The sequence below is a fragment of the Mugil cephalus genome, chromosome 9 (assembly GCF_022458985.1).
Source record: "Mugil cephalus isolate CIBA_MC_2020 chromosome 9, CIBA_Mcephalus_1.1, whole genome shotgun sequence".
NCBI lineage: Eukaryota > Metazoa > Chordata > Actinopteri > Mugiliformes > Mugilidae > Mugil > Mugil cephalus.
The window spans coordinates 17,903,565-17,975,298 of record NC_061778.1 but is presented as its reverse complement, the minus strand read 5'-3'; the positions used below and the strand labels follow the sequence as shown (position 1 = coordinate 17,975,298).

Sequence of the window (71,734 nt, the reverse complement as noted above, 5' to 3'; positions counted from 1 at the left end):
GATTTAAAAAGGCTTTTTCGTGAATTAAGTTCTGCTGGTCATACATTAGGGAGGCTTCACAAGAGGGGAACAGACCCAAACACAGGATGAGGCAGGATGAGCAATGGTCAATTTAATGTGTACAATAACCATTGATAGGACATTTTTATTTTACTATACACTGTGTGTTTACACATCATTGGGCTAGAGACTGGGACTGATGGCAGCTGATGGCAGCAGGCTGGACCAGGCTGGACCAGGTCGAAGAGGGATGGCTGGCTGAAACAGAGGGAATGGATGTGAGGCAGGCGGCTTCAAAACCAGACCAAAAGCCATTTGGACAAATATCTAGGAGCCAAGCATTACCACAGTGTGTTCTACAACGATCTGGCCAAGAGTGGGTGAGGAAGCCAGTCCTTCATGCTGCAAAGGCACAACTGGCTGCAGGTGCGTGAGATTGGGAACAAGTCAGATGCAGGTCAGCCTCACCTGCCTAAGACTGACACTGGGGTGGATTGTCATGTTCCCAGGTAGGATGAGTGTGACTGCTGCTGGACTGATGGTGTTTTTAATGAACATAATGAACATAACATAATGAAGGGACTCGTCAGCTCAGGAGCTACAGCCGGTGGTGGTCTTCATGCTGTCCCACACCTCTTTAATGGGTTTACCTTGGATCTGTCTTTCTCCTTTGCCTCTTTCAGCTCGACCTTGAGTTCTTACTGCACATGCTTCAGTTCCTCCTGGTCACCATCCTTAAAAGCCCTCATCTTCTGGCCAAGGCGATACACTACAGGGTAAAATTTCTACTAATAGATATCACCATGAAACATCTCCAGCTGATTACTTACATAAATGCAATGTTTTTTTGTATTACAAGTTTTCTGTGAATGTATGTTTAAATAAGCAAACGAGGAGCTATCAATTTAAATATGTGCTAATTTGCACTAATTTCCACAACAGAAATCTGAATAATGGCTAAAGTGAGGTTCAAAGTTCTCGTTTTATTTTGTTAATCGTATTAGATTTCTAGGTATTTACAAGGGAATTTTTAATATCTCTTTTTATTGCTCCATAAATCACAAACTACTGTCACAGTCCAAAAAAAATAAATAAATAAAAAATCAAATTTTGCCATGTTTTTTAGGAGTGACATTTTATATAAATTCGGATCTGAATGATATATTGCAAATGCCCTCTGTAAATGCAGTCAGGAATAAATCTGGAAAGTTTGGTATGTGGTAAGTGCTACTGAGACATCTGGCTCAGAGTATGCAGAAAAGTAATTTTGAGAAAACAGCTTTTAAAGTTTTACATTGCAAAATCATGTCTATTTTCATTGGAAACCACTGTATCAAAAGCAAATCATACTCATACCCTTCAAAACATATCATATAAACATATACAATATCAAAATATCAGATTCAGACTATCAGGCAGACTATCCCATCATGTGACGCTTTTGAACAAGTCCTGTTATCGAGTTTAGCTTCGGATCGACCTTTCTGCTGTCGCAATTGGTTGCCAATACAAAGCATATGACCATATTTTGACCTGACAGACTTCTGCTAGAGAAAAAGAGCTTCACAATGGTACCTCATATGCCCGGGCAGAGACGAGGCTTGCAGTGCTACAAGCCTGTTCAGAAAGCTAGCTTTTAGCAAATTTAGGAGTAAATTAGAGGTGCAGTTGTAGTGAAATGAACACCTAAATGTACATTTTTTACCATTTTTTAAAAACTAGTTTCATAGAGGAAATGTTAATGAAGCAAAATGACAAAAAATCTCAAAATTGTTAAATGGGTGAAAAAAAGGTATTTTTGCCTGAGTTGTCTCTCCTTCAGAAGGGCATTGATATCGCTGGTGATCCATGGCTTATTGTTGGAGAAGCAGCACACAGTCCTGGTGGAAACGACGACATCCATACAGAAGTGGACGTAGTCGGTGGTCCTGCACAACTACGGTGAAGCCCAGGTTTGATCAAGCTTATAAATAGTAACTTACACGTTATTATTTGACTAACTATGGGATGACATCACTGTATTAACCAGCTATTATGTCACTACAGAAATCTTATAACTTACTTGGTGTACAAGCAGCTATACTTTTAAGCCCCAAAACAGCCCCTTCTCAGGTAACTATGAACCTTTTTGATTGTATTTTTTTCTAGTACAACATCATTGAAGGCTTAGGTGGTCTTCAGTTTCTAAATGGAAATTGCTGCTACATCAAATAACAAAGCCTTCAACTTACAGGTCAGCAAATTTATCACAGCGTTAGGATAAATATTCGAAGACCTTCAACTCATCACATGGAGGTTTACCTACAGAGGTTAAACACATGGTCTAGTATTGAGTTATTTGCAGAGATAGATTACACACACAACCCAGGTTAAAGAGCACATCCATATTATTTCCTCAGAATAAATGCCAGACCACAGAGAGCATGCCTTCAATTAGATTATATTGTGGATATTAATGCCTGCATCATTATGTGAATCGCTTGTGAATGTAATTTGAATCTTGTGTGGCAGACTCCACCAGTAAGGACGAAAGCTAGAGAGATGTCTGTTGAACAGAAGCTTAACAAGACAATGTATGTAATTAGTAACTCATCTGGTCTCACTTCTGAAAAATACATGCTCGGTTCAAAGTACAGGCCACGAAATAAACAATGTTCATCATCAATCATGCACAAACATATTTGTATTGTACATTTAATACACAGAAAACTATGTGCTTAGGAGTAACACATAGAAAAACATAAATAACTCAAGTAAAATCACATACTGTATGAATCCAACACAGAAATAAAAAGCATTTTTTGAGCCACCCATACAGCACACACGCACATATAAAATATAAGAATTGTCCTGCCTTTGTCAGCCTTCCTCCCCGCATTTTAGACAAAAATGGTAAACTTACAGTTCTGCTCACCCTTGTGCTGCATGTGTCCAACTCGGGCAGGTAAACAGTCTCATGTCTATGTTTGAACCACTGAAAAGACCCAGGACTGATTCTTTCTTCTTACCCATCTGATTCACAAACAAACCCACCCATCACTTAACCCAATATACTTGATGGTCATCATCTGCACTTCCACTATTGGTGAATCATTTATAGACTTCACAGTATTCAGTTTATACCGCTGTCTGTAAATAAACCAGCTTGGACAACATTAAAAACGGACAGGAGTTAATCTGAGAATATGCCTTTTTAAAATAAACCTGTAATTTCCTGAAACTTGTAACTGTGAATTTGAAAAAGATAATTTAAGTTTTTAAAAAAAGTATAGTAAAAACTTTATTACTGTTAATGTAACCAGTGTTGTTCAGTTCAACACTGCCTGAAGGAAATAGCCTTGTTTGCCCTTTAGTCTTTTTGGAGTAGTTTTAAGTTACACTAATGGTCTACAAATACCTAAATATTATAGCTATATACGTATGTTACAAAATGTTACAAAAAATTACTTTTTTCTACTGCCACTTGTGGTATCTTCACTGGAGCAGAGGCTCAGTTATTATCTGTTATCTGTTGCACAAGTTGTGAAAGACATTCTTATAAAGCAACTGAACATGTAGAATTTGAACAAGTTTCACAAATCATTGTCTGTAAAAATGACTTATCCACGAAATTACACACAGTACATTAAAAGGATACTCACATATAATATATATATATATATATATAAAGAGAGAGAGAGAGAAATACATAGAATATAATACATGTACTTCTGTTCTAAAAGACATTCGCTCATTTGGGATGGAAGAAGCTACTTGGATGGAAGAAAGAAAGATGACTACAGGCAGTATTAATGAGGGACCAAGACACAGGTGAGTCTGAGGACCTGTTCAGACCTTGCATTAAGACCTGACCTGGGCAATCCGGTCGCCCAGATTTAGGTACATGTGTTCAGACCTGGCACGCAAATAAACCCCAACGTTATTTGGGAATCAGGAGAATATGTTAACGGCAGAGATTATAACTGAAACCCAGGAAGCTTCTATACGCACCACAAAGACACAGGAGAATGAGCAAATATGTAACTTAACCACACACACACACAAATTTATAGTGGCCTTGTGTGTGTTTTTTTTTTCTGAATAAATGAGACAAAACTTCACTGACACAGGGGCACCTTTCTGCTGTAAAGGTACCTTGAGTATACGCTAACTTTAATGCGACACAGAATACGTTGCGTTCACACTGCTAAAGGAATGTGGACATATTCAACTCAGACCACCTTCAGATATGGTCTGAGACTGGATCTCACAAATTCTGCCACAGATTCACATCTGTATTTTATGTGATCAGACTGTCCAGACTGGACCTTAATGTAAGGTCTGAAGAGGCCCAATAGGGGCAGAGCAAACAGTACCATCGCGGAGAAACACAAGGGACGAGGATCTAAACAAACTAAAATAGGAAGTAAGTACAACACACAAAAAAGAAGTCAAACGGGATAAGACTCTCATGAAAAACCCAAACTGAATTAAAGAATTCATGGAGGAACAGAAAAAGAAAAACCAAGACTGAACAACAAAAAATCTGTATGTTTGATGCCACACTTAGACAACAGCTGTGGTTAAAACGATTTTATCTCGAGATTAAACTTGTCTGCCATGAGCTAATTCAAGACTGAAGTGTAGAGTGAGACCAATATAACAAAGACATTTCTGAACTATTGTCACACATACAGTTTTATTTTTTGTTCTTTTAGTATGTGGTATTCATCAAAACAATAGCACTGTACTTCTGTCCTTTTACAATTATCTTCAGAGAATGCTTTTCGCGCAAACCATTACTTTCCGCTTACACTTTCTCTCCCCCCCCCCCCCCCTCGCCTTAATTTGTCTTTGGGGAAGGAGATCCAGGAAATGATAACATGTCCATTAGTCCTAATGCACTAATGACTGCAACACATTTCATTCCTATTTACAGGATCAAGAAAAACATGCAGTTGCACCGGAAGACGATGGAGAGATTTGTGTTTGGTATAATTTATGTAGAAAACAAAAATATTAAAATGTTAAATTATGAACAAGAGGAAGCAAAGAAACTGAAACATCCTTGTCACACACGTGTGACGTTGCTAGCCCACACTGATGTCTGTTATCTAATATTTTCTGTCCAGACCGTTGGGATTAAATACTTTTGCTCTGGGAATGTTGTAGCACTATGACTAGAGTTGAATAAATGACCTCCATGTATGATATTTCTTTGACTTTAAATGTTCAGTGTTTCCATCACTATAGACATACTTTTGTTTTTTATATCACTTTAATGCAGAATGTGGTTCACAAATGTTAAATGGCATAAACACGCCTGCAGGGTAGAATGTAGCATAGAGTTATGTCTAAAACCCTTAATAATTCTGTTAAAAACTTGATTATACTTGATTTTTATTTGGCCTTGAAGCAACAGCACCACAGCCGCACAACTGATAACCTAATGCATAACAGAGACATATTATGATGTCCAGGTATTGTTAGATCTGAGTTCTTTTTGGTGTTACTAATTACATAAACCTGCTTTACCTGTTTTAAATTACACTGTTTCTCTACTTTCATCGCTTCTGCTACCCACCTAGTCAATTCTCCAAAACTTTATTTTTAATGTTTACATAATGACTTCTCAGTTTTGTGGTTATATGATTAATTATTCATTTATAAATTCTCGGAACTGCGGAAGCAGCTTTTAGCCTATGGAATTGACTTTGCGTGGGCGATGTGTTGAACTTTTTTCGTTTGTGTTTATTGTGTGTATTGAGCCAACTGTTGAGATGAATACAATCCTATATCCATTCATCCATTACCTGCCTTGGTTTGTTGGACCATCTTTGATCATGCCACATATGACACAATACAACCCTTGTACAAAATGTAATGGTATGGTTAACTATAACCCTATAAATGCTGAACTAGTTAATGAAGTAGTGTTTATGATGAATGTCACCATCATTAGATCAGATGCATTTACAGATTAGTTGGTAAGGTGTAGCAGGACAGCTGTCTGCTTGTCAATAAAAGAAAAAAAAAATGATACAGAACTGGGAAAAATACTTTTAGTACCTCTTTTCACCCAGGGTTGGCTCTGCAGTAAGTTTCAAAAATATAAGAAAAATACAAAAATAATAAGGTCTAATATAAAGACCAAACACATAAAACTCAAAAAGAGGTCACCTAAGCAGTAAGGAAACTAAGGCTTGAACTTAACCTCACAACACCTAACACCTAACTTAACCTGTATACACTTAGGACTAGTCCATAGACAGATACAGGAGGAAACCTGACTAACAATTAACATAAAACAAGAAACACACTTAAACTAAACGTAAACTGAGTGAACAAAAAGAGAAACTGCATATAAAGGAAATAATTATTTTAACCCAACAAATCCTCTTTAAAGGAAACTTTAAGGCTTTTCCAGTCCAGTCCCCCTTCTTCCAGCTCTTCAGTTGCTTCCTCCACTTCCTCTGGACTGTCCTTAAAAGGTCTCCTTCTTCTTCTTCTTCTTCTTCTTCTTCTTCTCAGATTTTGTTGAGGGTTCTTGCATCTGTCACCAATGTCACTTTAGAAGTGGAGCATTTTGTCGACCCACTGATGTTGGTTGCTCTGTCAGTTATTATAACTGAAAGAGTGGACACGAGTTTATCTGCATTCTTCCGCTGCTCCCTCCTATCTCTTTTTCTGTCTCTATCCTGCCATATGACCCGGGTTTCAGTTAAAGGTTTCATCCTAGTAAAAGATAGTTGTTCTTTGCCACTGTCGTCAATGTGTTTTCTGAAATGTCGTGTTTTGACCTTCAGGGCCACCGTAGCAAAGACTCTTAAGACCACTTTGTTGTTATGGTGCTATATGAATTAAATTAAAAATCATGTGATGGGCCAGTCAGCGACCAAGAGGGCTGTGTCACCGTAGCCATGGTGCCATGCATAAAATAAAAACACAACCAGAAAACACGTTAAATTCACTGCCATTTCTACAGCTCACACATTATACTGTATACATGAAACAGTAGCAATCTGTGCTGGACAGTGCAGCCACACTTTAAGGCAATCCTCCACCTCCCCCCCATGACTCCACTCCGTCCGCTGCTCTCGTCACGCCCAGCCTATCACACAGATTCTGTCATTTCTGCCTTCAACAATTGCAGGTCACAGAACAGAAAAGGACAGTGGTAAGTACTGTGCGCTCACTTCAAGTAATGCATGAGACCTGTTGGGGCAAAGCGAGTGTTGTCTTACTATCAGTCTAACAACACTGACATGTTATGGGCATGGCATCATGGTTTTATGAGACTATAAAAGAGTTTTTCATCCTACTAAACAGAGCTTGGCCATTTCTAAAAATGAACATGAGTGCGTTAATATTGATCTGCCTGGTCTTAAGTTCCTGACATCATTGATAGTATTGCTTTTCATGGCTTAGAGAACCATAAGAGATAAAGGGAATTAAAAAGCATTTTCTGACAGTGCTGTGTTTGCTCTCTGTTTTCTGTCAGATCAGAAGCATGTTCATCTCTGTGTCTCTGCTCTTCCTCTTCATAGGTAAGCTCACTTTAAATTCTAAAAAAAATAAAATAGCCTTTTACTTTATAACTGTCTTGCTGTCAAATATTTGAATAGTCTGGTTAGATGTATCTTCATATAAAATGCATGAGCGTGTAAGAAGTGGTGGGCTTTTAAGCTTTCAGCTTCCAGTTTCAGGAAGACAGTAACAGCATTTTAGTGGCTACTGTTGCTCCTGAAACAGGCTCATTAATCAGCAGAACAAGCCTTAATCAGATTTGAGAAATTGTATTGCTGTTAGCCCTGCTCCACTCCCAGCGGTTTCACTTGTTTCTGTTTTTGCTCGGTTTGATTTGTCCTGCTCCGTGATGTATCGCTCAGAGTTCAAATCAGACATGTAAAAACACGATTCAGTGTTTTGGCAACTAAAATACTCGAGCAAGTTCAGAAATATAAACAACAACAACGCAATATCACGTGCATTGGGACTAGAGCAAAGCAAATAGTTAGGCCTAATGGAGATCTTTGCCAATTTTGTAGCAGCATCAGAGTGCTTTGTCGTGTTGTGGAGCACAGTATGAGAAACAGCTTAATGATGTATTTTGTGGCTCCATACAGAGCTGAGTCAAGCCTGATAAATCACCTCCAGTGACACTGGTAGGGGCTAAAATACATACACACACTTGGTGCGTGGAAAATAAGAAAGCAGTGAGCTTATCGGCTTCACAGACCCTCTGTAGCCCGCTAGGCTATAGGCCCGAGGGTACACTTTTTACCATTAGTAAATAACGCCTACACTTTAGTTACTACTTCAATTCCATTTAACAACAGGAACGTTTTCACTGCATCTACATAACATCCTCTCCAGATACGTGGGCCGTCACTGTTAACGTTATTACGACACTGATATAACAATTTAAGAGATTCAATAGTTTCCATTAGGAAAACTTAATCTCAATGCAATATTTTCACACAGCCAACTCATCGGAAAGTGAGAGTCCAGCGGCTGACTCAGTCAGAGCTGACTGATGCGTTTAGTTTAACTTTTTTACTTTGTGACTTTGGAAAGTCACAGTAATTTTCTATGATGTGTGGATTTTTACTACGACTTTTTGCAACTCAAGTGAAATAATCTTTGTTTTTACCTTCATTGAAAGAGCTAATTCATACAAATTATTTAAGATGTATTATTTATTATTACCGGTATACCTTTTCACCGGATTGTTTTACAACCAAATCAAAGCCATTTGATTTCCCGGCAGATCTTTGCCAGAGCAAAGGATCACAGAATCTCCTCTGGTTCTGATTTTAGTCAGAACCAGAGTCCTACCAACACCTGTCATTTTAGCATGACAAGGTACATAGCGTTATAAGTAGTATGCGAAGTAGTGCATGATGCAAGTGAAGTTTTCCGTTTGTGCCGAAGGAGCATCTTATGATGGTGATTATGTTATGACATTGCAGGATCAGCCGTCGCTGGAAAGCAAGGGGACTTTGGCACTTTTACTCCTTGCACCAAGAAGAACAGCAACAACACCAGCAGCCTCAGGTTCAAGCCTCCTGTATACTTATTAATGACGCTATTACACAAAAAGCATATGCTGTGGGTTTGAAGTATGCTTTACATTAATCATCATTAAATCCTTTGGAAGGTTGGACTGTTCTTATGGGGAGTGTCAGGGCTCTCCAAACTACACATGTGAATTCAAGGATTCCAATGGGACACTCATGCACAGAGGAAATAAAAATAACGACACGTGCAAGCTCACTCTCCCTGGAACACCTGATGAACACGACAATAAGAACTACACGTGCGTACTGACAAGAAAGAAGAGGACGGAAACGAGGAATATCACCATATACTCAGGCAAAGCAAAAGGAAAACGTTAGTATTACTTTCTATTTATTGCTAAAAAAAATGCAAATCTGTTACAGATTTCAGGTTTTAGGAACTTTGTTCTCTCTGACTCAGTACTCGGTAAACATCACCAGATTTATTTTACCCCAGCAAGTTAATCAGTAACAATTTATATGAATTGAAAGGCCACAGGCACAAATAACCTACTAGAAATATGTAATAATATCAGGTCTAATAAAAACGGGCATAAAAAAGTAGGGAACATAAAAAAACACCCAGGAGACACTATCTATTTTTTTACTACTATATTTTTTACTTTGGAAATTTTTGAGCCTTGCATCGTAGGGCTAGCAAGAACCTAAAAGATAGAAATGTCTCTTAGTGTGCAGTTATTTGCAGGCTTTAATTTATTATATTTAGTTGAATTAACGACTGCTGCAGTGAGATTGTTTTTTCTCAAATTTTAGTTGAGTAACAAATAAGAACGGGACTGAGCCTAATCTCTGCTTGTCTTTGTCTTCAGAGAATATCAAGCCCTGTCTTGCCACCTCAGGCTTACTACTGCACCATGATCCAACCTTACTGTGGCCTGCGGTGACTCTGCCTCTGTGGAGAATCCTTGTCACAGACAGGCAGCTGACATGACGGATTAACTGGAGAAGCTTTGGCCAACAGACATGTATCATTTCTGTTTTAAATGACAAGAATCTGATCCCAAACTATATACATATGACACCTTTAAACAACGCTATGTGTTTTAATATATAGATTTTTCTTAACGTTAGTAAGGAGAGTAAAAATGTTTGACGGGCCATTTATTTTCAGGTGGTGTTCTGTGGAAATGTTTTAAATTAAAAGTATAAAATGTATAAAATACATGTGTAAAAAAAAAATAGTAGTAGTAGTTACTGTCATTTTACATATACATCTATGTGCAGATATAGGCTGAAGCCTTTCCCAGCTGTCACGGAAGAAACGGAAAACCATTCACACTCACACCTCTGGCCAATTTAGAATCACCAATGAACCTGAAATATTATACCTTGGTGTTTGTTTATCCAGGAAAATGAGCCAGTAGTTCGACTGTTCAGAACTGTTTCAATGAAATGAGACTCAGGTGCTGTTCAGTGGTCCGTTTAGTTTAAAAAGTTAAAAAAGAGTTCCATGTTCCAAGAGCCAGCTTCCATAACCGAGTTAGTGATAGGGTTAGGAGCTCAGACACTCGGGAGCATCTGGTAAGGATGTACAAATAGGGGAGATTTAAGATGACTGTTATCCTCTACAGAAAAGTTGCACAACAAAGACCACAAAAGAACCCAGGGTACCTTCAAATAACTAAAGGCCTCTCTCACCTTGACTAATGCCAGTGTTCATGAATCCAATCATGCCCCTCTGCAGTTTGTTAAACATCACATGGACATTTTGTGGACAGATGAGACCAAAGTCGAATTACTTGGTTTAAATAAGAGGCATCATCATGTGTGGAGACTAAACACCACTGCATTCCAGCATCAGACCCTCATCTGGTCCATAAATCATGGAGGTGCTAATGTCCTTGTTTGGGCCTGTTTTGTTGCATCTGAGCCAGATCACTGATGGACTAATGAAGTCTGAATTATACCAGTGAACACTGAAAAGAAAACATCAGGACATCTGACCATATGTTGAATCTTGAGAGAAACTATGTCATGCCCAAGCACACAAGTTACTCTACAAAAGAATAGTTAAAGACGAACAGAATGGATGTTTATGAATGGGCAAGTCAAAGTCCTGAACTTAATGCAATAGAAATGTTGTGGAAGGACCTGAAGGCAGTGAAGGCAGAGGCACTGATCCCGAGTTATTGGAGAAGTTTAGTTGATATTATTGCTACACAAGTGGGTCATAGCAGATACTGAAAACATTTTTGCACCTCACAGATGTGTGCAAATGATTATTTTTCTTACAAACACAAAAGCCTTATGATTCTGTTTCATGTTTTTGATTAGGTTCTCTTAGTATACTGCCAGGAATTTTGAGTCGTTTTTATGCAGAAATGTAGAAAGTTCTGAGTGGTACAAATCCCTTTAAGCAGCACTGTATATGAGAAGAACAAAGACACGACACAGGTACGGCACAGAGACATTCTAAAGCCACATCAGGTGATCTGACCCCCGGAGAATTTGGACATGTCTCTGAATGGTTGGTGACTTCATCTTTGACACGATGTAGGCAACCCCGCTGGGTATGATGATGACTTTTTAATGTTTTACAACACACAGTTGCAACAGCTGTTATTTGATATTTGATACTGATCTACAGAAAAGGGAACAGTAGTTTTTAATATTACCTTAACCTGCACTATCTTTATACAAGCCATATACTCTGGTTCCATTTTAGAGGTATTTGTAAATGAACATCATGTTTTCTTATGCACATATGCTATGTGTGTGCATTTACTCAGGGGTCTTCAATGTTTTTCAGCCCAAAGACTCCAAAACTGGTGGAGAGATTAAGTACTGACTCCCTACCTACTATATGTGTTCAATATTAAACTAGCACAAGTGCTATTTAGAAATATACATTATTATCATTTTACATTCACTATTAAGCTATCCCTTATTCCTTTACTAAGATATATTGGATTCATGTTAATGTGCATTTAAAGAAATTTGTGGGGGAAAATTGAATAAATAAATGTATATAAAAATGTCTAATCAACCAAAGAGTTTGCGACCCCGCTGCAGCGCCTCCGCGGACCCCGTAGGTGTCACGGACTCCCTGCTGAAGACCTATGCATTTATTAATCCCAGCAGAGATTTGTAGAGCTGCTACGTGTTTCTCTGTGTTTAGAACAGCCCCTCTTTGCTTACTCCTCCTGTCTCTGTGCAGTGATGCTACTAGATACTAAATTTCCAACGGGATTAAGTATCTATCTATCCCGTAGAACTTTCTGTTTTACCGAACAAGAATACAAAAAGTCGCTAGACAGCGCGATGGTTTGATCCCGAGTAGGTAGGGAATCAGTAGGTAAGAGATCCGCAATCGCCTGAAGGAAGTATCCCCTGAGCTAAACCAGCGCCTTGTGCATCAACGGAAATGTCCACCACGTGGCCCATCAACACTGTCCCGTCATACTCTGTGTTTATATGTCCTGAGGACGACCCCCCGTCAGCTGCAGAATCGACCTGTCTGTGTGCAGTCTAAACACCCATGCAGTGTTTTTTTTATTGCCTGTGTAATAATAACACAATAATGAAAACACACCATCCACCAGAAGCAAAGAGTTGACAACAGTCCCGATCGCTCCTGTTTAAAAAGTCCAGATTCACAGCTGGAAAGCGGCGCTGGTTTAGCTCAGTGGTTACTTCCTGCGATCTTTCTCCCTGCGAGAATACTTGCTTCCCTCCCGGTTCCCGGGATCGGACCACGGGCGCTGTCCAGTGCCTTTTTGGTTCAGTAGACAATACACTTCATAGCAGATCGACTGGTTACTGCAATTTATATCTATTCAAAGCATTTTCATGGTCTAGCTCGATAACTTTAATATGTATTGCATTCTCTGTGGGCTTACATTTGAATGGGAAAAAAATGTAAGGGCCGAGCTATGACAAAAAACAAAGAAGTAGGTGATTTTTTGGTGATAGTATTTTTTTATCCTACTCCCTCTGACGTTTTGTTTACATATAATATGAATATAACATGTTGCGGCCAAACGCTGACATGAGCTGGGGTTGATACACTAAGCTCAACAGTGAACTCTCCTGGCTGTAATGAAACCTTGTTTTGATTAGACTTGCAGGCAAATTCCTGAGATTTTGGACTTCCAGTTACTAGTAAGTAAATATGCTTTTACTAGTACGTAAAAATGCTGAAAAAATGTAAATAAATGCTATATACATAATTAAGTTATGTAATATATTTTAAAATCACTTTAGGTGGTGGTCTATTTTACGACATGAAAGATATCACATTTTAATGGGTTTCTCAGACTGACTGCATATATTTCAGTTCCTAAATGCCCAATCTCCGTCTGAAATGTAACAGCGTGGGCCACAGATCTCAGGTCAGATATTGACGTTGTTGTTCACTCGACGACAGCGCACATATTTGAAGTAGCGACTGATCCGGAACCGGGTGACATAATTTCCTGTGGCGCATGCGCATAGTCGACACAGAAACTGGTGTGTTGACAAATATCGGGGGAGGGACCACTGCGGCGTAAGTAGATCTTTGTTCTGTCTGGGTGAAATTCACCGCAATTCAGAGGCATGTTCATTATTTAGACCTTTCTGTGTCATGTAACACTCCGCGCATTGGCCCTTTTCCCCAAATACTGCCACTATAAAGGCTGCAGAAAGGAAAGTGCTTTGTTAAAACATCTGTAAAAACCGCTGGGGCCGAGTATGTCGCTAAAAGGTTGGCGTCGTGTCCAGTAACCACATTGTAACGTTGAATTTCCGGGTTGATTTTCCAAATTAAAATGCTGTTCATCGCACACATATTGACAGTTCGCTCGGTAACAGTGAGAAACTAAAACCCACCAACCACATCTAATTATTATTTTAAGGTTAGCGAAAACGCATTGCATAACATCGTATTTTTGTCTTCGGTACGCGCTACTTTGTGCTTTAAGTTTGAAATGAATAAAGGTCCGTTTCTGTTTTCACCCATAACAACAGTTGCCATGACTGAGCTCGTCACAGCTAGCCACCGCCAACATTTCTCTAACATCTACTTTGGGTTTGGTCTCATGCCGAGCGTTGCCGTCGTCAAAAGACACCTCCACACTTAATATTTCGCGGTTTCCAGCGGACTCTCTCCCCTCTCTCTGTCAAACTTATGAACTTGTGTCACAGTCTGGCTGTGGGAGCGAGTGAAGGCGGTCTCCTCGTCCAAGACCTTCTGTAGAAATGAAGAGGTGAGTGGGACGAAACCCGCGCCATTGTTAAATAGTAACAAACACTGAGCTAACAGCCCACTTAGTAGCTGGCAGAGAATTAATGACAACACGTATTTAACCTTAACATGGAATCTGTTGTATTTCTCAGCCAACAGAAAAGCCCTGAACCAGACGGCACAGTCACCGTTAACGAGGAAGGTAAAGGAAAACACTGTTACTAATTTAATTGTCCTTACAGTGATGGGAAGTTGTATTTAAACTCGTTAAAGTGCACAAATAGGAGGCTGTGATATTTCTGTGTGTATAATTAGTCAAACAGCTTCAGGAAGCCTCTTTTAGTTTAATTGATGGAGGTTTGTTTTTTTATTTGGGTGCTGTGATTAAAACATTTCCTCCAGTATTTTAACTTTTTCAAGGACGTGTGGAAATACCCCCCGTCCTTTTCAGAGATTATTTGTAAAGCTGCGAAATGCATTTCAGTCACAGTAGCACAGGACATCACGCACCCTTGCAGCAGATCTTCTTTTAGCTAAAGCCCTCTACCTGCATCCATAGCAACACTAAAAACCGTGACCCGGTGAGGCAAACTACACGTCCTGTTCTCCTGACTGTTCTCCCCGTTGAGCTGTGCCATGTGTATTTCTGTTTACTTCTTTTTGTGTGTGTGGTGATGTGTGTGAACGTGGTGCACGGTGTTATGGAAAAACGCTCCCTAGCAAATCTTTTGGGCGTACTCGAGGAATTAACGTTTTACATCCATGTCTCCGTCAGGGTCCGTAGCCACAGCGGAGGACCCAGCAGCTATTGCCACCATTCAGTCTGCGGCCACCTTCACTGACCAACCCATCAAATATCTCTTCAAGACAGAAGGTGCAGGCGGCCAGGTAGGATGGAGTATCGCGTAAAATATCATGCAAGCAAAACCGAACATTAGATTTAACCGTCGATGTGTGTCCACCCAGAGTCTCTTCAGCTGACATTTACTGTTGTACTTTACACTTATACACCATTCAGTGCAAAACTGTAGGTCTGCAACGGGCAAACCATAACTCAGGAAGATGAAAATAGATGATTGATTTATATTTTACACGGAGAACTAAAATTAGACGTGATTTAGGTCCTGTTCAGAATTGGTATCATCCTGAGCGATCCAGCCACAGGTATCCAGCTTTCAGCCCACGTGTTCCCGCTTGGCATTAAAATGCATCATTTTCTCGCTTTGTATGGAAATAAATGGCATCATTGTTGCCTCTAATGAAATGCTACCTACCGCTGTATCACCACACACAGTGCTGCTTGTTGTATGTGCGCATGACATGAAGGCTTGGGGACATGATGGAAATCTTGCAATAAGCTTCAATTTTTCTCACACTCACTGATATATAATACGTTTTTTTTTTTTCTGACCTGATGTAAGTTCCTTTACATATCTGCACGAAGATTCAGATTCAGATTACAACTCGAGCCCTGGAAACATCCATATATACATACGTATTGTAGTGCTACACAAAGGACCACATATGTGTATTCCCATTTCTCACTGGGTCACTGAAGACATGTTTTAATGCAAACAAAATTAGTGAAATCCAACAATGCGTAGATGACCTGAATTAATTAGTTGCTGTCCGTCACTACATGAAGCCCCCCCCCCCCAACTGCTGACCCAGTTCACTATTTCTGTGTATAATTTGAAGTATATTAGGGGCAGATAAGGGTTGGTAGTGTTTTGTTTTTCATGTCACCTCAGTGGTAATACAATATTGACCTCTCAGTGTAATGTGTTGTGTTGCAGGTGACCTACAGAGTGATCCAGGTGTCAGATGGCCAGTTGGAAGGCCAGACAGATGGAGCTGCAGCGGTCAGCCTAGTCGCCGGCTTCCCTGCAACCACTCAGACAGTCACACAGGTGAAGACAACACTACGTAGTTACAGGAGAAGGCTTTTTTCAGCTCTTGTCGCCTGCATACGTGTAGGGAATGTAAATCTGTCTCCTTCACGTCAAGGTAAATTGATTGTATTTTATCAGTATATCAACCTGTGCATGGAGCAGGACAGAGTCTGACTATGATGACTGAGTCTATGTTAGCCGACCAGTCCAGTTTGTAATCCGGCTGAAGACTGTGTGATTATTATCTATGTGATAATTATTGAATGGTTTGTGTTTATTACTCAGGACAGCTGCAGATTAATCAACTCTGAAACCCTTCAAACCAGATGCAGTAATCTAATATAATCTAATATAATAAACTGAAGTCATAATGAAAAGAAGAGAGACATATAATAAAACATGCTAACATAACAATAACCAGTCTTGCTATTAGACAGCACTAGCGACAAGCCAGTGAAAAGCCTTCACCTCTGTACTGATGGTAATAATGTTCTCTGCCTGTTTAGGCTGTGTTCTCTCAGTCTGATGGGTTGGAGGGAGACGGCAGCGCTGAGACGCAGTACACCTACTATCCTGCCACCATCGCAGACGCCACTACTGGCACCATGGTGACCACAGTGCAGGCATCTGACACACTGCTGGGCCAGACCACATCCACAGGTTATTACTGCACATACAAGGTTTTACTGAGATACTTAAGAGATTAAGATACTTGTAACCTCTACTAATTTCCTCACACTTATGCTGTCTGTGCTTTAAGCTGAGTAAAGTCATTATACAAATTGAATTTCGGTCAAAAGCTTAAATAAAAATGTTCATTATAATGTTCTATATAGATGTGCCTAGTTGTATTTCGTCTCTGTAGCTGACGGTAAACTCTGTAGCAGGGCAGCTTTATGTGATGATGTCACCCCAGGAGGTTTTGACATCAAATCAAAGGACAATCGCACCCCGTACACAGCCATACATAGCGTAAGTACATCACAGTTTAAAAGAATCAGATCACTATTTTATACAATTACAAGTCAAAATCTAATTAAGTGATACATTTGTTTTATTCCATTTTCTAGCAAGCAGGAGGCTCCACGAGCTTCAAGAGATGAGAAACGGCGAGCCCAGCACAACGAAGGTCAGGCCTCACATACACTGTGACAGTATCTTTGCTATGAATGTGAGGTAACACAGGTAAAGACGTCATCTATGAATGTTCCAACAGTTGAGCGCAGGCGCAGAGACAAGATCAACAACTGGATTGTGCAGCTTTCAAAGGCCATCCCAGACTGCAACGTTGATTACACCAAGACGGGACAGGTGAGAGTTCAGCTCTGTCTGCACACCAAACACCACTCAGTCAGTCCGTTTATACATGCACGTTAAAAAAGTGAATTATTGCCTTAATCAGAACTTAAGTGCATGTAAACACGTTACTCCGGCTATAAATCGGACTTCTCATTATCGGATTAAGACACCCAGATAATGTGTTTGGAATTAGTTTTTTTTCCGCCATGTATACAGAACTGCAGTTCTCCAATTGGATAATGTGCGTGCGCATGCTCCACAACCGCTGCCCTAGCTTGTGACCCCGGAACAAAAGCATCCAAGAAAGTCAGTCGCAGAAGAAGAAGAAGCTAAACGGAGCTGCTAGAAGAAGAGTTTGAAAGATATCGCGTAACTTATTTCCACCAGAAGTAGCGTGAACATTATGTATGAGATGAAAAAATTTACTATTATCCATCTGGTTGTTGTTTGAAATGCCGGTCTGTCGCATGAACGGCTCTTGTTTATTATATGACGTAATAGGTAAACCGTATCCGAGCCGTATTAACGTGGTATTATCCCGCTGAAAAGACACGTATCGCCACCTAGTGTGGAGGAGGAGAACAGTTATTCGATTTTCTTGCATGTAAACTGGGACAAGGACTGTAGTGAGAAAGTCGAAGTCTGCGCATAGCCTGATTAAGCTCTGCATGTAAACGCACTGAGTGTTTCCCAGTAGCAGTGAAGACGAACCTAGTGTGTGTGTTCATCTACAAGTCGTTGCTTCTCAAATGCTCCTCCATCTAGATGCAGCTGATCTAGAGACCTTGATCCATTAGAGCAAACTACATACCATTTTATTTCTGTCATCTTATCTCTGTGGGTTCTGTTTCAGAGTAAAGGAGGGATCCTGTCCAAAGCATGCGAGTACATTAAGGAACTCCGGCAGAGTAACCTGAAGCTGGGAGAAGACATTAGCGTCCTGGATCGTCTCAGGATTGACAACCAGCTTCTCAGACAGGAGGTATGTCAGCACGTGTTTGATGGTGTATTTTAAGACTGAAAGAACTGACCTGGAAGCCAGCCTGACCAACATGTTGTAGGTCTGTCCAATTACATGCAGAACTATTTTTTCTCTGTATCGGTAGAAACTGGCTGCATAATGAGATCCAACAGTCACGGCTATGCCATGCTGTGAAGTGTCACCTAGATCCTTCCAAGTGGAGGAGAAAGAAGTTGCATTGTTTTCCTCCTGAACTTTATTCTTGTTGAAGTAAATGCTTGCTGTGCGGTTTACTTCATTTAGTTTAAAGATACACTAAGGGCTGGGTCTACGAAGATCCTAATTTCTATGTACACAATCTAGAATTTTGCTTGGGGGCTGGAACTGTGGTTTGCGGGTGATTTATTGAGACTGAATACATAAATAACAGCGGGTGCAAACAGCCGTATGTAAATGAGGTTTTTGTGCCTGACTGGTGTGCTGTTGGGGTTCACAGTTGAGACTGCATGTGTAAAATGACATTTGATGCCGTTACATCAAAGGTGTCTGCTGAAGTGGCAAATAAACACATTACGGCTTTAGAGCAAAAAACATCAGAGTATAATTATAAGAGATGGCACAGTGACGGACTGCCACATAAAAGAGGCCCACACAACAGAATAGTCATTGTAGACATATGAAACACGCAAATTATTTATTGGGTACATCTGATCCGTTTGGATATTTACTGAATAAAAAAAGAGTGCGATTCATGGGGTGACGTTTAGTTGTAAAATGAAGATGCGTGATTTCCCCCTCGTTACAATAACCGATCCATGTGTGCACAATTACGCATAGAACAAACCGTTTGCACGTCCCTTTAGAGCGCGATTTTTCACTCTTGAAAGACCAGCCCTTAGCTGTTAGTAAGTCAGTTTGTACAGACAATTCATCCAGGAAAAAAGTGAAAACAGTGCTCAGCTGGCAATATATCGCCATTATTTAACAGCATATCACTTAAAAGTTAAACATCATGACCAACGTAAGGATTATTTCACGCCTGAGTAATCTGCCAGTTACGTTCTCACTTGTAACTTGTTAAAATCACAATTTCCAAGAATGTTTTGTGTCACAATCAAGACACATTTATTGGCAAAATCATAAAGTACATTTTTTTTGCACAGTGACTTCACTGTATTTGTTGTTTCCTGTTTATACTTTATTCTTACATTTATCTACATATTTCTTCTGTGTTATCTGTGATTGTGTTGCTCAGGTGGAAGACTGGAAGTCCAAGAATCAGATCCTGAGGAATCTGTTGCGGCAGCACGGCATAGTGGGATCATCCAGCACAGACCCCCAGTGACAAACCCGCTGCCAACTGGTATTTGAAGACAACCACATATGGGCCAAAAGAGTACTTGAAATGCTTTGAGATACTTTATTTGTGATAGATTGTGCATGAAATAGGGGGAAATGATTTAATATCATCATTTATGTTCAAATCCAACTTCTTTGCATAATGACACCATCAAATGTTGTTTTGAAGCTTTGACAACTTTGGACACCCTTTTGCCCGGTAATTACAGTACAATCACATTGACATGAGGTATCTGACAAGAGAGAAGAAAACACTTGAAGAAGTCATGTCGGTGTAGCAAAGCCCTCAATGAATGCCTTCCTCTACAAACAGTATGATTGTTCATTAGCCTCCAGTACAGTAAGCTTTCAAACATGACCAGCTTTTCCCTTAACCTCTAAAGCACCGGCCTTCAAATTCATCCAAGTGTACCCAAACTATGTATTCATTCGTCTTTTACGATTATCACTCTGACAAGTTCTTTCTAAGTCTGCCATTTAGTTCACCAGTTTCCAGTTTTCTATGTTTCATGAAGCCTCATTGGGGACATTAATTACATTGCAACAATGTAACCAACTAAATAAAAAGAGATCGATAAGCATCCCACCATAGGTAGGCTATGTATGTCTTTATATTGAAAAATATCAAATAATATGCCGTATGTCATGAACCGCGTTCAGTTGTGTTTAATAAAGTTGATGAATTTGTTAAAATATGTGGACTTGTGGTTTTTATGCGCGAGGTACTGTGTTATTTTGAAGGGTGTTCCCGGAAGTCGATGTGTTCATTGGCGGTGGGAGAATCGAGCTCCCTGCAAGCACAGCAGACATTTCTTAGAGGTTGCGTTCCGTTTTTTGATGAATTTAAAGCAACACCGCGATTTGAAGCTTTAGCAATGATCTGTATACTGCTGGTGGCCGGTCACGGCACGCTGCTGGAGACACAAATTAAGGTAAGTCAATTGAATGTCGTAGCAGTGCAAAGTTCGCATTAGTTGAGAAGTGTTCAGTGTGCACCAGACTGCCTTAAAAGAATCCAGCTCTTGACCGATGCATTATTGCCGACAAGCGCTTGTGTCTGTTAGACTGTCACCGAGGACATTTACAAAATCGCCAAGGCGTACTCGAGGGTTCGGCTTACATCTCACCGAAAAGCTCTTCTGTCATTTAAGGAAAGTTACATTTTTATGAACATCCTCATTTCGCTCTTCACTGCCCTCTACCGATCAGCACAGCACAATGTCATGGTTGACTGGAGAGGTCGAAGCTTTCTAATAAGTGATCGTTTTGTCCAAGAACAAACAAAGATAAGAGTGCTAGATCAGTGCCCACAAAACGGGGTGTGTTGTGACTCTTGGGAGTCCATGTATATACTGATCAGCCACAACATTATATCCACTGACAGGAGAAGGAAATAACATTTTGTGTCAATACAATTTTATGCTGGGACACTTGTGGACCTGGCATTCATGTGGATGTTATTTAGACATGTGTCATCCACCTAGACCAGACAACCCCACCTCATAGCAATGACACGCTTTGATGGCAGCAGTCATCCCCAGCAGGATGCAGCCAGACACAGACACACACAAAAACGGTTTAGGAACAACTAAAAAAAACAAACAAAAAAAAAACATGAAATACGGCACAAGGTGTTGACGGGGCCTCCAAATTTACTAGATCCCAAACTGATCAGTTGCACTGGAACAAGCCTGATTACCACTGGCCCCTCCCCTAAACCAATAGGACCCATCGCCCCCCACCACATTTTTATTGAAACTAGTAGATTATGAACATGAATATATATGCATTATACAGTAGATTTCATTCTCCATTCATATGGTAAAAAGACAGAATTTATCATAGTGGCACATACGCCACGAGGTATAGCAAGAATCAGTTTTTCATTCCCAAATCTGACAGCCGTGTCTCAGAAAGTCATTGTTGCTTGTTAAGTCTTGTTAAATATGACATGGTGTAGTTTGTTGTGTGAACGAATGCGCTGTCTTCTGCACCTCTTTTCGACCCACTGCCAGAATGACGACACAGGCCTTTACAGCCAACTGGCTGGAGTACCTAAGGCCTTGCTTCCTGGCATTGGAGGAAAGAAGATCCTTGACTTTTGGTGGGAAAACGTCAACACGTACGTACGAGAGGCACAAACAGGAGCGGGTCTGATTTCTGATGATCTTCTGTGTGACTTAATGATTCAAATATTGGCAACTCTGATTTCTCGCCAGGCGGCAGCTCTTCACAGAGGTCTATCTGGTCACCAATGCAGACAAGTGAGTTCTTACCGTAGCATGACATCACTTGGCAAATATTTTTTTTCTTCATTAATCCCTCATGGGAAATTCTTTCCCCGCTTTTACTGTCCTTTTCTCTAACTGACCAGGTATAAGCACTACGAGCGCTGGGCCACAGCTAACGATTTCCCAGTGGAAAATGTAATAAATGATGGCAGCACTACTTTGGAGGACCGTCTTGGGGCCGTGGCTGACCTGGAGCTGGCCATACGTAGCCGCAAGCTGCAGGATGACATCATGGTGGTATGTACTTAATGTACTCATTGGTATTTAATAACTACCACGTCTACGCTCCATGCAGCATATATTTTTGTGTTAACAGATTGCTGGAGACATGCTGTGTGCAGACCAGAACTTTGACATTGGTCAAGTGATCCGCTTCTTCAGGTCAAAGGTGAGAGTTTTTCAATTTTTTGGAAAAAATGTGCACCATGCGTTTATTGTAACATGTGCTGTACACAATCATTCGAGTTGACATCCGATGTGTCTGCACATATTCATCATAAAAATTCTGTACATCCACTTAGATTGCGGTAGCAGCACTTTGACAATGAATGAAGGCTTATTAATTAACCCTTAAATTGTACCTCAGGAAATGTGTCAGGAAAAGAACATTTACAAGAACATGTAAAGGCAGCTGATGTAATGACATAAGATTCCCCCGTTCAGACTGGGGAAGTACCTTTGTTATGAACCCTTTGATTTGCCCTCTCATTTTTTATGCTCTGGGTTTGCTTTGGGGGTCAGTTTTACACCATTCATTGGGAGGTAACTTGTGTGGACCTGGGACTTCAAGGACTCCAATCGCCACATCCTCCCAAATTTGTACTTCAGAATCAAACTTGTCGAGTCGAAACTACCAAGTATAGATATCTGGAGCAGGCGTACTTGGCACTGCGCCCCATGTCTGCATTGCAACAGAAAGACAACACTTCCACTATAAGGTGGAACCATATACAGTCAAAGTGAGGAACTGAGAATTACAACACTGTGAATCGGATCATTTCCTACATCTTTAACACTATAATTTGAGGGCTTTGTTGAAAAAAAAAAAATGAAGGAATTCCACAGTTTGATATAGGGGTTAAAGGGTTAAAGAAGTAGAAGTGAACAACCTGGCTTGTGTCTGTGCTGCAGCCTGGAGAGCTGATCATATACTATGAGCTGGAGGAAAGTGAGAAAAGCAGCTCCAGGGGTATTGTAGAGGTCTGCAATGACACCCATAGGTGAGTTTGGGCCCACAATGCATGGATCCAGTTTGTTCATGAAGCCCACTGGTACATTGGAACGTGTCGCAGATTTATTTTGAATCTGTTGTATCTGTTATGAATCAGGATAACTCGTTTCTTGGAGAAACCCCAGGAGGGACTGACAGCATCGCGGTTGGCCAGCGTGGTGTTTTACTGCATCCAGAGGGACACGCTGTCCCACATGTCTGACTTCCTCAGCCTGCTGCCCCAAGCCAAAAACAGGAGCTTTGGACGTTTCTGGGTACGTAAGTGATGCTCGGCTAGCCCCCATAGTTCATTTCACAGAGTCCCTATCATCAGGGGTGATATATCAGCAAGAACTGTTACCATACCTTTTATTCTTATGGTAAGTTAGGATTAGGCTCCTGCTATAAGACATGTAAGTAATGTAATGTGTTCTTCAACTTAAGTGAGATGACAAAATTTAAGATTATGACTGTAACCCTGGTTCTCCGATTACCATGAGTGAGTGCCTTACTATTGAAACGCCTCCTGTGTGACCTCATCAGAAGCTCAAAGCACATTACACCGGCCTGTTATTATACAGGCTGGGAGGGTCTCACAAACATCTTCTCGCTTCTGACGTTTCTGGATTCATAGCTCAGCTAGCACCCGTAGTTCATTTGCCTGCGGAAAACTGCACTCTTTGGGTGCTAAGCTAAAAAAATAACCTTATATGTGATCCTACTACTCCAAATATACCAACTAATAACATTTATGACTCTTTTCTCCTCAGGAGTGGATCATCAATGAGAAGCAGCAGGATGTGTTTGGTATGAAGCTTCCCACAGGCTTCCAGCTCATTGGACAAGTGGTTTGTATCCCTCACTTTAGCTGTTACGTTTTGCTCGCAATTGTGATATCTGCACATACACAGGCCAGACGTGAAGGACGGATGCTGTTTACTCGTCCCGTCATAAACTGATAATCATTCCAAACTTGCAAAACAAAATGTATTGCGGTGGGCTCCAGTTGCACTAGAGCAATTGTTTTTCTCAAATTGTCTTTTAAGTCCTCTACCTCTGATATACAAACTGTGTGATGTCAGACTTAGCAATGCCAGTAACTTGGGCGGTTAGTTCATGACTAATAGATAAGTATGTTCAGCATTTTGAATATTGCACCAACATCAATACTTCTGCTAATATTTCCAGCCTGCAATGTGATGCAAACATTCCTTTAAAAGCAATAGGATCCATTTCTAATTCCATTTCATCCAGGAACATGTTTCATCTTGATTTCTCAGGGCCTGTCAGATTACACCAAGTGGCTCACCCACTATTCCACCAAGCAGCAAGACAACCCCGCTAAACCAATCACCTGCAGATCGTACGCCAGGTAGGAATACACGGGCAGACTTTGCATGTAAAAGCTTGTATCTTTTTCCTACGTCATTGTGATAGACACTTCAAAGACAGATTACCACATGTGACTCACAGGGTGGGGTTAATGGGGAACCCGTCAGATGGCTTCAATGGGAAAACCATTGCTATGACCATCTCCAACTTCTGGGCCGAGGTCACTCTGGTGGAGAGCCAGACTTTGGTAACCTAAACACGCACACACTCGTAACCCGAAACACATTTGTCTGTGGCGTTTTCTTTTAAAGTCATGGGAATTTCATGATCTTGTAGGTTTTAGTGCCCCATCCACTCAACGACCCCACAGAGTTTGGGAGTTTGCAAGACCTGTTCTGTATCAGCAGGAAGGAAGGGTGAGTATTCGTCATGTTGTGAGTGACTGCAAACGCAGGACTGAATGGACATTTAGGATTTTTACATCTGTTCCCTTTCACTGTAGGTACCTGGGAGGTCTACGTCTGCTGCAAGCCACGTGTAAGAAGTTCTACCAGTTCTGCTCCAAACAGGGGTGAGATTAGTATCATTGCCACTTTCAGTAGCGTTACACAAAATCGGCTGTCATCGTCAAGAAAGATGAGCTTCGTTGAATCCTCTCTACGTTCCTAATATTTCTTTAAACACTCTTTAGCAAAGGCACTGATCATGCTAAAACACCCGGGGGTTCTCTTTCAGCTGGTAATGTTAAATAAATGGTTGTGTCTTCTCTTTAAGTAAAAAATAATCCAGCCTTGATGTTAAATTCTTACTTAATTCTTAAAATAGTTTTACGTTAAAGAATTTCTGGCAAATTTCACCATCAAAAGCAAAAGTAGGACAAAAATGACAATTTCACAGCGTTATGCACATTACACAGCTCTGCTTAAAAGTAACTCAGCCCTCGAGAATTTTCCACATTTCTGCATAAAACTTCTGCGTGACTCAAAACATCAGCGGCTGTCCTGAAAGTAGAGAAAGAGAACCCACTAAAACACATGAAACAGAAATAATATACCTGTGAAATGAATCATTTGCGATATCATTTGTAAGTTACAAGAGTACATGAACCCTTGCTTTCAGTATCCAGTAACCGCTGATCAGTCATCCACTGCGGCTTGGAGGGATTTTAGCTCATTTATTAGTACAAAAGCAGTTCAGTTCTGAGATGTTCCCTCACATGAACTTGTCATTTCACGTCCTTTCACGACACCATGGTTGTTCAGTTTTCTCTTGATGGTGGCTCCATGGACATGGCTAATGTGAAAGAGGCCTTTAGCTGCTTACAAGTTACCCCTCGAGTGTTTGTCGGTCAACCAATGTGGAGGGTAACAGTCATCTTAAATCTCCATTTGTTTGCAGGGTTTCTGCAGAGTCTCAAAAAGTCTAACATGTAATAATCACAATTTAAGGCTTAAAAAGTCTTGAATACAAGTATATTTTGCATTTAGTCGAGTCTTAAATCCTTGTCCATTTACCACTTCATTTGCAGTATGACCCCTATTATGTTATTGTTCCTCATTGGTGGAGCCCACTTCAGGGATGTCCTGAATTTTATTATTTTGAAACTAATTCTGGGTCTCTGATTTTCCTTATTTTTTTGTACTTAATGTAGGTCTTAAAGTTTGTCCCTGAGTGACACCTGAGTGTCATTGCACTGACTGGAAACACTTCTGCACCGACGAACACATCCTTGAAATGAATTTGTAATGCTAGGGACACACTTACTTTTTCTCCTTACAGATGTAATATTGGGTCAATTCTTTGAACATCTATGAAGCAAATAGACAAGTACCCCTGCAAACCTTTAAAGGGTATGTTATTATGTCAGATGTTTTTTTGTGAAGACTTAGAGCCTTTTTGTTTTCTGGTTGACTGGGTGAAACGTTGTCGATGTCAGGAACAGTGCTATAAGTTTGTTTTCTAGCTGTTTGCTGACTGTGGCATTATATTGAATGCACAGACATGAAAGTTGTGTCAATGGTCTCGTCAAACTCTTGGCACCGTGTTATTAGCCTTCAACATTCCTTGTTTATAGTGGCTCAGGCACTTTCTGCTGTTCTGCATCTTTTTTTCATGATCTTGGGACCAATTCATATACATTTACTTATAGCCTATGAAACAGTATATCCCCAGGTAGTAGATGACACAGTGAATCAAAAATAACAGGTCTGTGTGTGAGTAATGGAAGACAAAAGAAGTGCCATTTTTCTCGTCAAATCTTTGAATCTAATCAATTTGCACTCAAAACTAGTTGTACAAGTATTCTCAATGCTCTGCTGATTATTTTGATGACCATGTACTGGTAGTGAAGGGTCAATACACATGTTTGTTTATGCTTATTAACTTTAATAATTTGATGCAACATGCAAATTTAACAAATTAACCAGTACTCGTTTGAGGACGTTGGGATTTCATTGTTTCCATAATATAGAGTATATACTTCCATTTCAAAGATGGTGCTTACGTTTTATACTTCTTACCACCTACTTATCCTAAATACCTAAAGGTAAAAAAAAATCAAGAGATTAAATGGATGTACAGCAGTTAAAAGAAAAAGAGAAATTTGACTACAGTACAAATGCCTCTCATTGGCCCTCAGTAATACAGGACAATAGTTGAGGATGTGTCCTGTACCACACTCACTTTAATTGGCTTTCTGCTCTGCTTTCTTTTCTGCAGTATTGCTTTGACAAAGCAGAACTTCACGCTGAAGTATGACACCAACATTCCTCGTCAAGTGGTGAGGATCTGTCCAGATACCACAACAATTCACCTCACGCTGTTTTCTGAACTGTGAAGATGCAAAAGCAGGATTTAGTTTTTGCCCCCAGACTAATCGCTCAATCATTTCTCTTTTTAAACGCAGGGTCTTGCTGGAAGCAGGTACTGTACAGTATGTAGCTCTGATTGGTTGCTCTTTACCTACACAGCCTGAATTAAATTTTCTGCACTCTGCACATCTGAATTTAATAACGCTCTTGTTCTCTTGTCTCAGTGCCATTGTCTCAGCTACCTTGAAGTGTCTCATGAAATTCTACAACATCACAGAAAGTGTAAGGATGTTTGACGTGCAGTGGTGCCACCAAAGCCATCAGAGCTGTCTCTTGAATTTTTTTCTTCTTCTTCTTCCATATACTGTAGGATCTTCCTAAACCAATTCGAGCCAACTTCATCCTCAACGTTGAGACAGATGAGCTGTTCATTACTGCTGGCCTGCAGGACAGAGTTGTGCAGGTCAGCGATACAAACCAATACTGCTTTTTCCAGTAATACTGGAGAACCTGCAGTAACATTAATTCTTTGTCTTTTGCAGGTCTATGAAGGATTAGTCTACATGGACTTCAGCAAGAAGCTCATGGATGAACAGGGCTATGGTACTGGCATCACTGTCTGTCAGTAGATGATAAAGTTAATGATGCATCATGCAGTATTCTGCAAAGAAAAGTGAAGTAAAGATGTCTCAAATAGATCTGTATTCATATAAAATGCACAGAAAACATGTAGCCTTTAGAAGAGCATCTCTTGAAGTCCGTACAGCTGTGCACAGTTTTTCCAGATACTTGTAACGTCGTTTGCCTCCGTATCTTTAAGGGTCCTTGTTCTTCTTCTGGCTGTTTGGGCTTGTTGTCAGAATAATTGAATTTGGGACCAGTCAGACGTACTGGTGGATAATCGCGTAAGTGTTTTGCACAGGTCTGCATATTTCTGTATATTCATGGAGGCGTATGTTTTCTGTTCCCAGGCAACTATGTTTCTTTGGACATGAATAACCTTCCACCGTTATGGCTAGCCTACCTCAGTGACCCCAGTGACTCTGGACGCATTCACAGCAACATCCGCCAACGCTGGCTCAGTGGTACGCCTTCATGTCAAACATTACGTGGTGGAATTATCACGCTTTCCCAACAACTTTTCAGTGGAATGCCATATAATTTGGTGATGAGTGACACTGGTGATGCTACTTTTGCTCTAGTGCCACTTAAAGTTTAAGGGCGTATTTACCGATAGTTGTACCATGCTTTATTTGTGCAGGATAATCCTCGCATTGCACAGCCTGACTCAATATATATTAGAATATACACTATTTATGAAAGGTCTGGACACACCTTCTCATTTAATTCAATGAGAAGGTGTGTCCAAACTTTTGACTGGTAGTGCATGTCGGCAACATGCCATTTCTCTGCCTTTTGCATTTTATTATAGGGGCGTGTTTCTGCGTAAAAGTATTAGGCCACCCATGAGAAAAAAACAAAATCATGCTTTCATAATGCACTTCGAGAAAAAAGTCAAAATATAATGTTAAGAAAAAGTCTATCTCTTGATAACCAGCGCGTGTGACTGCTTCTACAAAATACCGTGCAGGCGGTTTGATGAAGTGATGAAATTATACTTCAGACTCTTAGCTCACAAACACAGTGTAGTTCTCAGTATTAGGACTTTGAAGAGACTGCGCTGAGTACTGCGACTGCTCTGAAGGATAAACCGCGTTAGCTTGGCTGAGGTGGCCTCATTCGTGCGGGCTGAAATAGTGGTAAATTTAAATAAATAAACAAATAGCAGTGGCCTTTATACTCTTCTCCACTCCGCACAACCATACTGGTTGTTATAGTCTGAAAGGGTCGCCTTTTTTTCCCAAAGTGCATGATGAAATAAAAAAATCTACTTAGGATAATGACAAAATTGAAAGACCTTACCATCAGCCAGAGCTGTACTTTGTTTACTACTAATGTTAGCATGCTAACACGGAAAAGAGTCAGGGAGTTCAATACATTAGCATTCAGCTCAAAGCACAACCTCAAACTGCCACTGCTGTGGTTCTTCACCATCCAGGAAAGTTCCTGTGATGGTATGTCAGTTTTCTCATAACATTTTAAAATAACCCTTAAGCTTGTGTGCATATTTACATCTCTCTGTTGCTTCTGAAAATGGAAACACGTCTTTTTTTTTTATGCCGAACTACTTTCATGTCTTTGCACAGGGGAGCAGATGGTCGTTGAAGCTATGAAGACATTTGCTGAGCTCACCGATCAGGCAAGGTTGGTGTTAGGAAATGAAGCTTTCACTCAAGAAAACTTGATTGAATTTTGTGTTTTCAGAACAGTGGAGTTGATAGTTTGTGTTGCACTGCAGCACTGACTGAAAATGCTTCTTCCCTCAGAGTGGCTCTTCATGACAGAGACTGGAGCTCCTTGGCAGGACTCATGGACCAGAACTTTGAGCTGCGAAGGTAAACTGTATGTGTAGATAAGACGGAGACACACTATACACAATACACTTGTACTCACAGCTGGCTTTGACAATATGTCCCACAGGACAGTCTACACAGATGACTGTCTGGGTCCCGGGAATCTCAAGATGGTTCAGCTGGCGAGGCAGGTAGGTGCACAAAGGTTCCACCGCCTCCTCGGAGCGGAGCATGTTTAATTTAACCCCCCTGTTTGTTTCCAGCTCCACCTGTGTGTGCCTGGATTGTTTTTATATTTATGCATTCATGAAGTTTCTGTTGGCTCTTGCAGTTTGGTTCAGCAGTGAAGTTACCTGGCAGCGGGGGGGCCGTGGTGGGTCTTTGTCTGGACCAGGCGAGACTGGTAAGACTGTGCTATGCGGAAACTGTCATTCATAGCTCACTCGTCACGTTTTTCCGTCAATGGTTTAATCTTTACACTCTTATTGATGTAGATGCGCTTGGCTACTCACCTCATTAAATGAAATATTGATCAGATTGAAAGATAAAATGTCAGATAAATGAGGTATGAACACAATTATTAAAAAAATACTCAGAGCTACATTTTGTGCTTGTCCTAAATAACAGACACAAACACATTCTGTGGTGTGAGTGATGTCCACCATCATTCGGCCCTTCAGCTCCTTAAAGTGCCCTTTGACTGAGCCACCATTGCCTTCAATTATTTCTTTCTTGGTGACAGATTGTTTTAAAATCTCAGCGACATCAGTCATTAACCTGCTCTGAGCGCGCTCACTATAATCTGGTGTAGGGAGTGTTGAGCTCCTGTCTTGCATTTGCCTGATGCAGCCCGTGTTCGGCCCACTAGGTGGAGATGAGGCAAGCTTTCCAGGAGGCAGGCTGTGTCTTCTGTGTCATCGCACCATACGACCCATCTGCCAGCGCTGTCGGGGGCCAACACTAACCTCACACAGCTCCCCATGACTCAGCCGGGCCACCGAGGGCCAGCCCGTGGCCATCGGCTAGATGGGGCACAGCGTGGCCCTCCGCGTGTCATGCACAGCCCCAGTGCCATTTCAGAGGGGCTATTATTACAGTGAACAGGCAGGGTTTTTATCTGCCACACAAAATTATGCAAAAGCCATAAATGAAGAAATGATTATTGCAGACATCATAATCTTCACTCTGAGGTGATAGTTTGTGTCATATTTTAGCAGATGGACCAAATGCATATTAGTGCACTTTATATACATGTAATAAGGAGTCTTTGTGAGTTTTAAACTGGCTGGATTAATTGTATGGACCATGGGTTTAATCTCAAACCATTTGTATAATGAATGTAATTTTTGTACACAAATAAAAAGCATTTATAACTTGTTGTTGGGACTCTTTTAAAGAAGAATTTAAACCTGTTCCTTGCTTCTAAGCCTATTTTACGCACACTTTATGATGAAACCGAGCAGTCTTAATGATATTGCATAAGTTTTGTGTATTGAGCCGCTGTACCGTGCGTACCCAGTGAGGACGTCTAATTTGCTGCTTCCTCCAGTGGGCGGAGTAGCAGGACTCTGCCTGGCCGCGCAGAGCTGCTCTCCGCTCCGTGTCGCTGCCGTTGCCGCTCCACTCATGCGGACTCAGCCGCGGCTCATGGAGTAGCCGGAGGTCTGGTGGTGGTGGTGGACGGACCGTGTCAGACTCGCAGCGGACTCGGTGACGCCGGTGGACCATGGCTGCCAAAGAGGACCTCTACAGCAAAATCCTCCCTCGGAGACTCCGGCACAACCGAGCGGGCTCGATGAAATGTGGCTCCAGCCTGGATGTGCTGCTATCCATGGGCTTCCCCAGACCAAGGGCGTGAGTAGTCCGACCTAACCCCCACCGTCTGTTTCCGTGTGTTTGAGCGTGGAGGTCTACAGGTCGACAGCTCGTCCGGGGACCTGACACTGAGACCTCGTAGCGGACGACTCAAACGCAGCATCACTCACCGGTTCCCCGCATTGGTTCTCACTGCGAGCGGCTAGGCTGACAGTCCGTTCATACTGGGAAAGGAGGAAGAGTCAAATAGGTTCACGGGACTTATTTACATTTATTAAAGCAACTTAAAAAAATGAATTCAACACAATGACGTGGAAAGGTGAAAAATTAAACTTAAATAAAATAAAATAAAAAATAAAATAGCACGAGTTAATGCATCTAAAAATGTAAATATTGTTATTTAGCCTTGGTGTAGGTTGTAGCTATGGGTATATATATATGTGTGTGTGTTTTTTTTATTATGAAATTATCAATTTAAACGCATTTGAATTTGGCTCTTTGCGTTTTATTCAGCTTAGTCCATGTTTCAGCCATGTCCATGACGAGCTGTCATATGTAAACCATTTTCAAAACTGGAGTCAGGAGTCATGAAGTCATCCCTGCGTGCGTCTGCTCTATCCTAGGGTTGTTGTGGGGACGCGGAGTAAATCTGTCCCCTTTTGAGACCCCTTAAGCCCCTGGTTGCATTTAAAGAGTTAGCTGTAGTTAGTAGTCACCACGGCTAGGGCTAGACGTCATCTCCAGGAAACTGAACGAAAGTCAGCGTTATGTCCTCTGAAGTGATGGAAGCTGGATGGTGTTCATGTTTGTGTGTGTGTGTGTGTGGAAGGGCGTGGGGGGAGGGGGGAGCAGGGGGTCATATGGATCACTCTGCCGTTTCTGAATGGAGGGACTGTCTTTGACTTGGCCAGATCAGAGGGTTCACATCTGTCCCGTCGGCTGCAGGCACTCACTGTAAAGACAACACTAATGTACACTGTATGCCAGCGACGCAAAGAGCACTTTAATTAGTATTAGTATTTTCCTCTTAGTATTGGCTGAAACATGCCCCACAATTAAAACCACTCTTAACCTGAGAAGAACACCTGGCTAAAACACCCTAAGTCGTAGCATGGCTGGCAAAGTTGAAACTGTGCTAGAAGTCTGTGGTGTCGAACTTGTAGTGGATTCCTAGTACTGGTTTTGGGTCACTGGTGGAATGGATATGGACTTACGTAATAATAATAATAATACTACTACTAATAATAATAATAATAACGCTGCCATAAAGACAGACCAACGTCCTTGCCTATGAAGTTTTTGTGGTGGAAAGTTTGTTTGGACCTACTCCAAAGCAATTAATATTACACATGACAAGATGTACAAGATTAGCCTACGTGTCAGGGAGATCCAAAACATGGCCGAGGCTGCTACTGTGAGAGCACTGTCAGGCCTGAGAGCCGACAGGATTCAAATAGTAAGACGGCAGAAAAGATATGAGACTAGATGTGAAATATGGAAATACCACAGATCTCTGGTACCAGTGATGACATTAGCTTTCCCAAAAATCTCTTTCATAACTAAGCAAAATTGTTTTGAAACTGATATGTCTCCAAATGAATCGAATCGATTCAGTACAAATATCCAGGACCATATACGTGATGACCCTTCCATTTTACAAATGAGTCTCGAGAAGACAGTGATAGTAATTGCGAACAGACTCCTGCAGTTGACAGGAATCTGTAGTCTTCCTCCTGTTGGCGCTTTTATGATTAATTCGAAGGCTGGAAGCGTCAGTTTACATTTTTGTCAAACTACTTGAATGCTAGACAAACAAACCACAGAAACACTTCTCCCGTCCTGAAGTCCCCACATCATTCGTCGTGTTAATAGTTAAGGGTCTTTGCATACGCTGTGAAGTTATAATGGTGGTCACGGTGTTGACGTTTCAAAAGTAGGATGGTTGGAGTCAGTTTTTCTAACACAGTGTTGATGATGATGAAAGTATAACAGAAATATTAAGACTTACTCAGGTCAAGGCAGTTTCACATGGTGGGTGGTAGATTTAGCGCAAAGCATGTAATATTTAGTTGAATTATGGCAATTAGGCTTTTAAACTTCCACCTATATCGAGGCTGTACAAGCCCAGAAGCAGACCAACTTCCCCGTACTCATTTTGATTATTTTTTTTGGAGGTGGAACGATAGTTGGGAACTGATTATGCTCCCGCAAAGATCTGGCTGATTTGAGTGACCGTTACGTGGTGATGGTTGTACGACTGGGTATTTTTTTTCTCAGCGTCTGTTGAAAAACACTCTTTAATGAAATCCAAGTATTATCAGACTTATATTCTTATAAGAATAGAGTCTGACTACGTCCGGCTGTGGCTTTACCTGAGTACAGGACTACTGTCATTATTCTTCACATGCCTTAAATGTAGAAAACATAATTTCTCTATGACACCAGCTGGTTAGAACAGCACATGGAAAAAAGCTTTCATAAAACGTCTGTGACTGAAACAGCATCGAGTCACTAATTACTGAAAGTCTCTCAGCCTACATCAGAACACGGGGGAATCTCTCCTCCTTATTTCATGCAGTCATCGTTTAGGGTCACCTCTTTCAGCCAGAGAGATGTCACACATCAAGAGAGTGTGTGTGTGTGGTTGTGTGTCAGAGGAAGTGTGCTGTGGTTTACTGAATGGACACAGAAGAGGATGATGGGCCCCCAGGCGGGCCTGCGTCGGCCTAGAACACGCTCCCTCAGGGAAGCCACAACCTCTTTTATATCAGCCCGTGACTGCTTGGCCTTGATATGGCCACTTATTAATCCCTCTCTGTCTATTTGTCTCACTCCCTGTTTTTTTTTTTTTTTTTTCCTGTCTGAGGAAGTTGACCCACTAAATATCCTGACCAACCTCAGGTGTCCTGGTTCTGTTTTAAAGGGATTATTCCTGTGTGGAAAGCTTAGATTTATCTGCTGGTGTGTGTCTGGCCATTGTTTTGGTTTGGGGGCATCCCCACTTTGCTTCTGCTCACGCACAACCGAGTTACTACACACTGGCTTTATATAACAGCATTTAGTACGAGAGGGTTCGCACAATACAGTTGTGGCTGAAATGTGAAAAGCGTTTAGCAGCTTCATTGGCGTGTGTTGGCATATGTAATTAATTATTATAATAAGACATTTCCATCATTTTAGAGCCGGTAAGCGGCCGTAGGTCTACTGCACAAGGACTCCTGGATGAATCAGCCTCGAAACGAAATCGATTGTGCGCGTTGTTCTTCTCTCTCTCTCTCTCTCTCTCTCCAGAGAGACACATGGCTTCCAGGAAGTCACAAGGTGTGTCTCTTCAACTTTGTCAATGACAGTCTTGTGCATGTCAGCTAACTCCTAATGTAATGATCAATTATACATGAAATAAGCAGAGTCATGCTTTTTTTCTCTTTTACTTGAATAAACAGCCTAACCGGGCTGTTTAAGCAGCCCTGTGTGCTGGCACAGAAGGATGGGAAAGAAACGGAGACCTCGCAAAGTATCAGATGCAAGGTCAAACAAAGGTTTGGCTCAGGAAGACAACTGATACTATGTCACCAGAACTTTGTAAAAATCCTGGTTAAAACAGCAGCATATCTCTCTTTTTATGTATGAATTCTTGCGTGTTTTGTCAGGGGCCTACACTGGCCCACGACTTTACGCCAGTCTTCTGGTTTACCTCACACGAAGAGTCCACGACCTGTTTCCTCCGTGGTCCTAGGTAAAGATGTCGTACAGGCAGAAGCACGGTGTTTGGGAATGTTTTGTTAGATGCTATCTGATATTTGCTAGCATAAGCCTGGGGATAAGATTTCACGCGGAGATGCTACAGCAGCACGCAGTACAGCGTGGTGGCTGATTTGCATTGTCTGCGCTCTCTGGCCACCAGACCTTTGTATCTTGCTAGCCAGTAGCCACACAAATTCTCATGTCACCGTTATAGAATATACACAAATGACAACAACTTGGCAAAGATCGAAAAATTAAAAGTTAACACAAACTAAACTCTTTTTGTTAGATGATTTAAAGCTAAACAAGAAGTACAACATTTTATTTATATATATATATTTTCATTTCACTTCTGTTTTTGTGACTTGAGTGCTTGTGAGTAAACCACACTACCTTCACTACCTTCACACAAATTTTTGTGGTGGAAATAAGCCGTATAGATCGGCACGTGAAAATCGTGGGGGGGTTTCACGTGGTTATGGACAAGAAGCATAACAGCCACGTCGTCACAGAGGCACCATGTTAGCGCTTCAGAGCGGAATGTATTAACGACAAAATGGCCCTGATTGGTTTTTAGGACCACGCAGTCGTGCGCAGAGCCATTTTATTTCCTCTATCCGTTGAGACAAATATCATAATGAAATCCACATGCATTGTTACCAGACTCATGTTCTGATACGAATCGATTCTGGCTACATCAGACTAACTTGTCAGTTTTGTGGCTCGGTAGTTGAATGGCTGTCCTATTGGTATCAGTGGGTCTCTACGTCTCATCGTGGTTCAGCATGAGCTCAATAATTAAAGCGAGATGTACGTGTTTGAAGCTCTGTTTTCCTGTCTTGAGCCCTGATTCGATATCCAAAGAAGATTTCAAGCAGCAAAAATCTGGACTCATTCTGCACTGCAGCATTTTGCACTAATGTACCAGAGCAGTGTGTACTTTTAGGAGCATTCGTGTAACTTGTATGTTACTTTCTTAGTAGCATTATTTAACACCGACACACATTTGTTTTCAGTTTATATTGTAAGGCCTGAGCTCTGAAGTTGTGTCAACTGGACGCCCACTCATTTCCTGTGTAGATAATGCGTTGGGTTTTTTTTTCTTTACAATTGCTTTACTGGTCATAAAATGTTATGCTCTGACACTGAGGACTCTAATGCACAATGATGAATCTTCTGGTTTCCAGATGGGCTCTCGGAACCAGTGTGACAGATCAGCACCCCTCATGCTTTGCATTTACAGTGCAGTGTTTGCATTAGACGTTTCTCAGTGCTGATTTGGTGGGTTTTCTCCTGCTTTGAAATGGCTGTCAGCGTAGGAAATCTGTTTTCTGTGCAGCTCAGCTCTAGGATTGAACATTTGGCCGTTAGTAGGAGGAAAAGGCAAAATGTCTACATACGGTACGCGGGTCCACGTCTGCTACATCTGCGAGAGCTTCCTACTGCACATCCCTGCTATGGGAAGTGCTGTGAAGTTGGTTACTCTCATGAATTATTGAGTCATTCCCTTGTTGTTTTTTTTTTTAGCCAAGTATCTTTGAAGTGCAGATGAATGTGAGCTTATTCGGAAGCTTTGCCTATTTCTGCCTTCACAAATTGGCCGCGGTTCTCGGGGACTATTTGCAGATGATTGTAAAAATCAAAACGACATAGGTGTTATTGCATTTAATGTGTCACCATATATGTCTGCCTCAACAGGGAGCATCTAACAAGGTCATACAAATGTCGTTAGTCTCCTTCCTGAAACAGGAGAGGTGCATCACCGTCTGCATATAGCCACCATCGTTCACTGGTGCACTTCCACTTCAGCTCGATGATCATATCATGGTTCATCTGAAGCTCTGTCCGGAAGCAGGGAAACAGACAGCACTATCAAATTATGGGGCCATTGTCTCCACTCAAATATCTCACTGTGGTTGCATGAAATTCAAGGTAGTGCAACTGGTGCAGCGGAGGGCGGGTTGCATTGCAAACGATCCGCAAATGTCTCATCCCAAACGAAGGATTCTGCTTTTCGGTGAGAGTCTGCCAACTATAGCATATTTAAAAGCCACAGTTGCGACCAGTTCCATGAGCAAGTGGTTGTGTTTGTTCCCAGCTACACATGTCCAGTATTCACCTGACTTTTTGCATTTAGCTGATTTTTCAGTCTTCGACTCCTGGAGACAGACGCTCTGTGTTAATATCAGCTTGTGGCCTCTGACACAGATGGAGAAACACTAACAGGTCAGTAGGTTGCCCGTAAATACGGTTTAAAGCTGATGATTGCAAGTTTTGCAAATCTTGCAATTTCAGTTCCTGAAATACCCACCATTTCAGGATACTTTTAATCCCCAAAATATATATGACGACTTGCACATGCCGCATTTAGCATCATGCAAGGATGCACTAAGTCTGAGGGTTTTTTTTAACCCGTCAGGGCTTTAATACACATTATTTCCATCAGGGAAAATAAACCAGGTGAAGATATCATCTGCTAACATTTCAACAGTTTATGCGGTTTTAAAATGGGCGTAGAATCACATGACCTTTATGGAAAATATGAACACGACTGTTTGCATTGAAATCTGGAAAGAAGAATCCGGGAAATTATCGTTACTATTATGTTCACAAAAGAATAGGTGGATCAAATTGTTCAGGTGTTGAGAGAGGGCTAAAGGTCAAACACTAAACCACGGACAAGAGCGTGGAAAAAAATATGAGAATTTGACATTTGGGATTAATTCTAGCAGTGTCACTTCTCCTCATCACTGCGCACAGGTTTGACATTTTGTCTGTTTTTGTTTTTTAATTTCCACTTTCTACATGCCTTTTTTTAGCGGGGAGGCCATTGATATTGAGGGTTGAACAACTGGCACTGTCAGGTGTGCGGTTAGTATGTCAAATACGTAGGTAGGTGGTAGGTAGGTGGCCTAATTTGGGCGTACATGAGGAAAATACAAGAATTGGCCAAAATAACGAAACATTTCAACATGGTCATCATTTAATACTAAATGTTCAGCCAAGTGAGTTCCGCCAGTGATACTTGAACCTCAATCTGAGTTGTCGATTTTTTTTTTATTTTTTTTTTTTTAAATGCGATCCAAGTTTTAAGAGCGGATGTAAGTGAGCCCACGCTTCACTTCACATTTCTTCTGGCAGACACACTGCACAGTTAGCATTTTCTGACACAGTGATCTGCATATCTTGTTCTTTTTATTTTTCTTACACCGCGTGCATTGTGAGTTATCTGGTAATATGGGTTTATCTTGTCCTCATTTAAATCGGGGTTAAAAAATAGAGTGAATAAACACAGCTACAGCACTTCATGACGTCATGACTTTATCTCTCTATAACATGATACCTCCATGACGTACCATTCCATCTAGTTTTACAGGAGGTTTGTTTTTAGCGCTGCTATTTTTTTCTGTTTTATCTACATCCACGTTGCTTTCTGACTTCTGATGTTACCCAGATTATTGAGTGTTTGAGATGATGATGACATGGCCTTATGCTCAGTTTTCAGTGCCAAGATTAAACCAGCTGGGATTTCCCCAAATTTCGGTCCAATGCTTGTGTACATGCAGTCTTGGGTTTCCCTCCAGCTGACTGATGACAAATAACACTACCTCTAGGATCCCTTCTCATGCAAAACCACTTTCAAACTTCTTAATACAATAAAAGAATCTCACTATGTATCACGTCAACCATGAAATAAAACCTCACTTGTGTAAATGACTCATTGTGTAATGAGCCCAGAATGCAGTGACAGCGCCCCGGCAGAGTAGTGTCGATGAGGAATAATCTTCCTCTCGTTAAAAAAAAAAAAAAAGACACGCAGCCAGTCGACTGCGCACTATAAGTGTTACTGATAAAGAAACATAATTTGATATTAGATAGTCTGGAGGTGAAGGCTGTCTGTGCTTTCGCTCTGGAGACGCTCTCTGGACTCATTAAAACCACATTTAGCTGTGCGTGGCTCTCGCAGAAATTTATTGAACCCAATGCAGAAGCTCGTGTGTAGGGGAAGATTAGTCAATGTCACTGTCTGCCCGGAGTCCAAATCTTCCTCAAAAGCTGCCATTTATTTTCAGGGTGTATTTTAATAGCGCTGTTGTTTCCCATTGTGGAGGAGATTTATAACAGAAACATGTAGGAACATGTAGAAGGGCAGAACAATGCCACACTGACATGAGTCATCACAGGTGACTATGAACTAAGAATACTTTGCTCAGTTTTTTCAGTTTAGACTTGATTTTAATCTCCTCTGACTTGGACCTTTAACTCAAATGTGCTGTTTCTACGTTACTTTAAATATACACACTCCATATATAGGCGACTGGTCAGCAGTTACTGGAAATGTTTCTTTGATGTTCCTGCTTCACAAAGGTCAGGTCACATCAGATAGTGAGCACAAGTCAACAAGTCAAGGCAACTCACAGATATGTACAAATGATTACACAAGTTTGTTATTTCTGTGTCGCATTTTTTATGTAGAAATGTAGAAAATTCAAAATGGATCAGTATGTTGTAATTGACCCATTGTTTTGTTTTTTATTTAAACTTTCTCATCAAAAAAGAAATATAAGCCCAAGTCTGATGGAAAGCAGTTTACAGAATAGTCAATGTACATTTTTTGTAGAATATTTTCAAGTATGGTTACAATATAAATAATATATATTTTAATAATATATCATAAATCAGCTTCCCGGTGCCATCTCTTCTTAAATATTAATGTCAGTCTTCAAACCCACTGTATTCAGACTGTCCCCTGTCTCCCTGGCTCGTGACCCAACTCTCTTCAGCACATTTTAAACATTTATTTTCTCTTTCTCAGTTTTCGTGAGCAAGAATTCATGAGCCACTCTGCCTCTGCCTCGTGGGCAAAAAAGGCGGAGTGTGCATCTGCACTGCGAGCGCAAAATAAGAGCGAAATTAGAGCGATTGCTGCTTTCTTTCACAGCTCTGCTGTGTCCAGCTTGTCACATAGTGAGAAAGAGGAATGCGTTTTTTGTCCTGTGGTCGGAGAGGGCCTCTCCCTCTCCCTCTCTCCCTCCACCTCTCCACAAGAGCACGCAACTAATCTGTGAACACAGTTGCTGTTTTTATTTTGGTTTGTAAAGGAGGGCACTACAGGGTTGAAAGGATCAGGAGCTAAAGTAGATTTGATGTGGCATTTAATCCCATGCGCAGTTTGATGCGGACTCAGATGTGTGCGCCTGTGTGTTCATTCACACGTCTCAGTCCGTGGGTGGCTGTGCATTAATGCGTTCCGTGCTTATTTGCTGCTGTGTGTCATCTTCTGTCGAGGGGCTTTTGCGTGTCGGTGTGTGTGTGTGTGCGTGCGCGCGTGATGCGTGCAGCGATGACCAAGCCATCTGTGCTTGGAGTACCTTTGCCAATACAGTGACTGGAGCCCTTCCAGCAGCCAGCGTCCTCCAGCTCCTGCCGTCTGCCCCTCACACTCACTTCACAGAGACACGACAGGAAGCTGCTCCATCTTGGACCGGCTTCCTGCTCCGTTCTCCCTCCCACTGCTCTCCAGTAATCCTGCTGGATGACTGGACTGAAATGATTGGAGGAGAAAATAGATTTGATGAGACATTTAATTACAGGCCTGATTAGATGTGGATGCCGCCACGAGTGTTTCATATAACTAGACGGGAGACGTCTTTTGTCTTTAGTCCCATCTCGCGTCGTTGTGAATCTTTATTCAGTCCCTCGGTGCTCACCGTTGTGCACCTGGAAGAAGCACGCACCAACACGGCCAAACAACAGAGAAGACCTGTGTGAAAAAGTGTGAGACTCAGCGTGACCAAGCTGATGGGTGATAAAACACGGGCTGAATTGTGATGCTAATCTATACCCACATGTGAAAAGCAGAAACGGTGACGCAACCTTTCATGGTGAAGTACTCCTGCAGTATGCATCCAAAAGCTTTTATCATTAATAATGAGACAGTGTATCATTGCCAGAGAAGGAGGAATCTTTTGCTGCAGTTATCCAGCGATGTACGCACGGAAGGCAGTTTTGAATTCAACACCTTCCAGAGTCAGTGTTTGGCCTTGACTAAAAGACAGAAAAGTTTCCTTCTTAGAAACGCAGAAGCAGGATGGACTGATTTGTCTGACGCTGTACACTATGACGTGGTCCCGTTGCTCTTTACAGTAAGAGCTGTGCAGACTCACATAAACGTACATTTTCACAGAAATAGGTGGACTGAAAGAAACTGGGGTACGAGCAGGAGGTGTCACAGATTAAAAGCCAGACCTCCCAGGCTGGTTGTAATAAACCCTGAATATTATTTCTGTTCTGTTCTGTTTCTATTCTTTCCACCCTTCTTATTGTAATAACCTAATACATGCATCGTGTCATCTCTTCGAGTGCATTTTGCATATCTGCCCCGTGTATGATATGCTGCTCTGGGTTGACCGTAATAGCTTTCACTGAACATGTTTACCATATTACAGTTCACGCATGTGCTTTTATGTGTCACACGAGATGAGAACTGTTATTGCTCCAGTTAATTGGAATATGGTTTTGTGTTGTACAGTGAGGTGGAGGCAAGGGTTTATAATGGTCTGCATGCCTAAAATTTTAATTATTTGCCAAGGGAAGATAGCAGTGTTGTGCTGCCTTAGTTTTTAAATTAAGAAATCTGTCATTACTATTACAAGGCCCTTTACTTGAGGCCTCTTCACCCTCCTTGATACTAGGTTGCAGACCATCGCCAGATTTTCCATTTTCCAAAGCAACGTTTAAGCTACTTGTTTAAAACATTGTCTTATTGCCTTTAATGCTCAGTCACTGCTTTTATTTGGAAGCTACAAACGATTCCGCTCTGCATTTTGTAGTTAGTATGTGACCTTTTCCATACATAAACTGAGTTATTGTGGTGTTCTTTCGTGCAACCACAACCTTTCTCAGGCTGTGAATAGCTAAACCTTTAACCAGCGTTAACCCCTTAGATTCAGTCTGGTTGGTATGGCATATTTGCTTTTATTGTGTCTTCGATTGCAGCATAAGTTCTTGCGGTGATGTTTCTCAGGTGGTTGCTCTGAAAACTTGAATTCTTGTAATTGATTACCGTGCTTTCCACAGTGGTCAGAGGAATGTATACTATATATGACTCATTGTGTATATATATATAAGTTGGCCTGTGTCTACTTGATTAAAAAAAAAAAGTAGTCTTCCTGTTTGTTTGCCTAAACAACTACGCAGCTTTACTTAAACTCCTGCAGATCGAGTTGAAATCTGCCTTTTTTTTAGTTTAACTGTGATTATGTAGATTATATTTCTGCACCGAAGTGGCAGTACCCTTTGATAGATATTTCTTATGTAAGTGGATCTTACACTGAGACATTGTCCGTGTGTGTGTGCATGCGCGTCTTGTACAGCTATCGTTCGGAGGACCGGTCCCATACCATCGAAGTGAGGACATTTGCGCAAACTGAGGATATTTTGGCTGATCCTCACTTATTCATTAAGAAGGTTTGGTTTTAGGGAAAAGGTTGCAATTAGGATACGGGTAGGAGCTCGGGAATAACCTTCCAAACATGTGCCTGTGTGTGTGAACTACTTTATCAGTGTATGAATATGTTTGCATAATTGGACTGGCTTCAGTGAGGGAACAAGTTGTCTGCACACTGAACAGTCTCTTTGGGCTTCGGAGTTTGGCAAGTAACAAGGATCAATTAAGATTAATGAGTTTGGAGCACAAATAACAGAGGAATGAGTTGCAGAGAAAGATGCTTATTGTTTCCTCAAAGACACCATCAAAAGTCCAGAGTTCATTTTCACCATGGATAAGCAACAGGCTGAATCCCCCCTTGTTTCTGAACATATTTGAGTTTTAGCTCGACAAACATTTCCTGGAGGGTGCCTGGGTCATATCACTGCAGCCTCGAAGCTCAACACGGTCCCTCTTGATTCAGCAGAAAAATATGACATAAATTGATTTTGTTATTGCGGAGTCAGATTTAGAGTCTTTTTGCATTGAGCCTGAAATTGGTCAATAAAATTATCAAATATAGTTATTAAATAACAGTTAAACAATGACCAGAGTTTACTGATACTTGTCTTTCTTCTAAGTAAATTTATAGTAAGAGTTTACCAGTTAGCTCATGCTAGCTGCAGCAAGTTGGGGGTAGCTTCAGGAAATTACAGTGCTAACAAATCTTCCTTCAATTTAACAGAGTTTGTGGAATATGCTAAGCAATGAAGTTAGATTCAGTCCAGCTTGGTATTTCTGGGCAACACTGAGACAGTCGGCCAGTGTTAGTTATTTGGAATCAAAAAAGAGACTTTGGATTAACTAGCTGCTAACGTGACTCTTCACTCCACACTACATTTGATACTGATGCACATGGTTATCAAGCTCACCGACAGCTCACTAGAAAAACGATAGATAGATAGATAGATAGATAGATAGATAGATAGATAGATAGATAGATAGATAGATAGATAGATAGATAGATAGATAGATAGATAGATAGATAGATAGAATTTAATTTCCCCCCACAAATTTAAATTTCTTCAAAACACATCAACATGAATCCAACATATTTTGTAAATGGAAGCAGAAGATGTTACCTTTTATCTTTCAGTCAACACTTATCTCATTGAGTGATACAGAAGCTGTCTCTGTTTCACACTGTGCTACACTAAATGAGACCTGTCAATCTAAGCTTCCTGTTCTCACTAGGTCCCGCCCCCATCACTGCTGAGCCAATCACAAAGCCGCATATTACACACTGACTCTGCCAGGTTCCCCACAATTGTCTGAGAGCATGTTCAGTCCCCAGGTGAAATCCCACACCCATGCCGCTGTGTTAGCTAAAGAGAAGCTAACAGTAGGCTCGCTCCCATCAGTCAACTACTGAATAAAAAAAAAAAATATATATATGTATAGAAAAATAATATATATATTATATATATATATATATATATATATATATATATATATATATATATATATATATATATACATATTTGAACCTGTGTATTATTTGACTAGTTTAATATTTCAGTTGGGGGGTCCTTGGACTGAAAAACGCTGAAGATCTTTGATTTAGTCTTTCTCCTCACTAAATCCAGCCTCGCAACTTAGCTGGTTAGCTTGAGATGAAGGTAGCATGTAGCCTGGAGTAACCAGACTCTTTTGTTCTCAGAATATGAGTTCAACTGATATAAAGATAAAATAGCTCTGCACACAACTGGACAGTCCTACAACAAATCATAGTCGTACAACTCCTCTGTGCTCAGATGACCAGTATGACTGCTGTTTCTACCCCGTCCATCACCACAAGCAATCAATCAAATGATTTCATTGACCTGGGGATCTGTTCTTAAACATAATCATTTCCCAACAGATCGACTCAGAGCTAGGCTAGCAATGTGCACAACTTTTAAGTCAAAATAAAGGAAATCAGTTTTGTGTTTTGCTTTGTTTTGTTTTGTTTTTTTGTTTCTTTGTTAATCAATTATTTTAACTGAGTTAAAAAATATTAAAAGCTGTCTTTTTTATGGCTTTTAAGGAAGCTTTTCATCATGTAAACAGAGAAACATCTATATCCCTGCACGCTCAACTCCCTCATCCATGCAGAATTGCACACTAATTGGAATGCATTTATGATTGCATTTGTTGGTAATGCTTTGTGGTTCTTAGTCCGTCAGCTAACATCCCAGCTGGAGAGTGTGTTTTCATGTAGCTTTAATAAACACTGTCAACAATGCAAGGGACGTATTTCTGGGCCAAACAAAACTCTGCATATTTAAAATTGTTGCAAGCTGGCACAAAATATAAGCGTTCGGTGGCTTATATACAGAAATATCTTTATGAGGATTTGTACTTGTGCTTTTAGTAGCCACTTTGAGCTGAATTGTAGCGTAGTGTGCTTTTGTCTAGCTGTAGACTCCCTGAAACAATGTACAGTAACACAGGAAAAAGATTATCAGTTCTATTATTGTGAGGACGGAAGTTTGTATCCCCATCCGCCACACACAGCACAATGCTGGCTCAGTATAGCAACAAAGTCTCTGAGAACAAACACACACTTCTGCCAGTACAACCAGAGCTTCTTAAGCAGCTTATGGGAGCAAACATGAGAAACCACTGCACAGACACTGCACAGACTGCTTTCTGCTGGTATTTTCAGCTGCATGCTGGCATGAATGCAGGAATGTGCTGCGGTGAATGGCGAACACACTTACACTCAGTGTGTCCTATGTAGAGTACATCCTGGTGAACCTTTTTATCTGACATATACTATATATTCAGTGTATGCATTTAAACGTGTTAAAGTTTTATGAGAAATATGTGTGAATCTAAACCATATTAGATTTAGCTTCAGTACACGTTTTGGAGCACGTTGTATAATAGTGGACGAGTTGTTCACACCATTTCTATGACACCGGGGCTGTTTTTGGGTTACATTATATTAGTAGATTTAGGTCAGAGTTATTTAGATTGTTTTTTTGTTTTTGTTTTTTAATAGCATGCACATGCAGTTTTTCACTGATGAATTTCAGAGAGGTAGTCTACAGTTTTCTAAGCAGGAATCCAACTGTTCTTAGATAAAGCACTTCCCTGCACCTGCACCCTTTTCCCTTTTTAGCTGTGCCAGTCTGGCATTGACTGTAGCAGTCTGGTACCACTTCGTGAATAAGGCATCGTTTATGAATAGGTTGGTATCTCTGCTCTATGAAAGACTGTAGAGTCATGTAACTCGTGTCTAACATGTGCTGTTCCACTGGGTCCACACAGTTTACTGATCTATACTTATTAGCTGGTTGAGCTGCACCTGAATGTCCTTAAAAGCGGAGTAGTCAAAGGATGATGTTTAAATAGACCATAGACTTTTGTTAACTAGCTAAGCGAAGCAGACCCTATCTAGTAAACGACAGCCATTTCACTTCTTTCAGTTTCTTTTTGTGTTTGGTAAACTAACTTGGACATGCATTACACCGCTTGCCACAAGCTACCATTGCAGTGCACCGTGGTACTTTCCTAGTACAAGTACTTAAGTGCAGTTTCAGACTCAATTGGGACGTCCACATTAATAAATCATTAATAAAAGGTTATGGGTGCCTCACTGAAAGTTAGTAAGTCATCTGGAATTATTCATGCTGCTAAATCATTAATTAGCAGTTCTTGTTGAAATGCCATTAAGTCTGAAATGTAATGGGTTGTTAATAAATAGATTTTGGTCCAGATGCCACTCAACAGAATGATGAATTGAAAAAAGTAGAAGCACGGAGCTGAAGGATAACAAGCCAATGTTGTTCTTGTTGATCACTTGTGACTGATTTAAGAAAAGCTTTGGTTGGTTCGTTTTGCTACACCCAGTCCATAGACACTGTTGGTTCCCAAACTGGGTTGTTTGCGATGGAACTGCAAGATGACACCTGGTATTAAATGAGAATGACCGACAGTGCACCAAACCATTTATTTTTATTTTTTTTCAGGACCTTGATATTTAATCCGATGCAAAATCTGATTAAACTGCTTACAGCGCACGCACACATTCAGCCTTGCACTGCGTTCGGGCTTAAAAGTTTGCAAAGAGACACACATACAAACAACAGAACTGAATGTAGTTGAACAGGGTTAGTGTATAAGTGAGGCAGAGAGGAACTGAATCCTGTGGTTTGACTTCTGCGGACACTGTGGTGACCTACCTCATGAATCTATTTCTATTGGCGTATATGTTCAAGTTCAAGTCTTGACTCTTTGACAGCGTATGTGTGTGTGTGTGTGGTCGTTTGTATGTGCGCCTCTTTGCAAATGTGTGTATTGCCAGATTTGTAAACAGGAAGTGTGAGGATGCATGCAGTCAGAGGACACAGAGCCATGGGATTTCCCACCGTGACAGAACCACTCGACTGAATGAGGCTTCCCGCGAGTGGGTGGTGTATTTGTGTTTCCTTTTTCATGGGTGGGCTTATACGCGGCCTGTGTCAGTTCTGGACAGCTGATAAACAGTATGAAAACAAAAGAGATTTTAACTTATCACACTGCATCACATTCATGTGTTAGTTTTGATGTTAATGATATCATTTCACAGTGAAGATCTAATCAAACAAACTGCATCTTGTCGATCAAAGCTATTTAGTGTCAGCCCAGTGTATCTGCCGGAGTGTGGGGAACATGTGTGAGTGCAGTTGGTGTTATTGGGGCCTGTTTTCACATCTGTTACATTGGTCTGTGGAAGCAGGCGAACCAAATTAGGGTTCAGCAGTTGTCAGACAATACAGGGAGGGGCTCAGTGCATCTCAAATCAGCTGCCATCCGCATCGTCAAGACAACTGACCCTGGCAGCTGGTTGCTAGTTTATTTTCCGTCAACCAGACAGTTTATCTCCTTTCTTTGTTTTAGTTTTTGAAAATAAATACCAATCCTCTCTAAAAACTACACCCTTCAGAAGCCACACGGAATTGAACTGTTGCCAACTAGCAGCTGCTGTATGAAGCAGAAGACAGACAAGTGCTGCTGGTCGCCCCTTCAACCTGCTGCATTGCACGGACTGGCATATCTGGTGTTCAGAGTTATAAGTCGACTGTTATGTGATGAGAGCCAAGTCGACACCAGCTAGTCGTTGATGATGTCACTAATAAAAACACAGACCGCTTATGTGCTACATACTGTGCACTGCAGATACGTATAGCCTATATAAAAACAAGCTGTGACTCGGCACCATCAATAGCACTGAGTAGTCCTCCACAGTCAGTGTCCTGCAGCTAAAGGTTTAATAACTGAGAATTCACCAACTAATAGTTGATTATTCAGCCTCCTTCTTTGCGTTACCGCAGGGCGTTAGTTGTAATGTGACTGCTGTCGAGAGCACTTGGACCGCTCCTCTGCTAGCATTAGCGGGTGTCTTTTCAGATGAGTGTGCACTGCAGTTGTGCTTTAGTTGTGTTTCAGGACTGACTTACATATTTGGCACGTCACGGTAACATGGGCTTCATCTTTAGTGAATTATTTCCACGACTAGTCGACACGGTGCTTGAAGCTTAAAGGAGAGAAGTCGACGAACCGACTAGTCAACTAGGCTATGCAACCCTTACTTTGCACTGCAGTGACAGTCAATTAGTCTCACACGTCATCTGAGTTAAAATACACCCTATAATAAAATTTAAATGCCATGTTACCAGACTCTTCTCTTCTAACCAGATTCTGGTTAGAACTGAGCCAGGCTACACCAGGCTAGCGTGCAATACTGACACTAATGGAAGTATCAGTTTGTAAACCCTACAGTGTAATGACTGTTTATGGAAAAGTTTGTGGGTTTTGGGGGGGTTAGGGTCATAATCAAGCAATCATTCCTTTTTTCTTTTTTTAAAGAAACTAAATTCAAACTACAGCCTTTTCTTATCCTCTCCTCGTGGATCTCATGGGACCTGTTCAGGTGTAAAATAGAATCAGAATCAATCCATTGTTAGATTTGTTTGTCAAACTTCACTATCTTTGATGATGTATAGCTTAAGCATTAACTCTGTTACAACAAATCTTAAATCATAGTTCTGCTTAGACCAACATTATAAAACAATTCAACAGAAACCTCTCAGTTCTGTAAACTACTTCCAGACAACAGACACGTTCAGTCACATTCTTTAACATTTGGTTTTGGTTTGCTGCAGATCTAAAGCAAATACAAAAGCTTGGGCTTGGCTACGTGACCAGTCCGGTCCGATAATTTAAAAAAAACAAAAAACAGGCTTTGATTGTCCCCGATACCGATCGAGACAACTCTAGTCAGACAAAACCTGTCTTGTGCACAGCTTGACCCACCAATAATTTGCTGATTTGAAATGTACGTGTTTCATCGTCGTAGCAGTTAATGTAGCCGCTGAGCTCGGGCAAAAAAATGAAGTGGGCTACAGAGGTTTGGTAAGCTCACTTTTTATCTCCACGCCCTCGCACAGTTTTTCTTTTTCTGTAATCTTCAGCCCCACGTCGGCTGAGGACACATTTCAGACTTCACACAGCTGTATTTAGCGAAGAGAAAGACTTCATAGAACGTTTTTTCGCGTATAAAGCAGTCCTCCTCAACACACTTCAAGATTTTCTCTCTGTGCTCTTTTCGTGTAGGCTTCAGGTGATGCGTTGAATGGATGTCTGTGTGGCGCTGTACTATTTTTAAGACCTTTGTGATTCACGAAATGAATGCAATACTGTGGAAACTGCGCAAAATAAATGACTAAAGATGTGGGAACAGATGGAGTAAACCCAGGTTTTCTTGTGCTGACATGAGGGGTTTATTTTTTCGTTGAACAGTGAGTCATGTTACTCCATTATGGCAGCACAAAGCCTGCAATGTCTGATGTCTCATTGAATAATCAATGGAAATAACGTTTCATACATTAGTGTATTAATTATTTAAGCTTGTAAAATATCCATCAAAGGTCCATGTTGTGTCTTCAGTGCTGTCTGACTTCACACGCTTTGACCTAATGTTAAAAAATAAAAATGGATTTAAAATATTGCTAACTTAATAATATGAAATTAATGTTTAATGGTTTGACTTGATAAAAGATTTAGAGCATTAATTGTAGTAGACATGACTATCCTCAGTTACTGTGAACTGTAAGCTGTTTTTTCTGTTTCTGTTGTTTTTCAGTCTTTTTTCATTAAAATCTAAATTGATTTAAATTATCTAATTGATTAAATTGTAGCGGCTGAGTGACCAGGAATGTTTAGTTTAGCTAGTTTAGTTTAATTTAGCTTTTAAAGAAATGGACAAGAGGAGTTTCTGACAAACAAAACTAGCTAGCAACATTAGCAAAGTATGTTAGCCAAACAGGCAGCCAAAGGCTAATTTAGTAACATCCCACCCCCCTTAATATGTAGTTACACTGTCCCCCACAATAAAATATATCACTTCTTTCTGGCACCTGTAGTGCAATGTCTTGCAGATAACTACAGCTTTTACCTGTTTCACATTTTCCAGAAGTTTCCTTCCTTCTGAATTAGTGATACAGTAGCTACATACCCTAATTCTAACCAACATGCTAGTTTTGTAGATACATTTTGCTAAAACCTGCATTTATGATGTAGAATGTCCTTAGCTTCAGTCATGTGAACTATTTACTGCAGTATTAAAATGATTTAAATCCACTCCGTACCATGTTACTGTCTTAAATTGAAGAGAAAAAGGCACCCGGCTATTGACATCCACGTGCATCTGTGTGGTTAGGCCAAGAATAAAATAAAGTCTGATGCGATTAAAATAGCCCTCGACAATATTGTGTGGAAATGCATCATGTTTCCGTCTTAAACTGAATCACACATTTCTATAAGGTTAGCTTGGCTTTATAATATAACACCTGAGGGTTTCTAGCGGCATGCATGCAGTATATTCAATGTGACAATCGAGAAATGAATGGGATTAATGAATGAGGGTCAGGATTTGTTATTTACATTTCACTACATCTAATATGGAACATCAGATGTAGTGAAATGAAAATTCCTTTTTGTAAGATAAGAATAAATAGGATTTTATTAAGCCCTGTGGGGAAATTACAGTGTTGGCAGTGGGAGAGCATAAATACACTGCAAAAATAAAAAATAGAATGAACTAAAAAAGAATAAGGTAAGAGAAGAAAAAAATAGCAAATAAGTTAAATGTAAAATGTAAAAATATTTACAGACCGTATGACGTTCTTATTAACTGACTAACTATTACTAAGACGAGTTAGTACAGATGGTGTAAAACTAAATGTTTGACACACATGCTGAGAATGCTTTTGCTTAAATGAGCTTAAATCAAATTAAAGACAACACTGAGTACATGTGTCCAAATTGGCATTTTACATCTTATTTGTGATTGTGAATCACTGCACTGCAGGGATCAGTTAATTGTCCATCTGTCTGTTTTTCTACATTACAGAGAGACCGAGTAGCAGGATTCATATAGCACGACAGACAAGGATGTATATGCTGTTTGTAGGCCAGATACATTGACATGAATATTCATGCATTATCGCAAACTATAGGAGGTAATTGTTGACCACAAGCACATTTTAAACTGAAACTTGTTTTTCCATAACCCGGTTCAACCAGAAAGCGTCAAGTCTGTAATCTTTGTCGCCACTTCCTTTGGCTTTTGGTCTGAAGTTTTTTCCATTGCTCATAGTAAAGTGTCTACTATGCCATTATTGTGTTTCTCGATAGTTATTAGTTATTCTGTTTTAGGCCATACAGTAATGTGCGTAGTTTTAAAGTTAAGCGTACCCTAATCTGTGCTGCATGATGTATAGGTCTGAGCAGTGTTGCGTGGGCGTGTTGCTCACTGCCTTGTCTGTTTCTCTTCCTGTCTCTGTGAGCTGCTAACAGAGGATCTCTCTACGGTTGGAAAGGCTTTCACATCTCTGTGGGCGAGAAAGAGCCAGTGGTTTTCTCACAGTAAATGTGATAGATTGTCTCAGTATGTGTCAATTTGTAGACAAAAAGAAAATATTTACCGCACATTTGAGCTTCACCAGACGTTTGTATGTTTTCAACTAGAAAATGATTGTAACGCACGCGTAACAGTGTTGACCAGATAGGGCCTCTCGTGATGAATCAAACTATTTGTTATTTTAAAGCCAAGAAATTCCAGTGCAACTCGCACAGCCTGTATTTTATTTATTTTTTTTCCTCATCTTTCTTTCATTGGCAATGGAGAATATCATCAAGGGATATTTTCCTACAAAGAGCTTTCATTCAGCCGGCTCCCAGCCCACACTGTTCTGTATACTCACAGGTGGAGATCCTCTAAGAGTTTTTGTTTCGACTGTCAGGCAACGAAACAGCTGTGGAGTAGTCAATGTATCATGGAAACCGAGGGAGTGGTTACTACCACAGATTAAAAAAGAACAGTAACCAAAATGTGCCTCCAGTCTAATATTGACAGCTAATGTTTGTTCACAGTTTACACTGTTAATTAAGCCACAAATTTTTTTTTTTTTTTATCAGTACAAAATCGGAACAATCAAGCGATTCAGATGTCTCATTTTGACTTTCCATTATCGTAAAACCCAGAGGTTCAGTCATCGTCTTCATGAATATTCAAACCATTTTACTTAATACATATCACATACAATACATCAGATTTTAAATGTATCATATGTGCATTATATCATCTAACTGTGAGCAGAACAAGCAGTTTATTTAAGATTTTCTAATATATTCTGCAAATTTAAAGGTGCTTATGGCTGATGTTAAATTCCATTTCCGGTTTAAATTGAACTAAAAACTACAAGTAATAAAAACATTATTTAAATATAAAGATATATGTGTAACAGATTTGTAAATACTGTAGCGTTTGTCCTTTAGACATGTATTCCTGTTAAATGTGAGACGGATATTGCATTTAGAAATGTTGCAAAAACTTAGAAAATCTCATTTTTATTTTCAAACTATTAACTAAAATATCATTGTTTTTTTTTATTATTATATATTTAAGCGACATTTAGTCGCTAAAATAGATAAAATGGGTTTCGGGTAACATCGTGGCTAAGCTCAGCAAAGTTCTCGCAGGCTTTCACTTCTCGAGCCAGCCGTGGTTAAACGCATCCTCGACCGAACACTGATCACACAGATGAAATGAATGTAGATCTCCTCATCCTAACGCCATATCACACGGGCACAAAACTAGGATTAGCTTAGTAGCACCATCAGACATGTATTAATTTGAATGATATTTTATTACCTCCAAGAAGAACATAATGCCTGCTCCGTGAAGTTAGCATCAAAGCCAGCTTTGTTTGCTTTTAATGCTTTACATATGTTTGTCACTGACGTTTCTCTGTCATTTACTGGTCCATAATTTGTAGCTGTACTTTAAAAGTAATGTCTTACAGGATTCAAGCATGCTCTATTTAGAAGCTTAGTGTTGCAAACAAAACTAGCAAGAGAGGAACCTTAATATTTATCCTACTGTTGATATATATATATATATATATATATATATATATATGTATATTTATATCTTCAGATCTCCACGTGGACCTCTTGGGAGTTTCAGTAACCAGTGACATTCATGTAAAGATATGTTGCTTTTGCCTGTGGTTTGGGTTGACAGCTTGATTTTATGCTGTGACTGCGACTCCCTGAAGCCACTGACTTCTGCTCAGCCATGTTAAAGCGAACCGTGTTCAGGGTTGAAAAGTGTGTACATAGTTGCACTGTCATCATGAAGACAGAGGGAGTGGCAAGTATCTGGCCTTTGAGGCTTTAGCGAGGTAGGTTCTCTGTTCCCACCAGACCTAAATGATAATGATCCCTCCTCGCTTTGATCAGCAAACCTCAGGCCAAGCTTTCTCAACACTTTATACTTGATTCCTTTCATGATTCCAAGTGAAATGTGTTTGCTCTCAAAAAAAAAAAAAAAAAAATGAGAAAAAAAAAACTCCGTGCTGTGTTTACATGGGATCCTCTTGAGCCCCCTCTAGCCTCTAATCGACATGCCTCACTCTGCTCAGGGCTCGCCTTGTGAAACGGCAACCCGCAGCTATGAAAACTCTGAGAGGCGGCTCAAGAAAAAGGAAGTGGAGGTTGTCGGGGGTAATCCAGCAACATATGTTTAGACATATTTTTATCATTCTGTAACAGTTATGAAACCTCATCTTAAACGTTAAATGTAACTCTCTGCAAGTACAGTTCTCATATTTGGATCACACCTTTAGCAACACGGGTGCAGGTAGGATCTCACATCATTTGAATGCAGCACATTAAACGATAGGTCACTCATACTGTACCGGTGCTCACATTATTAACCACTCAATAACAGCAAAATCACAATAGGAAGAGTGAATATAATCGGCTTGATCCTTTTGACCTGCTTCTCACAGCCGTACGTTTAGATCTAAAACCTTACCCCGAAACTTTATTGACATTTTTAACTTTCTTAGCAGGGTTGTGCTGAGCTGGGCTTAATGCAGATGGTGGAATGGCTCATGTTTCTACCTTCTTTCGCTTTGTATGTCGACTTGTTATCGTGTTCTGTAACACAGTGAGCTCTGATTACTCGACTATGTGCAACTGCAAAGTGAAAAATAGGCCAGTCATGCATGAATTCTGCTTATTTGGCCACTGTCTTTTGGTGTAATCACCTGACATTACGTTGTTAGATATAATTCATATACAACATAGAACTATAAAAATATTTGGATCTCAGAATAAATAAGTGATTACCAGGCAGAATTGCATCATGGGAGCTGAAGCATCCGAAGTGCAATGCCAAATCAGTTCTGCCTATTTGTAAAGACCGCCAGCTCCTTCGTTAGGCACATTAGTTAATTGTTATATAACAGGCCTGCACTAAATCATAGTTGTGGTGTTCAGTATTACTTTCGAATATCAGAGAGCTGCTGATTCAACAGTGTTTTCATTTTAGAGGCTGTGGTTCATTGAACTATTGAGTTGTATTGTGTTGTACCGACATGTTTCTAATATTTTGACATCTCTGTTGTAGTTAGTAGGTTTGGCTAAATAACAGAAATACGTCAGTGCTCAATTCAATCCAGTTTAACAGCACCACAAACTACGTCCACCAAAATGATCGTCCTCGATCGTTGAATGACCGCCTCTCTGACTCTGTTTCAACATAAACTGAACACTTATTGCATGACTGTTATATTAGACTGCATTAAATCCGCTTCAGCGCACCGACATATGTTTGCTTTCAAGCTTGGCTTTCTTGCACAATGTTTGGATTGCTGCAAGATTGTAAAAAATGTCTTGTTCCCGAACCATTCTTGATTGGCGTGTGGTGCGACTCTGCTGTGTCCTATGCTATGTGCAGCCCCTCTGCAAACTGAGACTCCCCTGCCACCACATACGAGGGTCTTAACGTGGAATGCAGTGTTTGCTTTTCCCCAGACATAACAGGGGCCATGCCAGCCACATATGCCCAGTTGTGACTCATCTGTTCACAGAGCTCCGAGAATCATTCATGTGCTCCTCACTCATTTGAAGCCCTAATGCTTTTGCCTTTTCTGGATGAGGAGTCATAATGAGGCAAGCGTGCAAGGGAGACTCGTTGGAGGAGTTTACTGTTGCTTCCTGGTGATACATGTTACATGTTGATAATCCCAACCACTTGTGCAAGGATTGAGTTCCTCCTGCTTCTGGACGATATATATATATATATATATTGCTTGTATCACGTTGCTTTTATCATTGATATATATATTTGACAATGATCATATTTATCTGTCTCCATCTACATGTAAATGCTCATGACCCAGCAGAAGAAGACGTATGACTTAATTTGTAACAAAGGCGTTTTCTCAGAAATGATGTAGACTCAGAATCACATGAGCTTACCCCTTCTTCACTTACTGTCATTGCATTTGTCAGTCTTTCTCTTCCAGCACAGCACTTATAAAGCATACAGTCACAGGATTAATTCAACAAAGTAGGTTGTCTTTAATATGCACGTGATGGCAGCATTCATGCTATAGGGACTAAATCCAGGTGCTTCCAGTGTTTCGGTGCGGATTTGGTAAACATGGTAACTAAGAGACATTATAGTTGTAGTGTAGAGTGTAGAGTGGTTTACGCTTCAGTGTCAGTTCGACACCGTGGCTAAAACAGCCCAGAGCCTAGCGCCGTAGCCTAACATGCACCTTCCCAGAAATGTAACTACGTGTCACACTGATGCAACCACAAGAGATCTGATTGGTCTGCTTGGTCTTAGCATATTTCTGCTTTAGTATTTAAAGTATATACTTTAGTGTCGCTGCGGATCAAGGCATGAACTGTATCCATGGTTGACCTTGTGTCAAATTTCTTACCTATGCATTTGAGTATTTACATACAAGAAGCGTGGCGCTGCCTGTCTCACACGGTGACTAACACTACTGCGAACTGAGTGACACAGGTATCACAGGATCCACTTCTCCTTTCCAGTTCTTTCTCATGGTTGCGATAGCCTAATGTGCTACAGTCAGATATCACGTCCTCACCAGTGCTAAGCACATCCCAGGTGTTAGATGGCCGGTGGCAAAGCTTAGTTTTGAAGTTCTCCGCCTCCGGCCTCATTTGCTGTTTGTGTGTGGGTGTATGTTGATGTGGTTTCGGGCCCTTCCTTAAACAGCTTCCTTCAGCCGCTGCTCCACGCACTCTCTTCCTTCTTTGTGATTCTCTCACACGCCGCACATGCAGTGCAATGTAGGTCTACACCTGTGGGACACGGCAGCTTCATAAAACACAGGCAGCCGTTAGCGCATCAGTGAGCTGACTCTGATGTAGCTGACTGTGTCTGCTGTGGTCAGAGCTGCTGCTTACTGAGCTCTCTGTGGTTGTAGTTGCATTAAGAATGTCAGGGTGCTTTTTTTTTTCCATTGAAGGGCGTTTTTTTTTTTTTTTTTATTCCACTTCCACTGAACGTACAGTAAGTGTTTCCCTTTGTCGGCATGATACATGTGATCGCTTTCAACATATCAACAGGAGTCAGGGCGGTAACAACCCACATAATCCTCCTACTGAGTGCTGTTTAAGGGTTTCATTGAAGTCCTGAATCATATTTCAAGACCAAGAAATAACCCAATATGGGTAAAACTATTTACAAAGAGTGTTTAAAAATGTTTTATTTAGACAAATGGACTTTTAGACCCCTTGTCAACACAATTTCCTTTTTTTTTTTACGAAAATTAAAAGTTAAATATTGTTAAAGTTTGTTTATATCAGATCATATACTAATCTATTTTAAACTTTTAACGTCTGAGCTTCAAAATGTCCAGAGTTACGTTAATCCAGAGCGTGCTAATGCAAACGTTAGCAAAAAGGTCAAGACAAGAATCTAGTCACATTGGAAGTTACATTGTGGTCATTACACTATGTTTATATATTTTATTTTAAGTCCGTTACAATGTGCAAGCTTGACCTTTAAAAGCACATTAATATTAGAGGCAAAATAAAGGACTAAACCAAGCTGAAAAACACTCACCTCTGCCCTAGTATCACCTCACAGTGTTAAAAAAGTGTTATCTACCCACAGACACAGCACACACACACACAGATCAACGTTGCCACTAACTGGACGTTGTATTTCTGGCCACCGTATTTAATGTTCGCAGTCAGCTTGTTTAGCTAGCTCTAGCTGGTTGCTGACTGTGGCTGTCTTCGTCTGTTTGGTATATTTTAACTGGAGGCAGCCTGCTACGTTGTGAGCATTGAGAGCGGAGATGTGAGTGTTGAACCAAAATCCCATCCCACAGGAACAAATCACGCAGTGCTGAGGAAGCTGCTTCTCCCCAGAGATGAAAACCACATTCGAGCGTGCACTTTCTTATCTCCTGAGGGGTGGCTAATTAGATCCTGTGGCTCTAAGATGAATAATCTGATACGCTGCTTATCAGACAAACATCCAGGTGCTGCTGAGGTAGGCAAGGGACGAAGGCATGGACGGCTCGGGATCGTTCTCTGTTTGTTTTTTCTTTCTTTTGGGCAGGTTTGAATCTCTGATAATTCATTCCACATCCCAGAAAATGAAACTTTGTTTAATTGCGAAACTGAATTATAACAGATGTGGGTCCCTGAGCTTTACCTGCAACCTGGTCAGGTTTCTCTGAAATAGTGAGTGATCAAACTCTTCGGTTATCGAGCCTTCAGATGAATGAATCACTCTGTTACAAATGGCTTGGAGTTATGGTTAAGAGGAGTCACTCTGTGTGTAGATGTTCACTCCTGCCTACACACGCTGCGTGTCTTCTTCCATGCTGCTTTGAAGGCCTTGCGAGGAACTGATGCTTCCTCTGACTTCACCCCACAGACTGTGTCACATCTGGTCTTTCTCAATCCCTGGTGTGACACAAATGCACAATTACTCAACTGATACACACTGACCTTTCAAGCAGTGGGTGTGGAAAAAATTATAAAAATGCTCTGTTTGAATGTGCTTTTTACCTTGAAGTAGGGACGTGTTGGAAAACACACACTGGAAAACATAACTTAAGGGTTATCACGGGTGGAATGAAAAAACGGTGTGTTGTCACACTAATGTGCACTGAGTCAACTTCGCATCACTTACCTGGAGACTGGTGTTCACGTCTTTAAAAACGTTACTTTAACTCACGTTGTCATAAAATTGCTTTGATTTATCATTTAAATGACTAAGTTTGCATTTCCATGAGAAGATGCATTAATTATTGACTCAGAGTGTAACTTTGTTTTCCTGCTATGACAAAATACGTTAAGCAAATTATACCTTTACGAGACAAAGTCAGTGTTGGTAATGTACGTTCCACTACCCACAAGTACAAAATCATTTAATTCCACATTGACGTCAATTAAACATATTTTCCATGATGCGCTTAGAGGTAATTCTCCATTAATTGGTGTCTAAACTCGTTAAAGTAAAATTATTTCTGATTTCAGCAAATGTTTCGATGCTAAGTTACGGCAACAAGAGAATTTAGTTTCTTCTGCTTCTACCACTGCTGAATACACAAACTAGTGAGAGAGAGGATGAATGGACGGTTTGTGTTTAGATGTTAAATTCAGCCAGCCAAACCAGGAAAAACTGAATAATTCACCAGTTTTCTTTTTCCACTGACATTGTTTGTACCCAACTCCAGTTATGGCTCTGTTCAGTCAACAACTCTGAAGCTTTTTTTTTTTTTCCATATTATTTCCTTTACCTTTAAAGCTGTCGCTCGCCTCTGTTTGCAGAGTCAGAGTTTCCACATAGGTGTGGATCCTGAACAGTTCTCTTGTTTATTTGCCATCTGCTTCCAGAATGTGTTTCTCTGCTGCTGAATCCCACAAAAACTGTTCCTCTGTGTTTCTTATTGCTCCACTGCACCTACCAGTTGCCAGTCGATATTAATGCTGTACACACTTCAGAATATATATCAGTAAGATGTTGAGGACATAATTATATTTTTGTTCTTTTACAGGCTCAAAGCTCTGGTGTCAACTGGAGGTCGGAGCGTGCAGGCAGCATGTGACTGGTACGTTTATACAGTGCAACTACTCACATACAGTACAAACATCACAAGACAGGGAAATGTATGTTATACTGCCCTCTGCTGCACAGGCGTGTCCAACAAGATGAACATTTTTGGACTACTGAATGCAAATCCTACACATATGTGATATACTATACATGTGATATACTGCACATATGTGTGATTTGGTCTCAACACGTTGAACTGATTTGTTATCATATAGTCGTTGTTGACTTTTCATTTAATAGTGTTTTTAGTGTTGAAAACATCTTCTAATGGAGAGACCTTTTCAAGATGGCGAGATAAAAGGTCCAGAAATCCAAAATCGACTTAATTGACAGCAGATGAAGTGATACTGAAAACAAATAATGCTACAAAATTAAAGCTGAACATTTGGCCCACAATATAGATATACACAATATACACACCCCTTTATCAGATAAGCAGATAATTTTGAAATAATCTTTTATTAAGAGATACCAAGCTCATTCTAAATGTAAGTGTGAAGTAGTTTCAGTTTCACAACAACATGTGATGGGGCTTTTCTGATGTATTTATATATATATATTACTGTATATGGTGAGTTATATATATATGTTATATATAAGTGAAAAGACTTAGTGTTTACTAGCTTAACAAGAGAAACAGCGTTGAGTCGGAAATTATGAAGAAACAAACAGTTTCACTGGGTGGGTTGAGACTACAAAATATTATATAAAGCAGTAGGGGAGCACCAGAGACACTAGATCCACAGCTATTCAAACCAAACTGGCTTTAAACAAATATTCATTCATTATTTAAATTGTGGAAATGAAGACAAAATTAAATGGGCCAAGCATGTAACCTTGGAGGAATCCTTTATGTGCAGTAAGCCTGTTTGACTTATCTCTATTAAAAAAAAAGTAATAATAATAATAATAGGTGCAGCTCACATCAGTAGAGTAGTTCATCAGAGGAAGCCTGTTTTACCTGTGTAATTGTGTATTTAAAGGTATTTGGGAACACATACGCCCACAAATAATTTTACATTAGATCCCTTAAAACACTGAAAAAAATAAATAAACAAGAGGCTTCTTCTTCAATCTCTGCCGTCATTAGAGCAGGTAAGAGTGATAACCAGCAAACATGTAGACAGGGAGGACAGTTTTATGTCCCAGCATCTCAGTTAAAAACAGGAAAAAAACTGTACCGTGCACAACTGAAATCACTTGAATTCAAGTTTTACAATTTCTTAAACTGTACCTCATAATCACAGAAATTAAATGCATCACATAGAGTGTTTGTTAGACTGCAACATAAGACTGTCCTGAAAGCTTATGACATCTCCCACCCAGGCTGTTTTCCCATGTGGACGATCCATTCCTGGACGACCCTCTACCTCGGGAGTTCGTCCTCTATCTACGACCCAGCGGACCACTACAGAACCAGCTTTCTCACTTCTGGCAGCAGAGCCGGGTCACTTGTGGCAAAAACAAAGCCCACAACATTTTCCCCCACATCACTCTCTGCCAGTTCTTCATGGTGAGCTGAGTCGCAAATGAGCTCTAAACAAGGCTGATGGTTTCAATGAATGTCACATAGTAATTGTGGATGCAGTGATTCGCTTTTCTACCTTGTGTGTTAAGCCTCTCACACATACACCGCTTTGTGTAAATGGGACATGGCCTTAACAATTCCCATGTGTAGCATTGTTAAAAAACACAAGTGAGAATACCATTAGATTTACATAAAGCTTAAAACAGAATATGTTTAGAAAGAAATGCACTTTTAGCACTCTTTTGCATTCTCATTTGAAATTCTTTCCTTCCTGAGGCAAACGAAGCGAAGCATTCACACTACTTAAATACTTACATTAAATGTCAACTGCGTGCACGTGGCCTAAATTAAATTAGTCGTGCAAAGGTATGTGAGAAACTAGGAATGTTCTTCTTGTGAACATGTTGTGTTTCCCACCACTTTTCATGTCTTTGTTCCTTATAAAACATTTGAAAATTTCCTGGTAATGTATCACATCCTGCACATACATTCACACATGCATGTTTTATTTTAAAACGAGAAGTCGCTACAAGGAAACGTGTCTTCAGAGAGCTACTAGTAGTCACATCCTCCACCATATGTTGTCATTCTCTGCTTGTGTTCATTGTGCATGAACATTTGAAAATTTGCCGCTGAGCATTTAATTATATGTTTGACTTTTTATGTGAGACAACCCAGCGTCTAAGAGTGTCTCCCAAAGACTACACGATATGCATCCAGCCCAACAGCTGCTGCCCTGTTTTTTGCACAAAATGTTAATATAACCCTTTTTATGTTTTCTTCAATATTTTTTGACATTTAAACACTTCAAACACAGAATTCCGTGATCAGAATTAACAACTAAGCTGACCCTGACTTTTTTTCTCGACTTTCTCTTTATGACCAGTGTGCAGACCACAAAGTAGAAGCTCTCTGTGAAGCCCTCCAGGCCACCGTACAGCAGTGGCGGGGTCGATTCCCCAGCCCGCTGCCTCTGGAGCTCTACACCTCCTCTAATTTCATCGGCCTTTTCGTGGAGGAGCAGGTGGCCGACGTCCTCAAACAGTTTGCTGCTGACTTTGCCGCAGAGGCCACCAGGAAGGCAGGTACGAACCAGTAGCCTTAGGACTAAGAGGCACGCGTCATTTACCCGCAATACTTGACAGGGGCCGGGACATGTTAGTCACTGTGTTGTTGTTGTTGCCGTGTGTTTAGAGTGTGTCATCATCTGTTCAGGGTAGTCATCGTGAAATGTGTGGTGACCAGCTTTGTTTTTCCATCAGCGACTGTGAAGTGATTGGTGTGGATGGCAGTCATAGTGGGTTATTAAAGAACTCACTCAATCTGTCACTGTATATTTCTTTTAAATATAACCAAAACCGAGGTTGACTTCCCGACGGTCATTCTGACAACTTAGTGCCAAATTAGATTAGAGCCGTGGCGTTATATTTTGTGGTGAAGGCACAGGAACAACATCCAGTCTAAGTGTCGTTGGTTTCACATCACTGCTTGTACAGATTTGCTGATTTCTATAACCCATCCCAGTCTCATTTTACACCGCTTCTCTCATCCAGAAGTCCATGTGGAGCCTCACAGGAAGCAACTCCACGTAACTCTGGCCTACAACTTCCCCTCTGATCACCTCCCATCACTGGAGAAACTGGCCAAGGGCATAGAGGTCAAGCTGGGCTGCGATTGGCTGGCTGTTCTCTTTTCCCGGGACATTCGTTTTGCTAACCACGAGGTAGCTAATGCTCATAGTAAAAAAGTTTCATTCATATTTATTAACCAGCCTGACATGTGACGATTTGTTGGAAGTCTGAATCAGTAGCCTTTGAATGTCACGTCTGCAGACCCTGCGGGTGATGTACCCCTACATACCACAGAATGACGACGAGCTAGAGCTGGTTCCTGGGGACTTTGTCTTCATGTCCCCGGTAGAACAGACCAGCACTAGTGAAGGCTGGGTGTACGGGACGTCGCTGGCCACAGGCCTGTCTGGACTACTGCCTGAGAACTACGTCAGCCTGGCCAATGAGTCCGACACCTGGATCTTCCATGGGTGAGCACAGCGCCTCACACTGGCACAAGAAGTAGTTTTTAGGCCTCTGGGCTCATCAAGTGTTTTCCACCTCGCTTCTGTTACAGAAATGTGCTTGGCTGCTCATCAGATGACGCATTCAAATAATGATGAATCTTTAACCAGTTTACGTCATCAGTCATCGCATATTGCACTGTGCACACAAACTCTCACACTTTCTGATGTCTGTCAGAAAAAAAAATCGTTTTCTTATCAAACTGTCAAAAATTTATTTTCAAAAACACACACTAACAAGCCCAGTTCTCACTTTTTTCAAGGCATACTATTACACATGGCTTGAAGTATTCCGGCACCGTGCCCAATCTCCGTCGTGTGGCCTTCGATTGAAAAAAAAAAAAAAATCAACGTTTAGAAAAAAAAGCTTTTCCCTCTCCAAACTAACCCTAATCCCTAGCCAGTTGGAAGTGGGGAGCAGTTAACATTCAGCTGCAGCTAGTGCTACATTCAAGACAACTTGGGAAAAAAATGAGCTCTAAGTTGTCAAACTCAGAAATTACTGCTTCCAAAATAAAAAATAGCTGCTGTGCATTTTTCAATATTTAGTAAACGATGACAATATACCAAACTTTTTTTCTCCTCCGACTTAACCTGTAACGTGAACGCTATGATGTTGGAAGTCTGAAATTTCCGAGTTGGATTTTGAAATTTCCGAGTTTTATGAAGGCATCGACTAAACCGGTGTTTCTTTCATCGAAGTCACTGTACAACACAACAACGGACTGTTCAGGCTCAGGGTTTTTATTTATTTATTTTTACTGTACTGTACTATATTCAAGAATGCCCTGAAAGATATTACTGTACTTTTAAATACATACTTAATTGTTGGTCAAGGTAAAATATCTTGTTCTCAAAATACAATCTGTGAAATAAGTGAAAATAAACCTGATCTGAGGTCTTTCCAAAACTGATACATGAGTTTGTTTAGACTAATTACATTAAAGACCGATTCCATAAATGCTATGAAAGTTTCCATCATCGATGAGTATTGATATATAAACTTTGAATATTTGGTAATAATTCTTTAAGAACAAAGTTTAGATTAAATGTTTTAATAAACTACTCATTGTATCTGAGTAATTCATGGCAATTGTTTCAAATATCCAAACACTGGGTAATGCCCCAAAGGAGGAAGTGTTTTTCTCATTTGCACCTGTTTTCCACCACAGCTCCCACTCATTCTTCAGCTGTGGGCCCAGCGATAAGAGCGGTAAAGAGAGAGGGATGTTTGATGGGCTGCTGGACAGCCGACGCCCTGAAAGTACGAGTCCTGGAGACACACCCACCCTCAGCCTCATTTGTCATCCAGTGCAGGTAGTTTTGTTGTTTTGTATGTGACTGTAAATTATTATTATTGTATTACTGAAAACCGCATTTCATTTATTCATTTCATTAAGTTCACTGAGGTTTTTCTTTTTTTATTATTATCATTTCCAGCAGGTTCTGCGGATCAGTGGTGGTCACTCTCGTCAGCCCAAGCGGACGCTTTTTGTCTGCCGGCACGGTGAGAGGATGGACGTGGTCTTTGGCAAACACTGGCTCTCTCTCTGCTCCGACAGTAAAGGTGAGCGTTGGTACTGAAATACTCTGGAACCGGCCACATCATCTGTTTGAATAAAGGGCTCCAGACTTTAACCATCATGTGCTCTTGTTGCCCTACAGGCAGATATGTGCGCTCCAACCTGAACATGCCTTCCAGTTTGCCTCTCTGGGGAGGACGAGACTACGACATGGACGCTCCCATCACTGTGTTTGGATCCACTCAGGCTCGATTAGTGGGTACGTCACCAGAATAGAAATGAGTGTTGCCTGGTGTTAGATGAGATGCCGCTGCTTTGGGGAAGTGTGGGTGCTAAATACGTGCTGCTTTCCAGGTGAGGCCCTGTTAGAGAGTAACACCGTGATAGACTTTGTGTACTGCTCCCCCGCTCTGCGATGTGTTCAGACTGCACAGAACATCCTGAAAGGTAAGAAGAAGAGCCGATGTGATGGGTTCAGTATTCACTCGCTGTGCCCTCAGGTGTCACATTGAGTCTTTCTCAGAGACGTCCAGGAAGTGGGCCCTCCCACTCTAACTTTCTACGAGGTCTGACGCTGTACTCGTGTTAACAGGTCTGCAGCAGGACGGAAAGCTGAAGGTGCGAGTGGAACCGGGGCTTTTTGAATGGACCAAGTGGGTGTCTGGGAACTCTCTGCCTGCATGGATACCTCCCACTGACCTGGCTGCTGCCCACTTCAGTGTGGACACAACTTACAGGTGAGACAAATGATCTCAGCACGGACAAGATGCACACATGCTATCCAATGAGTCTTGATGAACTGAAGTAACTAGTATTTCAAAAGTATTCGCCGTCTGCGAAACATTTTATTTCGTGGGATTCCCTAGATGCTTTGGCTCCACAGTATTATGTGACATAAACTCATCAGCCACAACATTAAAACCACCTGCCTAATATTGTTTAGGTCTCCCTTGTGCATCCCAAAAAGTTCCAGTGCATCCCACAGATACTTGATCAGTGTGGGATCTTCTTTCCTAATAATTGCTGTTTTTCTGGATGTAGACCTCTGATCCCAGTCAGCAAGCTCACTGTGTCTGAGTCCTACGAGAACTACATGAGTCGGAGCTATCAAGTGACCAAAGATATCCTGTCAGACTGCAAAAACACTGGTAAGACGTGCAGCAGAGCCGGGGTGGGGGGGTCAGCCGGGAGAAGCTGTTGAGTTTTGTTTTTTAGGTGAATTTTTACTTTGTTCTCTTACACGCTCATGGGTTTGTGCGCTGCTGACGTTGCATCCTGCCTGGGTTTCCACTCTCCGTAGGAAATAACGTGCTGATTGTAGCCCACGCATCTTCCTTAGAGGCCTGCACGCGCCAGCTGCAGGGCCGCAGCCCACAGAACACCAAGGACTTCATTCAAGTCGTCCGAAAGGTCTGTTCCCTGCATGCCTGTTTTGATGTAGTCCATCTGTTTTTTTTTTCTTTCATTCATTCGTCCAACTTTTCTCTCCATCAATCATGGCTTTCATCTGGTTTCCTTAGCTCCTCTCTCCATGTCTGTTGTGGTTGGATGAGCAGAGACATGGGTTTGTAGATGTAAGGAGTCCATGTGTATAACTCAATTGAAAACTAAGCTCAAGGTTTTCATTTTAACTCACCTGATGCTCCAGTGGCGCGTTTTATGGAATCTTTAGTCGAGAATAAATAAGAAACATGGTGCGGATATGAAAGCGTTAGCCATCAAAGAGGATTAATTTGTGAGTCCCACTGCTTGACCAGATTTGTAGCATGAATATCGACTGTTATTGATTTTTAAATTTTTTTTTTTTATTGGGCTTTATTGGATGGCATCTGATTTTCAGCTTGTCCAGCAGTTGGAGCTCCTGGATGAATGAATGAAACACTGTGTACTCACAGAATCAATGCCATCGATCACCCCTGGCAGCAACTAAGAGCAGTCTTAGCTCTCACAGTATAATTTTGTTTATTCAGAGTCTTGCCCCATCCCGTCTCCTGAGTTTGGAGTTTAAATGCACAGTAGTCGATGAATTGATCCAAGAAAGTCAAAGTTTGTCTCCTTAGATGACCCATAATGCAACGCTTCGCAAGTGTTTCCACTTTTGATCGCCCCAATAAAGAAGAATGACTGAAATAATCCATGATAACTGTCCTCAAAGGTTTTATTATTATTGTCATTTTTTTAACATCTTCTCATATTTGGGCAGATGCCTTTCTCTTCTGAGTGGTATCATGCTAACACTGTCCACTGTGCAAACGTGAAGCCCGAGCACGTAAGGCCATCGAGGTCAAGCTGTGTCCGTAATGAACAGGTCGAGATGTGTGACGCTGGCTCGTCACGACATCTGCTGTCTGCTCTTCTGATGCGCTGAGATCGATAGCCATTAATAACTCAGCAGCTGTCTGCTGGCTTTCAGCGCTACTCCCAAACACAGTTAAAGTCCTCAGAGCAGATTTATAACTAGCTGTGATCTACTGTACGTTCCCTGGTTTTTAATACGCATCGTCATCCACCAGCAGTAGCTTTTACTCTTTTTCCTCTGTTGCTGATGATGATATTTATCAGTATCAGATCGTTATTTGAGTGAAAATAACAGAACAGGGCGAGTTTGCGGAGGTTTTATCAGAAGAAAATATGAGATGTTAGAATTATAGCAAAGGAGGTTTGAAAAGACAGATTTCCTTTGAAAATTTGGTAAAATGCTCCCATGACATTGGCACTTTTGACGTTTCATTTCATTTAAATTAAAATTATATCGTTGGTGTGTCATTTCCCCAAATTACTTTTCCGAGAACCAAATGACTGATTCCTCTTCTTGGTCCTCAGGTCCCCTACCTGGGCTTCTGCTCCTGCGAGGAGCAGGGAGACACGGGGGTGTGGCAGTTAGTGGACCCTCCCATCGCCCCCCTCACACACGGACCAAACCACACCTTTGACTGGAGAGAGACACTTCTGCAAGAATGACACCTGCCTGAGCTGAACCCCTCAAACCTTATTATGCTGTACTCCCACAAACTGCAGAACCACATTTCAGACCAGTGATCCCACCCCGCAAAAACAAAAACAAACAAAAAAAATACTGGCACTGTCTTTCTTTCAGCTTCTTCAGCAGCTGCCGGTGTCCGAGCAGGGTCAAGCTCAAGCTTCCGGCCCGGCTGTGAGTGAGCGGTGAGGGGAAATACCTCCCTGACCGCTTCAGCAATGGTTCAGAAAATGCACCACACTCACGCGTCATCATATTGTTACTCTGTTTAAAGAGAGGACGGTTTGGGCGGGATGGCTCGATGTCGGCCGCGCTGTGTAGGAAAGCTGAAATATCCAAACATATTCTCAGTCTCTGCGTATTTCTATGAAATCAGAGGTAACACTGTTACACAAATATGTTTTCCCAGTGGAAGGGCCAAAATGAAAATTCGAGAGTTTCTGCTCAATATGTTCATGTGAACAGGCCCAGATTTTTGCCTTTGGTATTTTTGCCTTTATCACTAGCTACAGTGTAGACAGGCAGGACATGTTTGAAAAGAGAGGAGAAGAATGACTTGTATTAGTGATATATTTTAGTGAACTAAATAGTTTGTGTTCCCCAAGTGAGATGAAGCTAAACTCTTGGAACTAAACGCTTGGTTACCTGTGTCCAAAGCCATTCCCCTGTTTGCCCCCGATTTGCTTTAATGAACAGACGTTTCTCATAAATCTTCATCATTTTGCGTCCTCACTTAGTGTCAACCAAGGATGGGCAGCAATAACTAAAAGAACCGGTTCCAACTGGTTCAGTTCATCGATATCATCAGCCTCCATGCTTATCAATTCCCCTTATCAATACTTTTTGTGACGAATCTTTACATCAGCGTCCAGAAGGTGGCAGTAATGCACCAAAAAGTTGAGGAATCTTTACGTCGAAGCGTCGTTCACATGGCTAAGTCTCAGCAGAGCAGCGCTAGTGACGATCCAGTGGCCAATTTCCCATGTTTCTTACACAAGATCTTATGTTTTATTTAGAAACTCAATAAAAGGAGGAACTGATAAGGAAATCGATGAAGAATCAGACTGATAAGCAAAATCGTTAATGGCATCAGTGTCAATAAACTCCTATGGATGCCCATCCCTAGTGTAACTTTGGTTTTCTATTACATTGCGTTATTAGAAAGCCACATTCATTCATTGCTACGCTATGTGGGTATAATTGATGGCACCATCTACTCAAATCACTCAAGTCACTTAAATTCTGTTCACCCGTCCATCTCTTCTTCTTTTTTTTTTGTTTTTTACCCACAAAGTAAAATTCAAACCAACCCAACCTAGCAACGCTGCTAGCATGCAACATGTATTTGGTGTTTGGTGCAGAGTTCATGTGCTCACTCCCCTTAATTGAAGCAGACTGAGGGTGATTTGTAATGACAGCGTACATGCTTTCCTGCACAGGTCCTGGCAGCAGCATCGAGCCACAGGGCTCCCGACCAAACATGAAAACACAAGGTATTTATTGTTTTGAAACGGATTGCCTCCTTTGTCCTGCTAACCCTGCGTCACTAGCCGTTGGGGTGTGGGGGGACTTCAGGTCTTCATCTGGGACTGCCCTCATGCTTCCCGCACAACGTGGCCCCACATGTTTCGCATTCAGTACAGAACAGCTGCAACTATAACAGCACAACCTGCACTATTGACAATCACACAGTAGCTTCTTGATTCCGGTCCAGCAGCAGTTTTGGTGTGCGTTCATTAGTTAATGTCGTATTCTGATTCCGGAGAGAAGAGAAAAAAAAAAAAAAAAAAAAAAACGTCTTCCAGTTTTATTTGTGTTTATTTATGAGCCTTTTCTTTCAGATGTTCCAAGCAAAAATATTAAAGAGGATCATTTTTAACAGCATGCAAGAACTTACGCTCTGTATCTCAGGTCTTGACAGCATTTAACACACGCACATTCAGTATATATGCAGCTTCGAAGTGTCTGTGATGTTGTACCTCTTGAAGACGAACGTCTCCTGGTGGACTGACTGCCCGCTGATAGCCGCAGCTTCAGGAGGTGGAAAGTCCGCCAGCGGCAAACGGAAGTAGTCGGTGCTTCGGCACGTCGCACACGTAGCATATTATTACAGCCCAAACGTTGCATGCTTCCACCTTATTATCTCTCATCCTAGCGTCATTTAGGAAGCCCTCTCGGTTTAAGGCTCATTTTGCACTGGAGTATTCTGCTTCATTGTTCACACTGATGGATTTAACACAGCCAGAGAAGCTGGAAAATAAAACTCTGACCGCGTAGAATGAGTAAAGACATTTACTCTCTGTGATGCTGGGGACATACCCTAATAGACAGTGTATTAACACACTTGTGTCTCCCGGAGCTTTTTCTCAGCGCCATTAATCTGTAGCAATTGGTCGACATTTTCAGCTGTTCAGCTCTGCCCACACCCGATGCTAAGCATTTTAATAGAATAGTTTGACATATTTTGGGAAGGATCATTGTTTGCTCTCTTACTTAAAGTTGTATCATATTTGATACTACTCGTGTCTAAATTTGTTCGATAGCAGCAGCTGACACTCCTCAGCCTTTTACTTATACACATGCTTCATCTTGATGGTTCATCTTTTCACCGGTGTAGCTAGCAGCTAATGCTAATGGTCATACATTTGCGTAGACCTTTTTTTTTTTACCTACCTACTATTAGATAGAAAAGCAGTACTCAAAGCAACTTACACAATTACTCATCTACCTGTTTGTTCACACAAGAACACACACAGTCACAACTGGGGACTCTGTGTTGCTCGAGGACACTTCGTCACGTGGTCTACTGGGGATAGAACGGCTTATCCCCTGGTTCGTGGACAACTTGCCGTACCTATGTGGAAGCACAGCCGCCCCATCACACCTTTTGTCCAGCGTGAGCTTAATACAATGTTATATACATATTTCCAAAAATGTCGAACTATAAATTTAAAAGCATTCTGGTCAATTTGCACTGCCATTTGCTTTCTATGTAAAAAAAAAAGATCTTCAAATCCATTCAGGAGAAATCTTGCCACTTGGAAAACATGTTTAACATTGACCTTGTTGTGCACATGATATGTTACGTTGCCGTCGTCCATCTTGTGAAAACAGAGAGCATCTCAGCCTGACCTGACAACCATAAATAGTCTATAAAGAAGGAGCTGAGTGTAGGTGTTGGATTGGGAAGAAGTACATACCACAGAAATGTGAACGGTTTTCTCTTTTTAACTAACTGTTACTTTCCTCACATAAAATACTGGAGCAACAGGTATTGGATTCAAGAGTTACTAACTGTGTGTCCGTAGAAAGTGTTGAGTTCTTTTGTGTCAAACTCAAGAAGAAGAGGGCCTGTGAGATGTAAACAGAGGAAGAAGCCATGTTGTTCCTGTATTTCTTATTTATTGTCTGAACATATCACCAAATGTGTACAGCAATTAATTTAAATTAGTTACTTCTTTCTTATTTCTTACATTTGTTGATTTATAATTTAAGATGAAGTGTGTTTTTAGTTTTAAAGTTACTATCAAGTATCAAGTTCTGAAGAAACAGGCTGTGCTTTTTAAGCAGCTGTATTATTTTAATATTTTGAGTGTAAGAAAACGGTCAGTCTATGACGGTGTTCATTTGCAGTTTGGTTTTGTTCTGATGGAACATGAAATAAAAGCATAATTTTTCTCCATAGCAATAGCATTGCAAAACCACATGTGTGCCGAGTCAATCTTTATCTCTTTGGTTTCCACCTGTGTACAAATTGGGTACATCAAATTTGCAGCTACCAGAGTATTAAGAGGTCTTAACTGCATTAGCTGCATATGTCCAAGCACGGTAATGTCTGCCCAGCACTGTGTTACGGACAAACATGTATCAGTTAATACTGGATGAATTTCCAGTAAATATGTGACATTTGTAATCCCCATCTTCCTCTAGCACCTCCAGGTCTTTCATCTTGCACCATTATGAGATGTAATTTTTAATTTGCACAATCTTTGATCTATGACCACATACATAAAACCTTTCTTCAGTTGTCCCTATCTAATACAGGTGCAAAAGGTTTCACTTTTTAAATGTAAATGACCCTTGTGCACACTCATGTCACGAAATGTTTAACCTGCAGGTCATTATCAGGTATTCAGCTCCGATAAGGTTCCGCATAGGCCTAAAACTGCATTTACATGGAAATGTGCAGTCTACAGTAATAAAACGTGTGGTTTCTCATCACATTAAAAGCCTGCTTAGAACACGGCTTACAACTAAATGTGACTCAAAATAATGACTCAAGGAGATTTTATTTGTGTAAAATTAGTTTACCCGTTCCCTAAACATGAAATCCAAATGGGGAGTTACCACCTGAC

The 71,734-nt window shown here is 40.9% G+C and overlaps 3 protein-coding genes across 7 annotated transcripts; all 3 read left to right on the top strand.

Moving 5' to 3' along the window:
* Positions 1 to 13,448: 13,448 nt before the first annotated feature.
* Positions 13,449 to 20,427, top strand: usf1 (upstream transcription factor 1). Of its 5 annotated transcripts, none has more exons than XM_047594288.1 (11): positions 13,449 to 13,545; positions 14,007 to 14,245; positions 14,376 to 14,425; positions 14,999 to 15,111; positions 16,020 to 16,133; positions 16,622 to 16,775; positions 17,000 to 17,087; positions 17,186 to 17,244; positions 17,332 to 17,426; positions 18,268 to 18,396; positions 19,631 to 20,427. In XM_047594288.1, exons 2-11 carry the CDS (start codon positions 14,238 to 14,240, stop codon positions 19,718 to 19,720), a joined length of 900 nt encoding a protein of 299 aa, XP_047450244.1. In that variant the 5' UTR covers positions 13,449 to 13,545; positions 14,007 to 14,237; the 3' UTR covers positions 19,721 to 20,427. The 5 variants fall into 5 exon arrangements, with proteins under 5 accessions (XP_047450244.1, XP_047450247.1, XP_047450246.1 ...); XM_047594291.1 differs by having other exon boundaries at positions 13,488 to 13,545; positions 14,184 to 14,245; positions 16,637 to 16,775; XM_047594290.1 differs by having other exon boundaries at positions 13,488 to 13,545; positions 14,184 to 14,245; positions 17,003 to 17,087.
* Positions 20,428 to 20,486: 59 nt separating this feature from the next.
* LOC125013525 (glucuronokinase with putative uridyl pyrophosphorylase) lies at positions 20,487 to 31,167 on the top strand. The gene is made up of 23 exons (XM_047594285.1): positions 20,487 to 20,666; positions 21,750 to 21,856; positions 21,954 to 21,998; positions 22,109 to 22,262; positions 22,342 to 22,413; positions 23,157 to 23,245; positions 23,354 to 23,510; positions 24,006 to 24,083; positions 24,516 to 24,607; positions 24,709 to 24,814; positions 24,904 to 24,983; positions 25,070 to 25,138; positions 27,286 to 27,346; positions 27,473 to 27,489; positions 27,602 to 27,659; positions 27,748 to 27,840; positions 27,920 to 27,980; positions 28,349 to 28,462; positions 29,585 to 29,642; positions 29,765 to 29,833; positions 29,919 to 29,982; positions 30,123 to 30,194; positions 30,660 to 31,167. Exons 1-23 carry the CDS (start codon positions 20,493 to 20,495, stop codon positions 30,753 to 30,755), a joined length of 1,986 nt encoding a protein of 661 aa, XP_047450241.1. The 5' UTR covers positions 20,487 to 20,492; the 3' UTR covers positions 30,756 to 31,167.
* A 174-nt stretch (positions 31,168 to 31,341) lies between these two features.
* On the top strand, positions 31,342 to 71,080 carry ubash3bb (ubiquitin associated and SH3 domain containing Bb). The gene is made up of 14 exons (XM_047594443.1): positions 31,342 to 31,645; positions 59,216 to 59,269; positions 60,601 to 60,787; positions 61,689 to 61,887; positions 62,356 to 62,525; positions 62,635 to 62,843; positions 64,049 to 64,193; positions 64,317 to 64,443; positions 64,542 to 64,658; positions 64,754 to 64,846; positions 64,992 to 65,136; positions 65,441 to 65,547; positions 65,700 to 65,809; positions 67,223 to 71,080. Exons 1-14 carry the CDS (start codon positions 31,518 to 31,520, stop codon positions 67,358 to 67,360), a joined length of 1,929 nt encoding a protein of 642 aa, XP_047450399.1. The 5' UTR covers positions 31,342 to 31,517; the 3' UTR covers positions 67,361 to 71,080.
* Positions 71,081 to 71,734: the final 654 nt, after the last annotated feature.

What these genes read in the sequence shown, in the direction of transcription:
- ubash3bb (XM_047594443.1), top strand. Translation starts at nt 31,518, where the DNA reads ATGGCTGCCAAAGAGGACCTCTACAGCAAAATCCTCCCTCGGAGACTC. An exon ending in TTCGTTTTGCTAACCACGAG is followed by an intron (nt 62,526 to 62,634) that starts GTAGCTAATGCT and finishes TCACGTCTGCAG; the next exon opens with ACCCTGCGGGTGATGTACCC. An exon ending in GTCAGACTGCAAAAACACTG is followed by an intron (nt 65,548 to 65,699) that starts GTAAGACGTGCA and finishes CACTCTCCGTAG; the next exon opens with GAAATAACGTGCTGATTGTA.
- usf1 (XM_047594288.1), top strand. An exon ending in CAGAAGGTGCAGGCGGCCAG is followed by an intron (nt 15,112 to 16,019) that starts GTAGGATGGAGT and finishes GTTGTGTTGCAG; the next exon opens with GTGACCTACAGAGTGATCCA. An exon ending in ATTACACCAAGACGGGACAG is followed by an intron (nt 17,427 to 18,267) that starts GTGAGAGTTCAG and finishes GTTCTGTTTCAG; the next exon opens with AGTAAAGGAGGGATCCTGTC.
- LOC125013525 (XM_047594285.1), top strand. Translation starts at nt 20,493, where the DNA reads ATGTGTTCATTGGCGGTGGGAGAATCGAGCTCCCTGCAAGCACAGCAG. An exon ending in TGCAGGACAGAGTTGTGCAG is followed by an intron (nt 27,841 to 27,919) that starts GTCAGCGATACA and finishes TGTCTTTTGCAG; the next exon opens with GTCTATGAAGGATTAGTCTA. An exon ending in GAGCTCACCGATCAGGCAAG is followed by an intron (nt 29,643 to 29,764) that starts GTTGGTGTTAGG and finishes TTCTTCCCTCAG; the next exon opens with AGTGGCTCTTCATGACAGAG.